The sequence below is a fragment of the Gallinula chloropus genome, assembly GCF_964237585.1.
Source record: "Gallinula chloropus genome assembly, contig: HAP1_SCAFFOLD_372, whole genome shotgun sequence".
Lineage (NCBI taxonomy): Eukaryota > Metazoa > Chordata > Aves > Gruiformes > Rallidae > Gallinula > Gallinula chloropus.
Genome location: NW_028168597.1, coordinates 1 through 72089, shown reverse-complemented (window position 1 = coordinate 72089; position 72089 = coordinate 1). Strand labels below are relative to the sequence as shown.

General features: G+C 50.6%; 3 protein-coding genes across 3 annotated transcripts; 1 reads left to right on the top strand and 2 right to left on the bottom strand.

Moving 5' to 3' along the window:
* Window positions 1–40811: 40811 nt before the first annotated feature.
* Window positions 40812–45431, bottom strand: LOC311204323 (tektin-3-like; the record flags this gene model as incomplete). Its single annotated transcript, XM_084280769.1, has 7 exons — window positions 40812–41058; window positions 41236–41390; window positions 41639–41861; window positions 42993–43136; window positions 43287–43357; window positions 44288–44371; window positions 44874–45431. 7 exons carry the CDS (start codon window positions 45429–45431, stop codon window positions 40812–40814), a joined length of 1482 nt encoding a protein of 493 aa, XP_084136895.1.
* An 8299-nt stretch (window positions 45432–53730) lies between these two features.
* On the bottom strand, window positions 53731–64763 carry LOC311204322 (ATPase family AAA domain-containing protein 2-like; the record flags this gene model as incomplete). The annotated part of the gene is made up of 11 exons (XM_084280768.1): window positions 53731–53781; window positions 55088–55216; window positions 55689–55860; window positions 57657–57687; window positions 60474–60788; window positions 61226–61316; window positions 61795–61954; window positions 62296–62384; window positions 62654–62828; window positions 64281–64396; window positions 64635–64763. 11 exons carry the CDS (start codon window positions 64761–64763, stop codon window positions 53731–53733), a joined length of 1458 nt encoding a protein of 485 aa, XP_084136894.1.
* Window positions 64764–71172: 6409 nt separating this feature from the next.
* LOC311204324 (dnaJ homolog subfamily C member 9-like) lies at window positions 71173–71850 on the top strand (the record flags this gene model as incomplete). The annotated part of the gene is made up of 1 exon (XM_084280770.1): window positions 71173–71850. The coding sequence occupies one exon, from the start codon at window positions 71173–71175 to the stop codon at window positions 71848–71850; it is 678 nt and encodes a 225-aa protein (XP_084136896.1).
* Window positions 71851–72089: the final 239 nt, after the last annotated feature.

Below are 72089 nucleotides of genomic sequence, written 5' to 3'. Positions count from 1 at the left end.
ACGTCACAATCCATTCTATGACGTCACAATGCATTCTGTGACGTCACAATCCAGCCTGACACCCCACAATGCATTCTGTGACGTCACAATGCATTCTCTGACGTCACAATCCAAAGTGTGACATCACAAACCCCTCGCGTCACAATACATTCGATGATGTCACAATACCTTCTGTGACATCACAATCCATTCTGTGACGTCGCAATGCATTCTGTGAGGTCACAATCCAAAGTGTGACGTAACAATCCATTCTGACACCCCACAATCCATTCTGTGACGTCACAATGCATTCTGTGACGTCACAATCCATTCTATGACGTCACAATGCATTCTGTGACGTCACAATCCAGTCTGACACCCCACAATACATTCTGTGACGTCATAATGCATTCTGTGAGGTCACAATCCAAAGTGTGACGTCACAATCCCCTCGCGTCACAATCCATTCTGTGACGTCACAATCCATTCTGTGATGTCACAATCCAAAGTGTGACGTCACAATCCCCTCGCATCACAATCCATTCTGTGACGTCACAATACATTCTGTGACGTCACAATCCAAAGTGTGACTTCACAATCCATTCTGTGACGTCACAATGCATTCTGTGACGTCACAATCCAAAGTGTGACGTCACAATGCATTCTGTGACGTCACAATCCATTCTGACACACCACAATGCATTCTGTGACGTCACAATGCATTCTCTGACGTCACAATCCAAAGTGTGACGTCACAATCCATTCTTACACCCCCAATCCATTCTGTGACGTCACAATGCATTCTGTGACGTCACAATCCAAATGTGACGTCACAATCCCCTCGCATCACAATCCATTCTGTGATGTCACAATCCATTCTGTGATGTCATAATCCCTTCTGTGACGTCACAATGCATTCTGTGACGTCACAATCCAATCTAACACCCCAAAATCCATTCTGTGACGTCACAATCCCTTCTGTGACGTCACAATCCAAAGTGTGACGTCACAACCCCCTCGCGTCACAATCCATTCGATGATGTCACAATCCCTTCTGTGACGTCACAATACATTCTGTGACGTCACAATCCAGTCTGACACCCCACAATACATTCTGTGACGTCACAATGCGTTCTGTGACGTCACAATCCAAAGTGTGACGTCACAATCCCAAGTGTGACGTCAGAATCCATTCTGACACCCCACAATACATTCTGTGAAGTCACAATGCATTCTGTGACGTCACAATCCAATGTGTGACGTCACAATCCATTCTTACACCCCCAATCCATTCTGTGACGTCACAATCCATTCTCTGACGTCACATTCCATTCTGTGACGTCACAATCCAAAGTGTGACGTCACAATCCACTCGCGTCACAATCCATTCTGTGATGTCATAATCCCTTCTGTGACGTCACAATCCATTCTATGACGTCACAATGCATTCTGTGACGTCACAATCCAGTCTGACACCCCACAATCCATTCTGTGACGTCACAATGCATTCTGTGAGGTCACAATCCAAAGTGTGACGTCACAATCCCCTCGCGTCACAATCCATTCTGTGACGTCACAATGCATTCTGTGAGGTCACAATCCAAAGTGTGACGTCACAATCCCCTCGCGTCACAATCCATTCTGTGACGTCACAATCCCTTCTGTGACGTCACAATCCAAAGTGTGACGTCACAATCCCCTCGCGTCACAATCCATTCTGTGATGTCACAATCCATTCTATGACGTCACAATGGATTCTGTGACGTCACAATCCAGTCTGACACCCCACAATCCATTCTGTGACGTCACAATGCATTCTGTGACGTCACAATCCAAAGTGTGATGTCACAACCCCCTTGCGTCACAATCCATTCGATGATGTCACAATCCCTTCTGTGACATCACAATCCATTCTGTGACATCACAATGCATTCTGTGACGTCACAATCCAGTCTGACACCCCACAATCCATTCTGTGACGTCACAATGCATTCTGTGATGTCACAATCCAAAGTGTGACGTCACAATCCCCTCGCATCACAATCCATTCTGTGACGTCACAATACATTCTGTGACGTCACAATCCAAAGTGTGACGTCACAATCCATTCTGTGACGTCACAATCCATTCTGACACACCACAATGCATTCTGTGACGTCACAATGCATTCTGTGACGTCACAATCCAAAGTGTGACGTCACAATCCATTCTGACACCCCACAATCCATTCCGTGACGTCACAATACATTCTGTGACGTCACAACCCAAAGTGTGACGTCACAATCCATTCTGACACCCCACAATCCATTCTGTGATGTCATAATCCCTTCTGTGACGTCACAATCCATTCTATGACGTCACAATGCATTCTGTGACGTCACAATCCAGTCTGACACCCAACAATGCATTCTGTGACGTCACAATACATTCTCTGACGTCACAATCCAAAGTGTGACATCACAAACCCCTCGCGTCACAATACATTCGATGATGTCACAATACATTCTGTGACATCACAATCCCTTCTGTGACGTCACAATGCATTCTGTGACGTCACAATCCAGTCTAACAGCCCACAATCCATTCTGTGACGTCACAATGCATTCTGTGAGGTCACAATCCAAAGTGTGACATCACAATCCGCTCGCGTCACAATCCATTCTGTGACGTCACAATGCATTCTGTGATGTCACAATACATTCTGTGACGTCACAATCCAAAGTGTGACGTCACAATCCATTCTGTGACGTCACAATGCATTCTGTGACATCACAATCCAAAGTGTGACGTCACAATGCATTCTGTGACGTCACAATCCAGCCTGACACCCCACAATGCATTCTGTGACATCACAATGCATTCTCTGACGTCACAATCCAAAGTGTGACGTCACAATACATTCTTACACCCCAATCCATTCTGTGACGTCACAATGCATTCTGTGACGTCACAATCCAAATGTGACGTCACAATCCCCTCGCATCACAATCCATTCTGTGATGTCACAATGCATTCTGTGACGTCATAATCCCTTCTGTGACGTCACAATGCATTCTGTGACGTCACAATCCAATCTAACACCCCAAAATCCATTCTGTGACGTCACAATGCATTCTGTGAGGTCACAATCCAAAGTGTGACGTCACAATCCGCTCGCGTCACAATCCATTCTGTGACGTCACAATACATTCTGTGACGTCACAATACATTCTGTGACGTCACAATCCAAAGTGTGACGTCACAATCCGCTCGCGTCACAATCCAGTCTGACACCCCACAATCCATTCTGTGACGTCACAATGCATTCTGTGACGTCACAATACATTCTGTGACGTCACAATCCAAAGTGTGACGTCACAATCCATTCTGTGACGTCACAATGCATTCTGTGACGTCACAATACAAAGTGTGACGTCACAGTGCATTCTGTGACGTCACAATCCATTCTGACACACCACAATGCATTCTGTGACGTCACAATGCATTCTGTGACGTCACAATCCAAAGTGTGACGTCACAATCCATTCTGACACCCCACAATCCATTCTGTGACATCACAATACATTCTGTGACGTCACAACCCAAAGTGTGACGTCACAATCCATTCTGACACCCCACAATCCATTCTGTGATGTCATAATCCCTTCTGTGACATCACAATCCATTCTATGACGTCACAATCCCTTCTGTGACGTCACAATCCATTCTATCACGTCACAATGGATTCTGTGACGTCACAATCCAGTCTGACACCGCACAATCCATTCTGTGACGTCACAATCCAAAGTGTGACGTCAAAATCCCCTCGTGTCACAATCCATTCGATGATGTCATAATCCCTTCTGTGAGGTCACAATGCATTCTGTGACGTCACAATCCAAACTGTGACGTCACAATCCATTTTGTGACGTCACAATGCATTCTGTGACGTCACAATACATTCTGTGACGTCACAATCCATTCTGACACCCCACAATCAATTCTGTGACGTCACAATGCATTCTGTGACGTCACAATCCAAAGTGTGACGTCACAATCCATTCTGACACCCCACAATCCATTCTGTGACGTCACAATGCATTCTGTGACGTCACAATACATTCTGTGACGTCACAATGCATTCTGTGACGTCACAATCCAGTCTGACACCCACCAATGCATTCTGTGACGTCACAATACATTCTCTGACGTCACAATCCAAAGTGTGACGTCACAAACCCCGCGCGTCACAATCCATTTGATGATGTCACAATCCCTTCTGTGACGTCACAATCCATTCTGTGACGTCACAATGCATTCTGTGACGTCACAATCCAGTCTGAGACCCACCAATGCATTCTGTGACGTCACAATACATTCTCTGACGTCACAATCCAAAGTGTGACATCACAAACCCCTCGCGTCACAATACATTCGATGATGTCACAATCCCTTCAGTGACGTCACAATCCATTCTCTGACGTCACAATGCATTCTGTGACGTCACAATCCAGTCTGACACCCCACAATCCATTCTGTGACGTCACAATGCATTCTGTGACGTCACAATCCAAAGTGTGAGGTCACAATCCCCTTGCACCACAATACATTCTGTGAAGTCACAATCCAAAGTGTGACGTCACAAACCCCTCGCGTCACAATCCATTTGATGATGTCACAATCCCTTCTGTGACGTCACAATCCATTCTATCACGTCACAATGGATTCTGTGACGTCACAATCCAGTCTGACACCGCACAATCCATTCTGTGACGTCACAATCCAAAGTGTGACGTCAAAATCCCCTCGCGTCACAATCCATTCGATGATGTCATAATCCCTTCTGTGACATCACAATCCCTTCTGTGACGTCACAATGCATTCTGTGACGTCACAATCCAGTCTAACAGCCCACAATCCATTCTGTGACGTCACAATGCATTCTGTGAGGTCACAATCCAAAGTGTGACATCACAATCCGCTCGCGTCACAATCCATTCTGTGACGTCACAATGCATTCTGTGACGTCACAATACATTCTGTGACGTCACAATCCAAAGTGTGACGTCACAATCCATTCTGTGACGTCACAATGCATTCTGTGACATCACAATCCAAAGTGTGACGTCACAATGCATTCTGTGACGTCACAATCCAGCCTGACACCCCACAATGCATTCTGTGACATCACAATGCATTCTCTGACGTCACAATCCAAAGTGTGACGTCACAATACATTCTTACACCCCAATCCATTCTGTGACGTCACAATGCATTCTGTGACGTCACAATCCAAATGTGACGTCACAATCCCCTCGCATCACAATCCATTCTGTGATGTCACAATGCATTCTGTGACGTCATAATCCCTTCTGTGACGTCACAATGCATTCTGTGACGTCACAATCCAATCTAACACCCCAAAATCCATTCTGTGACGTCACAATGCATTCTGTGAGGTCACAATCCAAAGTGTGACGTCACAATCCGCTCGCGTCACAATCCATTCTGTGACGTCACAATACATTCTGTGACGTCACAATACATTCTGTGACGTCACAATCCAAAGTGTGACGTCACAATCCGCTCGCGTCACAATCCAGTCTGACACCCCACAATCCATTCTGTGACGTCACAATGCATTCTGTGACGTCACAATACATTCTGTGACGTCACAATCCAAAGTGTGACGTCACAATGCATTCTGTGACGTCACAATGCATTCTGTGACGTCACAATCCAAAGTGTGACGTCACAATCCATTCTGACACCCCACAATCCATTCTGTGACATCACAATACATTCTGTGACGTCACAACCCAAAGTGTGACGTCACAATCCATTCTGACACCCCACAATCCATTCTGTGATGTCATAATCCCTTCTGTGACATCACAATCCATTCTATGACGTCACAATCCCTTCTGTGACGTCACAATCCATTCTATCACGTCACAATGGATTCTGTGACGTCACAATCCAGTCTGACACCGCACAATCCATTCTGTGACGTCACAATCCAAAGTGTGACGTCAAAATCCCCTCGTGTCACAATCCATTCGATGATGTCATAATCCCTTCTGTGAGGTCACAATGCATTCTGTGACGTCACAATCCAAACTGTGACGTCACAATCCATTTTGTGACGTCACAATGCATTCTGTGACGTCACAATACATTCTGTGACGTCACAATCCATTCTGACACCCCACAATCAATTCTGTGACGTCACAATGCATTCTGTGACGTCACAATCCAAAGTGTGACGTCACAATCCATTCTGACACCCCACAATCCATTCTGTGACGTCACAATGCATTCTGTGACGTCACAATACATTCTGTGACGTCACAATGCATTCTGTGACGTCACAATCCAGTCTGACACCCACCAATGCATTCTGTGACGTCACAATACATTCTCTGACGTCACAATCCAAAGTGTGACGTCACAAACCCCGCGCGTCACAATCCATTTGATGATGTCACAATCCCTTCTGTGACGTCACAATCCATTCTGTGACGTCACAATGCATTCTGTGACGTCACAATCCAGTCTGAGACCCACCAATGCATTCTGTGACGTCACAATACATTCTCTGACGTCACAATCCAAAGTGTGACATCACAAACCCCTCGCGTCACAATACATTCGATGATGTCACAATCCCTTCAGTGACGTCACAATCCATTCTCTGACGTCACAATGCATTCTGTGACGTCACAATCCAGTCTGACACCCCACAATCCATTCTGTGACGTCACAATGCATTCTGTGACGTCACAATCCAAAGTGTGAGGTCACAATCCCCTTGCACCACAATACATTCTGTGAAGTCACAATCCAAAGTGTGACGTCACAAACCCCTCGCGTCACAATCCATTTGATGATGTCACAATCCCTTCTGTGACGTCACAATCCATTCTATCACGTCACAATGGATTCTGTGACGTCACAATCCAGTCTGACACCGCACAATCCATTCTGTGACGTCACAATCCAAAGTGTGACGTCAAAATCCCCTCGTGTCACAATCCATTCGATGATGTCATAATCCCTTCTGTGAGGTCACAATGCATTCTGTGACGTCACAATCCAGTCTGACACCCCACAATCCATTCTGTGACGTCACAATGCATTCTGTGAGGTCACAATCCAAAGTGTGACGTCACAATCCCCGCGCGTCAAAATCCATTCTGTGATGTCACAATACCTTCTGTGACGTCACAATACATTCTGTGACGTCACAATGCATTCTGTGACGTCACAATCCAGTCTGACACCCCACAATCCATTCTGTGACGTCACAATGCATTCTGTGACGTCACAATCCAAAGTGTGAGGTCACAAGCCCCTCGCGCCACAATCCATTCGATGATGTCACAATCCCTTCTGTGACATCACAATACATTCTGTGACGTCACAATCGATTATGTTATGTCACAATCCCCTCGCGTCACAATCCATTCTGTGACATCAAAATCCATTCTGTGACGTCACAAGCCAAAGTGTGACGTCACAATCCCCTCGAGTCACAATTAATTCGATGATGTCACAATCCCTTCTGTGATGTCACAATCCATTCTGTGATGTAACAATGCGTTCTGTGACGTCACAATCCAGTCTGACACCCCACAATCCATTCTGTGACGTCACAATGCGTTCCGTGACGTCACAATCCAAAGTGTGACGTCACAATCCCAAGTGTGACGTCACAATCCATTCTGACACCCCACAATCCATTCTGTGACGTCACAATGCGTTCTGTGACGTCACAATCCAAAGTGTGACGTCACAATCCCAAGTGTGACGTCACAATCCATTCTGACACCCCACAATCCATTCTGTGAAGTCACAATGCATTCTGTGACGTCACAATCCAAAGTGTGACGTCTCAATCCCCTCGCGTCACAATCCATTCTGTGATGTCATAATCCCTTCTGTGACGTCACAATACATTCTATGACGTCACAATGCATTCTGTGACGTCACAATCCCCTCGCGTCACAATCCATTCGATGATGTCACAATCCCTTCTGTGACGTCACAATACATTCTGTGACGTCACAATGCATTCTGTGACGTCACAATCCAGTCTGACACCCCACAATCCATTCTGTGACGTCACAATACATTCTGTGACGTCACAATCCAAAGTGTGAGGTCACAATCCCCTCGCACCACAAACCATTCTGTGACGTCACAATGCATTCTGTGAGGTCACAATCCAAAGTGTGACGTCACAATCCCCGCGCGTCAAAATCCATTCTGTGATGTCACAATACCTTCTGTGACGTCACAATACATTCTGTGACGTCACAATGCATTCTGTGACGTCACAATCCAGTCTGACACCCCACAATCCATTCTGTGACGTCACAATGCATTCTGTGACGTCACAATCCAAAGTGTGAGGTCACAAGCCCCTCGCGCCACAATCCATTCGATGATGTCACAATCCCTTCTGTGACATCACAATACATTCTGTGACGTCACAATCGATTATGTTATGTCACAATCCCCTCGCGTCACAATCCATTCTGTGACATCAAAATCCATTCTGTGACGTCACAAGCCAAAGTGTGACGTCACAATCCCCTCGAGTCACAATTAATTCGATGATGTCACAATCCCTTCTGTGATGTCACAATCCATTCTGTGATGTAACAATGCGTTCTGTGACGTCACAATCCAGTCTGACACCCCACAATCCATTCTGTGACGTCACAATGCGTTCCGTGACGTCACAATCCAAAGTGTGACGTCACAATCCCAAGTGTGACGTCACAATCCATTCTGACACCCCACAATCCATTCTGTGACGTCACAATGCGTTCTGTGACGTCACAATCCAAAGTGTGACGTCACAATCCCAAGTGTGACGTCACAATCCATTCTGACACCCCACAATCCATTCTGTGAAGTCACAATGCATTCTGTGACGTCACAATCCACAGTGTGACGTCTCAATCCCCTCGCGTCACAATCCATTCTGTGATGTCATAATCCCTTCTGTGACGTCACAATACATTCTATGACGTCACAATGCATTCTGTGACGTCACAATCCCCTCGCGTCACAATCCATTCGAAGATGTCACAATCCCTTCTGTGACGTCACAATACATTCTGTGACGTCACAATGCATTCTGTGACGTCACAATCCAGTCTGACACCCCACAATCCATTCTGTGACGTCACAATACATTCTGTGACGTCACAATCCAAAGTGTGAGGTCACAATCCCCTCGCACCACAAACCATTCTGTGACGTCACAATGCATTCTGTGAGGTCACAATCCAAAGTGTGACGTCACAATCCCCTCGCGTCACCATCCATTTGATGATGTCACAATCCCTTCTGTGACGTCACAATCCATTCTATCACGTCACAATGGATTCTGTGACGTCACAATCCAGTCTGACACCGCACAATCCATTCTGTGACGTCACAATCCAAAGTGTGACGTCAAAATCCCCTCGTGTCACAATCCATTCGATGATGTCATAATCCCTTCTGTGAGGTCACAATGCATTCTGTGACGTCACAATCCAGTCTGACACCCCACAATCCATTCTGTGACGTCACAATCCATTCTGTGACGTCACAATCCAAAGTGTGACGTCACAATCCCCTCACGACACAATCCATTCTGTGACGTCAAAATCCATTCTGTGACGTCACAATCCAAAGTGTGACGTCACAATCCCCTCGAGTCACAATCAATTCGATGATGTCACAATCCCTTCTGTGACATCACAATCAAATCTGCGATGTCACAATGCGTTCTGTGACGTCACAATCCAGTCTGACACCCCACAATCCATTCTGTGACATCTCAGGCTCTCGGCCGATACAGCTGACATGGTCCATGTTCATAGTCTGTGAATCAAAGGTGTTCATTTTCAAAGGGACGGAGGAAAAAATTCTTGGAACACCAGGTCTTGGTCCCGTCATCGTGGCACTCTTCCTTCATTGACTTGTATGACTCCGGCTGTAACTCCATTGGTACAACATACAACAACATACAGCAATAATAGCAATAATGAATGTACAGAGCAGTTATTATAATACAATTTCTATCTTATTAATTATATTGGCTATTCTCACCTAATATCAAATCCCTCTGGGGTACACATCGAACTTCTCCATTCTTCTGCATTACCCACCAAGTACAACCAGGTCCTTGAGCAAAAGCAATCCCAGACATGGGTTTACCTTTGCCTGAGGCAGGGATGACCCAAAACGTCTTCCCTAATATACTCTTCATATGCACCACTGGGACTCTGTCTCCTTCTACAGTACGTAGAAATTTTGACTGGGCAGGACCAGCTCGATTGGTGGATCCCCTAGAGTTAACTAACCACATGACTTTGGCTAAATGTGTATCCCAGTGTTTGAATGTTCCACCACCCATCGCTTTCAGGGTAGTCTTTAAGAGCCCATTATATCGTTCAATTTTCCCAGAGGCTGGTGCATGATAAGGAATGTGGTACACCCACTCAATGCCATGCTCTTTGGCCCAGGTGTCTATGAGAGCATTTCGGAAATGAGTCCCGTTGTCTGACTCGATTCTTTCTGGGGTGCCGTGTCACCATAGGACTTGCCTTTCAAGACCCAAGATTGTATTCTGGGCAGTGGCATGGTGTGTAGAAGGGACTTTCCCTTTGAACATCCAGCCCAGAACCGGCAATCGGGGTGCCAGGAGGAGCTCAGATGGTGGGGCTGTGTTTCCACCCCTGGGGCAGATGATTCCACGTGTATTGGATGCCCCTCCAGGTGAAAGCAAACTGTGGCCTGCACTCTGGCGCCAGTGGTATTGAGAAGAAAGCATTTGCAATGTCAGTTGTGGTGTTCCACTTGGCTGCCTTTGATTCCAGTTCATACTGCAGTTCCAGCATGTCCAGTACAGCAGCACTCATACCTGGAGTGACTTCATTTAGGCCACGATAATCCACTGTCAGCCTCCACTCTCCATCAGACTTCCGCACTGGCCATATGGGACTGTTAAAGGGTGAGCGAGTTCGGCTGATCACTCCTTGACTCTCCAGTTGATGAATCAGCTTATGGATGGGGATCTGTCGGTAGATAGGGCAAGATCTGCAAAGACTCGAGGAATCTATGACCCATCTAGAGAAATCGGTCTCTTCACTCTCAGAGGTTGTCTTGCAGAACAGATGAGGACTAGACCTCCTGTTCATGCAACAAGGAGGCCTTTGTGCCGCCTTGAAAGAGGAATGCTGCTTTTATGCTGACCACACAGGATTAGTCAGGGATTCGATGGCTCAACTGAGAGAAAGGTTAGCTCAGAGAAAAAAGGAAAGAGAGGCCCAACAAGGATGGTTGGGATCATGGTTTAGTTACTCGCCATGGCTAACCACCTTAATATCCACCTTGTTGGGACCAGTTGTAATGATCATAATAGCACTGATTTTCGGACCCTGTGTACTGAACAAGCTCACAGCATTCGTCAAGAGTCGTCTAGAGAGGGTTAACATTCTCTTTGTAGAAAACAGACAGATGCTTTAAGAAAGTAACCACTGAGCACTACCCCTACTGTTCTGTAGTTGTCCCTAGTATAACCTACTGTCTAAGCTGCTTCTGACTTATCATTCACTCAATGTGCCTTACGCTACTAACATTATAAGCTATCAATATTATAAGTTATCAATATTATAACTTACCACTATTATATATTATTACTAACATATTATCACTATTATCACTATTATATATTATCACTATTATATATTGTCACTACTGTAGTCCAACACTGTTATAAGCTATCACCTTTTTATATATCAGTATTGTGTGTCACTCTTGCACTTTGCACTATAAGTAGTTTTAGTGAGCACAGGGAGGGGGGAAATGTCGGTAGATAGGGCCTGGCGGTCGGAAGATTTCGGGCTGTACGGAAAGGTAGGACCCCCCCCTCTCTTTAGGTAACCAATAGTAGGTGGCTGGTGAGGTAAGCAGACGGAAGTGACATCCGATCCCTGGGGTATAAAGCCCCGCGCCCCTCTCTAATAAACGCCATTTGCCGTCCACCACATTGGTGTCTGTGAGCTGAATGGACCGTGCTGCCAGAGTGTGGCGCCGTTGCCGTTCCTGAACCAGGTCGCCGAGCCTTACCAAAAGGCAACAGGATCAGGGAATCTCGGTTAGTACGGTATTGTCTCCTGTGCACTGTTGTCGTAGCAATTGGCACTTGCTGTTCTTCGACCTTCAACAACCCCACAACAGAAGGATCCTCCGAGAGTCCAGGCAAGGCACGCAATTGTTCAATGTCTTCTGTCTCCAAAGCAGCTATTCCAAAAGCCCACCGGTACCCTTTTGGGTCTTTGAAATATCCTCTACGGAGATAATCCATACCTAAAATGCATGGAGCTTCTGGGCCAGTCACAATTGGGTGTTTCTCCCAGTCCTTCCCAGTTAAGCTCATTTCAGCCTCTAACACAGTCAATTTTTGGGATCCCCCTGTCACTCCAAAAATGCTGACAGGTTCTGTCCCAACATGATTCGATGGCATTAGCGTACACTGGGCACCAGTATCCACCAGAGCCTTGTACTCTTGTGGGTCTGACGTGCCAGGCCATCGGATCCACACAGTCCAATAAACACGGTTATCCCTCTCCTCCACCTGGCTGGAGGCAGGGCACCTCTATTGTTGCTGTGTTGGCTGTTCACTGGTGCAACGTTCTTCCTGGCAGAATCACGTTGTACGATTCTTTTGCCTCGCAGCTCATTTACTCGTGCTTGAAGGGCTGAGGTGGGCTGCATACCCCACTTACTCATGTCCTCACCATGGTCACGCAGGTAAAACCACAGCGTCTCTCGCGGTGTGTACCTACTGTATCCTCCCTTCTGGGATGATGGACGCTTTCTCCCAATAGCTGCAACATGGCTGCATACAGGTTGGGAGATGGACACATTTTCGTCAAGTCGCTTGACCAGTTTCTCTACTGCTGCGATCACAGAGAGGGAAACATTGTCCTGATATCTCCGGAGTTGGCCAGACACCTCAGATACGGTATATACATCACTCCAGTCCATTGTTGCCAATGAATTGGTGTGCCCTGCTGGTGCACTTCCTACAACCTTACGCCACATAGCTGGAGTGCATAGGACGTCATCAGGATCAGAGGGAAGCTCTGAGTTGTCCAGATCATAATAAATGACCTCCCATACAGCTAATTCTCTCAGGTGCTGGATAACTGCCTCTAGGTTGTTACACTTGGGTGTTTGACATGTAATGTATTCCTTTATGGGATACCTTTCCCTCACACTTGACAGTAGTCGCCTCCAGAGGCTGAGGATTTCAGCCTTTTCCCCAATTGCCTTATCAATGCCTCCTTCTCTAGCTAGGGATGCCAACTGCTTGGCCTCCCTGCCATCTAATTCCAGACTACTGGCCCCGTGATCCCAGCATCGGAGCAACCAAGTGATGATGTGCTCACCTGGGCGGCGGCTGAAATCTTTTCGAATTTCACGCAGCTCACTCAGGGACAGGGATCGTGTGACAACAACCTCATCCTGAGATGGTTGAGATGGAACAACCTTATCCCGGGATGGTTGAGATGGCTTTGCCTTATCCTGAGATGGTTTGGATGGCCTTGCCTTATCCTGAGATGGTTTGGATGGCCCTGCTTCATCTTGGCATTCATCAGATGACCCCGCTTTATCCTGACCTTCATCAGGTGGCCCTGATTCAATTTCATCCTCATCCTCATCCTTCACTACAGGAACAACTTTCTTTGTGTATTTCCTCTTTCGTACGGGAGCAACAGACACTGATGTGGGTTGATTTTTTGTTTTACCAGCAGTATCTGCTGTAGGGGCAGCAGTAGCTGCAGCATCAATTGGGCAGGTTGCGGTAGCCACAGTGCTAGTCACAGAAGTTACAGTGGCCTCAGTGTTAGTCCCAGTGGTTACAGTAGCTGCAGTTTCTGCTGGTCTGTTTTCCTTCCTTTCCCTCTGACAGTGCTGACTGCCATCAAGCAGTGTTTGGTAAATAGTGGCCAGGGCCCAGCACAGTGCAGTAAGCTGTGCATCTCTGGGAAACTTACGGCAATTTCTTTTCAGATATGCAGCCACTTTATCAGGGTCCTGTAACTGTTCAGGAGTGAAACTCCAAAACATCGGACGTGAGAAAGTGCCTAGGTAGTTGCCCATACTCTGCCACGTACCCTGCCACTCGTGATTATCTGGCCTCGCAGAACACTCTTGAGTGGTATTCATAAACCTTTGCTTAATATTTAACAAAAGCAGAACCATATTCACCAAACATAACAACAGCAAAATGCTAGTTTGAACATCCCAGGGATATTGGAAATTTTCAAAAACTGTTCCCAGAGCTGTTGTATTTAGCCCAAAGGAAGAGAAAGCAGCGTAGATATCTCTTTCTGTACTCCCACCATACCAGCTGCCATTATTAACTCCTCCCTGTCTAAAGAATGGACAGGGCAGCAAAATCTCATACAGATACCAGAACACATTCATGATCATCGATATCACTGTATCATAAACTGTTTTCATAAAATACACCAAAATGAGGAACGGGAACGAAAACAGGAGCTGCAGTCCCAGGATGTTAAAGGATCCTGCTAGGATTGCATACAACAGACGGTGCTTTTGCTGCCACAGCTGTGAGCACAGCCTTGTAAGTAAATACCAGAGCATCGTGGCCAGAGACTGCTTAAATCAAAGTGCTTATCACAACTTTGACTTAATTACAATCGGGTCAGGGTCAGATCTACCGTTATCCCAACCTTTCGGGCCCCACGTTGGGCGCCAAAAAGACTGTCGTGGTTTCACCCGGCTGAGGGCCAAGATCCACGCAGCTGCCTGCTCCTTTAAGGAAAAGAGCAGGTTAAAGGGAAGGAGAGGGGGGGTTGAGAAGTAAGGGAAGGGAAAAGGAAGAGGAAGGGGCAAATAACCCCAAAATCAAGAAATTAAGAGGCCCATGGGTTGGGATAAGGATAGTTTACTAAGATAACAGAAAGATACAATGTAACAATACTAACAGGACTTCAAAGCAAAATCTATGAAGCTGTTGATACACAATACAGTTTCTCACCAAACCACACAGCTCAGGCCGTGCCACCCAGAGCCGTCCCAGAACCCGACCGTCCCCCAAGAACCGCGCGTCCCGGCGCCGCCCCAGGCCTTCCTCCCGTCAGCCCCCGATATCCTGGGCAGGACGTAACTGGCGTGGAATACTCTCTTTGGCCAGTTGGGTCACCTGTCCTGGCTTCGCCCCTCCTTTCTCATGAAGAGCTGAGAAAGTCCTTGACTGTCTGACAGCAACTAGAAACATCAGGGTGTTATCAGCACTGCTCCCATTTTACTCTCAAACACAGCATTCCATCCGCTGTTACAAATGAAATTAACTCCATCCTGACCCAAACCAGGACATAGTTCCAAACCACAGAACCGCCAACATGCAAATTAATTCCACCCCAGCCCAAATAATGTCAGAAGAAGATCTCTTCTGATGGAAATGTTTCTGTTCATCAAATCCCAGAGATTCTCAAGGTCTGTTTGCAGGGAAGCTCCACTTTGTTTACAGTTCATGTGTACTTGCAGATGGCTCTCCAACTGCTGGTGCCTCTAGCAAAAAATGACAGCACTAGGTGTTAAAGAACCTGGGACTCTATTGCTGGACATTCAGCATGTTCAAGGGTTGATGAAGTTAGAGCCCAAAATGACATCAGGTGTTTTTCGGACCATTCTTGTGGCTAGGAATTCCCTGAGGCCCAAGCTTATTGGTGCTCCTAGTGCAGTACTTGGGAAGGGTTCAGGCCATGAACATCTTTCATCCCTCCCACCTTTTGTTTGGGATGTGTTGCTGTACATTTAGCAAGGTCAAAGTTGGTCAATAGTACAGCCTGAAAATGACATCAGGCACTGTTAGGATGATTTCATTGTCTATGACAGCCCTGAGCCGCAAGAGTACTTAATCCTAAGGTTACTGGGCCTGCTAGTGGCCTACCCTGGGAGGCTTCAGGCCAGGAAGATCACTAGTCCCCCGTAAATTGTGTTTGGGAGCTGGTGATGGATGTTTAGCAGTTTCAAAACTAGACGCTGGTAGAGCTGAAAACTGATGTCTAGCACTGTTATCACCATTCCATTGTCTAGAAAAGCCCTAAGCCCCAACATTACTGGGGCATCTTTTGGGCTCCCTGGGGAAGTTTCCAGGAAGAAGATCTTAAGGCCCTTGCACCTTTTGGCTGGGAGCTATAGCTAGATGCTTAGCATTGCTGAAGGTGGATGCTGTCAGAGCCAGAACATATCATCAGGTCTTGTTACGACCATTCACTTAGGCAAGGAAAGCCCTGGTCCCCAAGGGTGCTGGGGCTCCTAGTGGGCTACCTAGGCAGCTTTCAGGTCAGGAACATCAGTCATCCTTTGAGCCTTTCATTTGTAAGCCATTACTGGACATTTAGCAGTTTTGAAGAGGGAGGCTGTCAGAGCCTGAAAAGAACATCAGCCAATGTTAGGACTGTTACATTGGTAAGGACAGACCTGAGTCTCAAGGCTACTGGAGAATCTGGCAGGCTACCTACTGGGGTTTGAGGGCAGGAACATCTTTCAGCCCTCTAATTTTTCGGGGCGGGGGGAGATATTTACTGCTGGAGGTTTAGCAGTTTTGAAGCTGGATGCTGTTAGAGTTAGAAAATGATGTCAGGCACTATTAGGGCCATTCTGTTGTCTTTGAAAGACATGAGCCCCAAGGCTACTGGGTCTGCTAGTGGGCTACCTGAGGAGGTTTCAGGCCAGGAGAATTACTAGGCCCTCACAACTCTTGTTTGGGAGCTATTGCAGGATGTTGAGCCGGGTCAAATGTGGATGCTGGTAGAGTCTGAAAATGACATCAGGCACTGTTAGGACTGTTCTCCTAGCAAGCAAATCCCGATTCCCAAGGTTACTAGGGTAGCTACTTGGCTACCTGGGGAGGTTTAATTCCAAGGAACCTTTTTCAGTTCTCTCACTTTTTGTTTGGGAGCTATTGCTGGATGTTTACCAGTTCAGAAGTTGGACACTGGTAGAGCCTGAAAATTACAACAGCCACTCTTAGGACTTATCTTCATAAGGACAGTTATCAGTCCCAAGGTTCCTGGGGGTCCTAGTGGGATACCTGGGGTGGTTTCAGGACAGGAACATCTTTCTACCATCGAACCTCTTCTTTAGGAGCTATTACTGGATGTTTATCAGTTTTAAATATGGACATCAGGCATAGTTAGGACCATTCCCTTGGCAAGGAAAGCCCTGAGCTCAAAGGTTACTGCAGCCTCTAGTGGCCTCCTGGGGAGGTTTCAGGCCAGGAACATCTGTCAGCGCTCAAAGCTTTTGTTTTGGAGCTGTACTAGTTTTCATGGTAGACGCTGGTAGAGCCTGAAAATGATGTCAGGAGCTTTTGGGATCGTTCCCTTGGGTAAGAATCACAGAACCATAGAATCACAGAACATTAGGAGTTGGAAGGGACCTCAAAAGATCATCTAGTCCATCCTTCCCTTCCAGAACAGGATCACCTAGATTAAATCACACAAAAACCCATCCAGGCAGGTTTGAATGTCTCCAGAGAAGAAGACTCCACAACCTCTCTGGGCAATCTGTCCCAGTGCTCCATCACCCTCACAGTGAGAAAGTTTCTCCTTACATTCACGTGGAACTTCCCCTGCTCCAGGTTGCACCTGTTGCCCCTTGTCCTGTCACTGGCCATCCCTGAGAAGAGCCTGGCTCTGTCCTCCTGACTCTCACACTTTAAGTATTTCTCAACATGAATAAGGTCACCCCTCCCTCTCTTTTTCTCCAAGCTAAAGAGGCCCAGCTCCCTCAGCCTTTCCTCATAAGCAAGATGTTCCACTCCCTTTACCATCTTGCTGGCCCTATGCTGGACTCTTTCAAGGAGTTCTCTGTCCTTCTTGAACTGAGGGGCCCAGAACTGGACACAACATTCCAGGTACAGTCTCTCCAGGACATAGGAGAGGGGGTAAAGGACCTCTCTTGACCTACAAATCACACACTTGCTGGTCCCTTGTAGTGGCACCCAGGATGCCATTGGCCCTCATAGCCAGGAGGGCACCTTGTTGGCTCATGGTCATGCTGCCCCCATGTCCCTATCACCTCAGCTGGCCTCAACAGGCCAGTCCCCAACCTATACTGGTACGTGGGGTTGTTCTTCCCCCGATGCAAGACCCTACTACACTTGCCCTTGTTATTACTTCTCCTTGCAAGTAGAAGTGCCAAGAACAACTCCAAAGATACCAAAGAGTCGTGAGGGCAGACTAGAGCTGGAGAAGGACGTCTTTTGACCTAACAACCACACCCCTTCTAATACACCCCAGGATGCCATTGGCCTTGTTAGCCATGAGGGACATTGCTGGCTCATGGTCACCCTGCTGTCCACCAGGACCCCCAGGTCCCTCTCACCTAGGCTGTGCTCTGACAGGGAGCCTGTACTGGCACCTGGGGTTGTTCTTTCCCCGATGCCAGACCCTACACTTGCCCTTGTTAAAACTCAATAATCTTCTCCCCACAAGTAGTAGTGCCAAGAACAACTCCAAATATACAAAAGAGTTGTGAGGCAATCACATTCCTGCCCTGCTGGCATGCACTGGGGAGCTGGAAGAAGGTTCGTGGAGTTTGACCCAAATGAAGTTAACCCTGAAGAAGTTTGTGGGTTATACTGAACTCAGTGGGGATACAGACACTTGTGAAGGGGCTGCCACCCGGTGGGAAGACATGGAATAAAGAATGGGTAAGGTGAAGTGTGGGGTCTAGGAGCTGGGAAAGTATAATCCAGGAGCACAGCACTGACTGCGATCCAGCTGGCTGGAGAAGAGCTCTGTGGAAAGGGACCTGGGGGTTCTTGTGAACAAGCAGCTCACTAGGAATAAACAGAGAAATGCTGAGGCAAATGACTCCCAGGTGCATCAGCATGGGGATCACCTGCAGACATAAAGAAGTCGCTGTCCCACTCTACTCAGCACTTGTCAGGCCACGCCTGGAGTACTGGGTGAGGTTATGGCCAGGCTGGAGAAGGTGCAGAGAGGAGCCACAAAGATGACCCAAGTCAGGAACAGACAGACAGGCACTCAGGGGTTTCTCCTCACTGCTGGTTGGGCTGCCAAGGAGAAGACTCAGCCTGACACCCTGGAACTCTGGGTGCAGAGTCTGTGCTGGGTGGCAGAAACCAGGGGGTGGGTGTCGGGAAGTGTCAGGGAGGTCCCAAATCCCCACTGCCAGGGCATTTCTGGGAGCAGGTCCTCCCTCCCTGACAGTGTCACTGCTGCCTGGAGCTCTCCCTGCAGATCCTTCTTTTTGCCCATCTCACCTCCTGCTCTGTGCTCACAGACCTCATCCCACCTGCCCTGTGCTCAGCTCTGCTCTGCAGACCCCTCCTGGCATCAGGGAACCTCTGTGTGTGCAGGGCTCAGCCCAGGCTCCAACAGCTCCATGAGAATCAAGTTTTCACTGCATATTCTCCAGGGGAGAAATGAGTTCTCATCTACCACACTCAGCACAGCCCCCAGGAGAGGAAAAGTCAAAGCAAAGACTCTGCCTTTGGAGAAATATTCTCTTTGGCATTTCTCAAGGATCAGCTCTGGCTGGGAGCAAAGCTGACCCAGGCAGCACTTTCTTACAGCAGAAGGACCTTACGTTGCCCTTCCCTGGGTCACTGCTTCAACCCAGAGGTGTTGTCTATATCCCTGTGGAAAGCCCAGCAGGCAGGCTGAGTGCTGACCCTGGCAGCAGCAGAGTCCCTGCCCCAGCACACAAACTCCAGGTCACAAGGACCCTGCTTGCAAGGACAGCCCTGGGCACCCCTCAACCATGCCCAGGAGAAGACAGCTGTCCTGCCCTGTCCCTCTGTTGGGGCACAAGGGCATCCCTTCCATGCAGCACTTTCTTGTCATATAGAGAATCTATCTTCCTGACAGACCCCACACACTGTCCCATGTCCCAGCTTTAGGAGATCCCTCCAGGAACAGAACCTGCATTGCTCTGGACCCACAGACACACCAGGGACATTCTCACAGGTAGAGTGCTGGGGATGGGAGATTTCTCCTCCAGTGAGCTCTCAGCATCCCTCAGCTCTCTCACCCTCTCAGGTCTCCCCTTGGTGCCTACAGGCAGTGTCCACAGCCCTGTGTGCTTGCCAGAGGAGCTACTCTGTGGCAGAGCTGTCCCTCATCAGTGCTGTAATGTTCCATCAGCTCCCACTGTCCCAGGAGTCCAGCCCAGCTACAGCAGAGGAGCAGGTGAAGGCGTCACGTACTCCTCGGCTCCTCTGAGGTATTCCCGAAGCTCCAGGGCACCAACTTGGGAAGACCCTGAAGTCCTCCCTGCCATCTGCTCTCCGGGCTGGGGAGAAATCCTGTCCAGCAGAGTCCTTTCTCCTGCTCAGACACGGGCTGGGCAGGAGAATCCCTTGTTCTTGTCTCCACACGAGGCAGGACCCCCAGACAGGGGCAGGACGGGGACTCTTTCCCCTTGGGGAGAATGAGGAGTCTGACCAGGGACTCGAGGCGCCTCATCCTGGCTCTGCAAGGAAACTGCTCATCCCAACCCATCGGGTATCTGTGGGGCTGATACGGATCCCATGGGAGTGGAGATATTGAGGGGATCCAACCCTTTGTCTTGGGGCAGAACCGGGTTGGGTCTGGCAAAGGGAAGTTCATCCTTGTCTATGGGGCAGGGGGTTTGATATGGGGCAGGGGGGTCTCTATGGGGCAGGGGGGATCTCTGGGACAGGGGGTCTCTATTGTACAGAGGGGCGTCGCTATGGGGCAGGAAGATGTGTGGGGCAGGGGGATCTATGGGGCAGGGGGTCTCTATGGGGCAGGGGGTCTCTATGGGGCAGCAGAGTCTCTATTGTACAGGGGGGTCTCTGTGTTACAGGGGCGTCTCTATGGGGCAGGGGCATGTGTGGGGCAGGGGGGGTCTCTATGGGGCAGGGGTTCTCTATGGGTCAGGGGGGTCTCTATTGTACAGGGGGGTCTCTATGGGGCAGGGGAGTCTCTATGGGGCACGGTTGTCTCTATGGGGCAGGGGGGTCTCTATGGGGCTGGGGGTTTCTATGGGGCAGGGGGTTTTCTGTGGTACATGGGGGTCTCTATGGGCCAGGGGAGTTGCTATGGGGCAGTGGGGTCTCTATGGGGCAGGGGAGTCTCTATGGGGCACTGGAACTCTCTGGGGCAGGGGGGTGTTTTTTACAGGGGGGTCTCTATGGGGCAGGGGGTCTCTATGGGGAAGGGGATGTGTGGGGTAGGGGGATCTATGGGGCAGGGGGTCTCTATTGTACAGGGGGGTCTCTATGGGGCAGGATCTATGGGGCAGGATGTGTGGGGCAGGATCTATGGGGCAGGTGGATCTATGGGGCAGGGCCATGTGTGGGGCAGGATCTGTGGGGCAGGGGTGTGTCTATCGGGCAGGGGGATCAATGGGGCAGAGAGGATCTATGGGGCAGGATCTATGGGGCAGGATCTATGGGGCAGAGGGATCTATGGGGCAGGGGGGTCTCTAAGGGGATTGATCTATGGGGCAGGATGTGTGGGGCAGGATCTATGGGGCAGGGTGTCTCTATGGGGCAGGGTGTCTCTATGGGGCAGGGGGTCTCTATGGGGCAGGAGAGTCTCTATTGTACAGGGGGGGTCTCTGTTACAGGGGCGTCTCTATGGGGCAGGGGCATGTGTGGGGCAGGGGGGTCTCTATGGGGCAGGGGTTCTCTATGGGTCAGGGGGGTCTCTGTGGGGCAGGGGGGTTGCTATGGTGCAAGGGGGTCGCTATGGGGCTGCTATGTGGCAGGGGGGTCTCTATGGGGCAGGGGGATGTGTGGGGCAGGGGGATCTATGGGGCCGGGGGTCTCTATGGGGAGGGGGTTTGATATGGGGCAGTGGAGTCTCTATGGGGCAGGGGAGGTCCCTATTGTTCGGGGGGGGTCTCTAAGGGGCAGGATGTGTGGGGCAGGATCTATGGGGCAGGGGATTCTCTATTGTACAGGGGGGTCTCTATGGGGCAGGATGTGTGGGGCAGGATGTGTGGGGCAGGATCTATGGGGCCGGATATATGGGGCAGGGGGATCTATGGGGCAGGGGCATGTGTGGGGCAGGGGGGTCTCTATGGTACAGAGGGGATCTCTGTGGGGCAGAGGGGGATCTATGGGGCAGAATCTATGGGGCAGGATGGGTGGGGTGGGATCTATGGGTCAGTGGGGTCTCTATGGGGCAGGGCGGTCGCGATGGGGCAGGATCTATGGGGAAGGAGGGGTCCCTACTGTACAGGGGGGTCTCTATGGGGCAGGATCTATGGGGCAGAGGTGCTATCGGTCAGGGGGATCTATGGGGCAGGATCTATGGGGCAGGATATGTGGGGCAAGGGAAGCTATGGGGCAGAATCTATGACGGAAGAATCTATGGGGCAGGGCAGTCTCTATGGGGCAGAGGGATCTATGGGGCAGGGGTGTCTCTATGGGGCAGGGGGGTCCCTATTGTACAGGGGGGTCTCTCTGGGGCAGGATCTATGGGGCAGGATCTATGGGGCAGGATGTGTGGGGCAGGATCTATGGGGCAGGGGGATTCCTATTGTACAGGGGGGTCTCTATGGGGCAGGGGAATCTATGGGGCAGGAGGATCTATGGGGCAGGATCTATGGGGCAGTATGTGTGCGGCGGGGGGGTCCCTATAGTACAGGGGGGTCTATGGGGCAGGGGGGGCTCTATGGGGCAGGATCTATTGTACAGGGGGATCTATGGGGCAGGATGTGTGGGGCAGGATGTATGGGGCAGATTCTATGGGGCAGGGGGGTCCTATTGTATAGGGGGGTCCCTATGGGGCAGGGGGATCTATGGGGCAGGATCTATGGGGCAGGAGGGATCTATGGGGCAGGAGATTCCCTATTGTACAGTGGGGATCTATGGGGCAGGGGGGTGTCTCTATGGGGCAGAGGGCTATGGGGCAGGATGTGTGGGGCAGGATGTGTGGGGCGGGATCTATGGGGCAGATTCTATGGGGCAGGATCTATGGGGCTTGGGGGTCTCTATTGTACAGGGGGGGTCTCTATGGGCAGTGGGATCTATGGGGCAAAGGGATCTATGGGGCAGGGGTGCTATGGGGCTGGATCTATAGGGCAGGATCTGTGGGGCAGATTCTATGGGGCAGGATCTATGGGGCAGGATGTGTGGGGCAGGATCTATGGGGCAGATTCTATGGGGCAGCATCTATGGGGCAAGAGGGTCCCTATTGTACAGGGGGGTCTCTATGGGGCAGGGGGGTCTATCGGGCAGGATCTATGGGGCAGGATGTGTGGGGCAGAATCTATGGGACAGGGCGGTCCCTACTGTACAGGGGGGTCTCTATGGTACAGGGGGGTCTCTATGGGGCAGGGGGATCTATGGGGCAGGGGGGTCTCTATGGGGCAGGGGGGTTCTTATTGTACAGGGGGGTCTCTGTGGTACAGGGGGGTTTCTATGGGGCTGGGGGGGTGCTATGGGGCAGGGGGTCTCTATGGGGCAGGGGATCTCTATGGGGCAGGGGGTCTCTATGGGGCAGGGGGGTCTCTATGGGGCAGGGGGATCTATGGGGCAGGAGGGTTTTCTATGGGTCAGGGGATCTCTATGGGGCTGGGGCGTTGCTATGGGGCAGAGGGTCTGTATGGGGCAGGGGGTCTCTATGCGACAGGGGGATCTATGGGGCAGGGGGTCCTTATTGTACATGGGGGTCTCTGTGGTACAGGGGGGTCTCTATGGGGCAGGGGGATCTATGGGGCAGGGATCTCTCTGGGGCAGAGGGTTTGATATAGGGAAGGGGGTCTCTATGGGGCAGGGGGGTTGCTATAGGGCAGGGGGGTCTCTATGGGGCAGGGGGATCTGTGGGGCAGGGGGGTTACTATGGGGCAGGGGGGTCTCTATGGGGCAGGGGGGTCTCTATTGTACAGGGGGGTCTCTATGGGGCAGGGGAGTCTCTATGGGGCACGGTTGTCTCTATGGGGCAGGGGGGTCTCTATGGGGCAGGGGGGTCTCTATTGTACAGGGGGGTCTCTATGGGGCAGGGGGGTTGCTATGGGGCAGGGGGGTCTCTATGGGGCAGGGGGGTCTCTATTGTACAGGGGGGTCTCTGTGGTACAGGGGGGTCTCTATGGGGCAGGGGGATCTATGGGGCTGGGACGTTGCTATGGGGCAGAGAGTCAGTATGGGGCAGGGGGTCTCTATGTGGCAGTGACAGATCTATGGGGCAGGGGGGTTCTTATTGTACAGGGGGGTCTCTGTGGTACAGGGGGGTTGCTGTGGGGCTGGGAGTTATCTATGGGGCAGAGGGTGCTCTGTGGGGCAGTGGGGTCTCTATGGGGCAGGGGGATCTATGGGGCAGGGGGTCTCTATGGGGCAGGGGGGGTCTCTATGGGGCAGTGGAGTCTCTATGGGGCAGGGGGTCTCTATGGGGCAGGGGGTCTCTATGGGGCAGGGGGGTTGCTATGGGGCAGGGGGGGTCTCTATGGGGCAGGGGGGGTCTCTATTGGGCAGGGGGTCTCTGTGGGGCAGGGAGGGTCTCTATGGGGCAGTGGAGTCTCTATGGGGCAGGGGGTCTCTATGGGGCAGGGGGGTCTCTGTGGGTCAGGGGGGTCTCTATGGGGCAGGGGGTCTCTGTGGGTCTCCCCACACCTTCTCTGCCCCCCAGCGCTGCTGCCCCCCGGCTCCGGGTTCAACCTGCACCCAGCCCCACACCTGGTGCTGCCCCACAGCTCCATCCCCACAGCTCCTGCCCCACAGCTCCCGCCCCACAGCTCCTGCCCCACAGCTCCAGCCCCACAGCTCCTGCCCCACAGCTCCCGCCCCACAGCAGGGGGATCAATGGGACAGGGGGATGTGTGGGGCAGGATCTATGGGGCAGGAGGGGTCTCTATGGGGCAGGGGGTCTCTATTGTACAGGGGGGTCTCTATGGGGCAGGGGGGTCTCTATGGGGCGGGGGGGGTTCTATGAGGCAGGGGGTCTCTATGGGGCAGAATCTATGGGGCAGGATCTATGGGGCAGGATCTATGGGGCAGGATGTGTGGGGCAGGGGGATCTATGGGGCAGGGTGTGTGGGGCAGGATGTGTGGGGCGGGGAAGGATCTATGGGGCAGGGGGATCCCTTTGGTACAGGGGGGTCTCTATGGGGCAGGGGGATCTATGGGGTGGGGGATGTCTATGGGGCAGGATGTATGGGGCAGAATCTATGGGGCAGGGGGATGTATGGGGCAGGGGGGTCTCTAAGGGGCTTGATCTATGGGGCAGGATGTGTGGGGGAGAAGCTATGGGGCAGGGGGTTCTATGGGGCAGAGGGATCTATGGGGCGGGAGGATCTATGGGGCAGGATCTATGGGGCAGGAGGGGTCTCTACTGTACAGGGGGGTCTCTATGGGGCAGGATCTATGGGGCAGGGCAGTCTCTATGGGGCAGGGGGATCAATGGGACAGGGGGATGTGTGGGGCAGGATCTATGGGGCAGGATCTATGGGGCAGGATATGTGGGGCAGGATCTATGGGGCAGGGGGATCGATGGGGCAGGATGTGTGGGGCAGGATCTATGGGGCAGGATGTGTGGGGCAGGATCTGTGGGGCAGGATCTATGGGGCAGTGGGGTCCCTACTGTACAGGGGGGGTCTCTATGGGGCAGCGGGATCTATGGGGCAGGATCTATGGGGCGGGGGGGGGGCCTTATTGTACAGGGGGGGTCTCTATGGGGCAGGATCTATGGGGCAGGATCTATGGGGCAGGGGGGTCTCTATTGTACAGGGGGGTCTCTGTGGCGCAGGGGGGTTCCTATGGGGCAGGAGAGTCTCTATGGGGCAGGGGGATCTATGGGGCAGGGGGGGTCTCTGTGGTACAGAGTGGTCTCTATGGGGCAGGGAGTTCTCTATGGGGCAGGGAGGAATCTGTGGGGCAGGGGTGTCTCTATGGGGCAGGGGGGTCTCTATGGGGCAGGGGGATCTATGGGGCAGGATGTGTGGGGCAGGATCTATGGGGCAGGATCTATGGGGTAGGGAAGGATCTATGGGGCAGGGGTATCTATGGGGCAGGAAATGTGGGGCAGGATCTATAAGGCAGGATCTATTGTACAGGGGGGTCTCTATGGGGCAGGGGGATCTATGGGGCAGGAGGGTTTTCTATGGGTCGGGGGTCTCTATGGGGCAGGGGGTCTCTATGGGGCAGGGGGGTCTCTATTGTACAGGGGGGTCTCTATGGGGCAGGGGGGTCTCTATGGGGCAGGGGGGGGTTCTATGAGGCAGGGGGTCTCTATGGGGCAGAATCTATGGGGCAGGATCTATGGGGCAGGATCTATGGGGCAGGATGTGTGGGGCAGGGGGATCTATGGGGCAGGGTGTGTGGGGCAGGATGTGTGGGGCGGGGAAGGATCTATGGGGCAGGGGGATCCCTTTGGTGCAGGGGGGTCTCTATGGGGCAGGATCTGTGGGGCAGGGGGGTCCATAGTGTACAGGGGGGTCTCTAAGGGGCACAGAGATCTATTGGGCAGGGGGATCTATGGGGCAGGATCTATGGGGCAGGGGGAACTATGGGGCAGGGGGGGATCTATGGGGCAGGATGTGTGGGGCAGGATCTATGGGGCAGAGGGGGTCCCTATTTTACAGGGGGGTCTCTAAGGGGCAGGATCTATGGGGCAGGATCTATTGGGCAGGGGATTCTCTATTGTACAGGGGGGTCTCTATGGGGCAGGGGGTTTTCTATGGGGCAGAATCTATGGGGCAGGTGGGGTCCCTATTGTACAGGGGGGTTTCAATGGTACAGGGGGGTCGCTATGGGGCTGGGGGATGTATGGGGCAGGAGGATCTATGGGGCAGGATGTGTGGGGCAGGGTGATCTATGGGGCAGGATCTATGGGGCAGGATGTGTGGGGCAGGATGTGTGGGGCAGGATCTGTGGGGCAGGATGTGTGGGGCAGGATGTGTGGGGCAGGGGGATCTATGGGGCAGGGGTGTCTCTAATGGGCAGGATCTATGGGGCAAGGAGGGTCCCTATTGTACAGGGGGGTCTCGATGGGGCAGGGGGGGATCTATGGGGCAGGGGGTTTTCTATGGGGCAGGAAGATCTATAGGGCAGAGGGATCTATGGGGCTGGATCTATGGGGCAGGGCGGATCTATGGGGCCGGATGTGTAGGGCAGGATCTATGGGGCAGGATCTATGGGGCAGGAGAATCTATGGGGCAGGATCTATGGGGAAGGGGATTCCCTATTGTACAGGGGGGTCTCCATGGGGCAGGAGGACCTATGGGGCAGGACTTATGGGGCAGGTTCTATGGGGCAGCGTGTGTGGGGCAGGGGGGTCTCCATGGGTCAGGGTGTCCCTATTGTACAGGGGGGTCTCTATGGGGCAGGGGGATCTATGGGGCAGGGGGATGTGTGGGGCAGGGTGGTCTCTATAGTACAGGGGGGATCTGTGGGGCAGAGGGGGATCTATGGGTCAGATTCTTTGGGGCAGGATCTGTGAGGCAGGATGTGTGGGGCAGGATCTATGGGGCAGGGGGATTCCTATTGTACAGGGGGGTCTCTATGGGGCAGGGGGGTCTATAGGGCAGAATCTATGGGGCAGGGTGGATCTATGGGGCAGGGGGATGTATGGGGCAGGATCTATGGGGTAGGATGTTTGGCGCAGAATCTATGGGGCAGGATCTATGGGGCAGGTGGGGTCCCTAATGTACAGGGGGGGTTCAATGGTACAGGGGGGTCGCTATGGGGCTGGGGGATCTATGGGGCAGGATGTGTTGGGCAGGGGCGTCTCTATTGTACAGGGGGGTCTCTATGGGGCAGGGATCTCTATGGGGCAGGGGGTTTGATATGGGGCAGGGGGGTCTCTATGGGGCAGGGGGATCTATGGGGCAGGAGGGTTTTCTATGGGTCGGGGGTCTATATGGGGCAGGGGGTCTCTATGGGGCAGGATCTATGGGGCAGGATCTATGGGTCAGGGGGATCTATGGGGCAGGATCTATGGGGCAGGATGTGTGGGGCAAGATCTGTGGGGCAGGGGGGTCTCTATGGGGAGGGGGACCTGTGGGGCAAGATCTATGGGGCAGGATCTATGGGGCAGGCGGTTCCCTACTGTACAGGGGGGTCTCTATGGGGCAGGATCTATGGGGCAGGGGGATGTGTGGGGCAGGATCTGTGGGGCAGGATGTGTGGGGCAGGGAGCTCCCTAATGTACAGGGGGGGTCTCTATAGGGCAGAGAGTCCCTATTGGTCAGGGCGGTCTATGGGGCAGGATCTATGGGGCAGAGGGATGTGTGGGGCAGGATCTATGGGGCAAGATCTATGGGGCAGGATATATGGGGCAGGATCTATGGGACAGGGGGTCCCTATTGTACAGGGGGGTCTCTATGGGGCAGGGGGGTCTATGGGGCAGGGAGATGTATGGGGCAGGATGTGTGGGGCAGGGGGGTCCCTATTGTACAGGGGGCTCTATGGGGCAGGGGGGTCTATGGGGCAGGGAGATGTATGGGGCAGGATCTATGGGGCAGATTCTATGGGGCAGGATCTATTGTACAGGGGGGTCTGTATGAGGCACGGGGGATCTATGGGGCAGGATCTATGGGGCAGGGGGCTCTCTATGGGGCAAGGGGATCTATGGGGCAGGGGGATCTATGGGGCAGGATCTATGGGGCAGGATCTATGGGTCAGAGGGGTCTCTATTGTACAGGGGGGTCTCTATAGGGCAGGAGGATCTATGGGGCAGGGTGGATCTATGGGGCAGGATCTATGGGGCAGGATGTGTGGGGCAGAATCTATGGGGCAGGGGGATCCCTACTGTACAGGGGGGTCTTTATGGTACAGGGGGTTCGCTATGGGGCAGGAGGACCTATGGGGCAGGACTTATGGGGCAGGTTCTATGGGGCAGCGTGTGTGGGGCAGGGGGGTCTCCATGGGTCAGGGTGTCCCTATTGTACAGGGGGGTCTCTATGGGGCAGGGGGATCTATGGGGCAGGGGGATGTGTGGGGCAGGGTGGTCTCTATGGTACAGGGGGGATCTCTATGGGGCAGAGGGGGATCTATGGGTCAGATTCTTTGGGGCAGGATGTGTGGGGCAGGATATGTGGGGCAGGATCTATGGGGCAGGGAGGTCCCTATTGTACAGGGGGGTCTCTATGGGGCAGGATCTATGGGGCAGGATCTATGGGGCAGGATGTGTGGGGCAGGATGTATGGAGCAGATTCTATGGGGCAGGATCTATGGGGCAGGGGGGGCTCTATGGGGCAGGATGTGTGGGGCAGGATGTGTGGGGCAGGATCTATGGGGCAGGAGGGGTTCCTACTGTACAGGGGGGTCTCTCTGGGAAGGGAAATCTATGGGGCAAGATCTATGGGGCAGGGGGATTTAAGGGGCAGGGGTGATGTGTGGGGCAGAATCAAAGGGGCAGGATCTGTGGGGCAGGGGGGTCCCTATTGTACAGGGGGGTCTCTATGGGGCAGGATCTATGGGGCAGTATCTGTGGGGCAGGATGTGTGGGGCAGGATTTGTGGGTCAGGTTCTATGCGGCAGATTCTATGGGGCAAGGGGGGTCCCTATTGTACAGGGGGGTTCCTATGGGGCAGGAGAGTCTCTATGGGGCAGGGGGATCTATGGGGCAGGGGGATCTATGGGGCAGGATGTGTGGGGCAGGATCTATGGGGCAGGATCTATGTGGCAGAATGTGTGGGGCAGAATCTATGGGGCGGGGGATCTATGGGGCAGGAAATGTGGGGCAGGATCTATTGTACAGGGGGTGTCTCTATGGGGCAGGAAGATCTCGATGGGGCGGAGGGGATGTGTGGGGCAGGATGTGTGGGGCAGGGTCTATGGGGCAGGAGGATCTATGGGGCAGGATCTATGAGGCAGAATCTATGGGGCAGGATCTATGGGGCAGGGGGTTCTCTAAGGGGCTTGATCTATGGGGCAGGATGTGTGGGGCAGGATCTATGGGGCAGGGGGATTCTTATTGTACAGGGGGGTCTCTATGGGGCAGGGGGATCTTTAGGGCAGGATCTATTGGGCAGGGGATTCTCATTGTACAGGGGGGTCTCTATGGGGCAGGGGAATCTATGGGGCAAAGGGATCTATGGGGCAGGATCTATGGGGCAGGATCTATGGGGCAGGATGTGTGGGGCGGGGGGGTCCCTATAGTACACGGGGGTCTATGGGGCAGGGGGGGCTCTATGGGGCAGGATCTATTGTACAGGGGGATCTATGGGGCAGGACGTGTGGGGTTGTGGATCTATGGGGCAGGGTCTATGGGGCAGGGGGGGCTCTATGGGGCAGGATGTGTGGGGCAGGGTCTATGGGGCAGGATGTGTGGGGCAGGATGTATGGGGCAGATTCTATGAGAGAGGGGGGGTCCTATTGTATAGGGGCGTCCCTATGGGGCAGGGGGATCAATGGGGCAGGATCTATGGGGCAGGATCTATTGTACAGGGGGGTCTCTATGGGGCAGGGGGATCTATGGGGCAGGAGGGTTTTCTATGGGTCGGGGGTCTGTATGGGTCGGGGGTCTCTATGGGGCAGGGGGTCTCTATGGGGCAGAAACTATGGGGCAAGATCTATGGGGCAGGATCTATGGGGCAGGGGGATCTATGGGGCAGGATCCATGGGGCAGTATGTGTGGGGCAGGATGTGTGGGGCAGGATCTGTGGGGCAGGATGTGTGGGGCAGGATCTATGGGGCAGGGGGTCTCTATGGCACAGGGGGTCTCTATGGGGCAGAATCTATGGGGCAGGATCTATGGGGCAGGATCTATGGGGCAGGGGGATCTATGGGGCAGGATCCATGGGGCAGTATGTGTGGGGCAGGATGTGTGGGGCAGGATCTGTGGGGCAGGATGTGTGGGGCAGGATCTATGGGGCAGGGGGTCTCTATGGCACAGGGGGTCTCTATGGGGCAGAATCTATGGGGCAGGATCTATGGGGCAGGATCTATGGGGCAGGGGGATCTATGGGGCAGGATCTATGGGGCAGGATGTGTGGGGCAGGATGTGTGGGGCAGGATCTGTGGGGCAGGATGTGTGGGGCAGGGGGATCTATGGGGCAGGGGGATCTATGGGGCAGGGGTGTCTCTAATGGGCAGGATCTATGGGGCAAGGAGGGTCCCTATTGTACAGGGGGGTCTCTATGGGGCAGGGGGATCTATGGTGCAGGATCTATGGTGCAGGGGGGTCTCTATGGGGCAGGGGGTTTTCTATGGGGCAGGAGAATCTATGGGGCAGGATCTATGGGGCAGGGAGGTCCCTATTGTACAGGGGGGTCTCCATGGGGCAGGATCTATGGGGCAGGGGTTCCCTATAGTACAGGGAGGTCTATGGGGCAGGGGGGTCTCTATGGGGCAGGGGGATCTATGGGGCAGAGGGGGATCTATGGGGCAGGATGTGTGGGGCAGGATCTATGGGGCAGGGGGATTCCTATTGTACAGGGGGGTCTCTATGGGGCAGGGGGGTCTATAGGGCAGAATCTATGGGGCAGGGTGGATCTATGGGGCAGGGGGATGTATGGGGCAGGATCTATGGGGCAGGATCTATGGGGCAGGGGATTCTCTATTGTACAGGGGGGTCTCTATGGGGCGGGGAAGGATCTATGGGGCAGGGGGGTCTCTAAGGGGCAGGATCTATGGGGCAGGATCTCTGGGGCAGGGGAGGTCCCTATAGTTCAGGGGGGGGTCTCTAAGGGGCAGGATCTATGGGGCAGGATCTCTGGGGCAGGGGAGGTCCCTATTGTTCAGGGGGGTCTCTCAGGGGCAGGACGTGTGGGGATGAACCAATTCCGCCTCCTTTGGGGTTACAAACCCCCCTTTATTCTGACCCTCCCTGTGGTTCCCAGTTCAGACCCCAAGTGTCGGGCCCGTTGGGCTTTCAGTGTCATCCCTGGGCTGGTGGCCACACGCTCATGGAAAATGCCCCAAGAACTGGGGCAGAAGATCCCACGTGGGTCAGATCCACCCTGTCTGGGGTTGGGGTGGGTTGTTGTGTCCAGACCAGAGTGGAACCAGTTTGGGGACTCAGGGCTGTGACGCCCTCAGTGGGTATCGAGGGGCCGTTGGTGTTTCTCTAGCAGGGGGGAGCAGCCAGTCCTGGGGCAGAGACAGGGGGACCCTCCAACGGGTCGAACAACATCTTGGACCTGCAGCCCGGAATCCCGACGGATGGATTAGGGCTGCTCCAGCCCCAATCGATCATCTCAATCCCATTCTTCCTCTACAAGCCATGGTAGGGATTATTCCTGATGACACAGCTCCTGCCCTCCTTCTCTTGGCCAATCAGGGGGCACGAAGGTGAGGAGCAACATGAACACATCCCATGGTGCTCAATGACCTGCCGGCCACAGGAGGAGGCAGTGGTGGGCACCAATGATTCTCATTGGGGTTGGACAAGAGGTGACAAGGGCAGGGTTGTTAAACAACCCCCAGCCAGGGTACAGACGTCAGCCCATGTCCCCCTTCCAACAGGGGGAGGCTGGGACAGTGACATGTTGTCCTGGCTCCCCGCTGGGCCGTGGGCTCAGGGAATCCTGGTTTATTTGACGTGTGGATTCCCCACAGGGTTGTTTTCCCCACGTCTTGTTCCATGGTTTATACAATCGATTCCACATGTCGCAGCCAACAGGGAATTGGTGGCTCCTGCTGCACCTGAGGGCGTCACAGAAACGCCCAACGACACCGTCAGCAGCCTGGATCTCATTACAGGGGGTGTTTTCACTGGCCTTGGCTTAAATCCAGAACAGAAGCTTTGAGACCCCAACAAAACATGTGCCTTGGACTAAGGGGGTGTGGAAATCCATTTCCCTGCTGTGTGTGCCGACCCCAAGCAGAACAGACCAGGGCAGCAGAGCACATGAACCACAAAGGCCACAATCACTCTGCTCTGCATCACCCCAACCACACAGGGACCAGAGTGCAGAGATGCTCTGAATGGATGATCATAGAATCCCAGCCTGGGCTGGGCTGGAAGGGACCCCAAGGGTCCCAGAGCTCCAACCCTCCTGCCACAGGCAGGGACACCAACCTCCAGCCTGGAGCTACAGGAGGCTGCCCAGGGCCCCATCCAACTCGACTGTATGGATACGCCTGCCCCTGGGGCAAGCCTGGAGGTGTCTGTCATCCCAGAGCCACTTCCAGGGCTGGTCCCCAGCCCGAAGCTCCCCAAGAGACAAGGCTCAGGAGGCTGAGCCCATCCTGTGGACTTGCTGGGAACAGCAGAATTTTGCCAGCCATGGGATTGGCTCTGACAAGTCCTGATGACCAAGGAGTTTGCACGGCCTGCTGCAAAGGTACCAAGAAAAGCTCAGGTCCCACTTCCCACCCGCCAACAGGAGCCACAAATTCTAAGTCAAGTGGAAAATGCATCCCTGGTGTTCTTGAAAAGTCTCTGGGAAGTGCCCCGGGATCAGCTGGAGCTGGGAGCAAACCTGTCCTACCCAGCACACTGACAGCAGAAGGACCCTGCACTGTCCTTCCATGGGTCACTGGCCACTCTGGGGTGATGCTGCTGGAAGCCCAGCAGGCAGGCTGAGTGCTGACCCTGGCAGCAGCAGAGTCCCTGCCCCAGCACAAAGCTCCTGAGGTGTGGGGATCCTGCTCCCAAGGCCAGCCCTGGGCACCCCTGGGTGCACACGCTGCTTCACCCCTCTGCCTCCATGCCCAGGAGAAGACAGCTGTCCTGCCCTGTCCCTCTGATGGGGCACAAGGGCATCCCTTCCAGGCAGCACCTTCTGCTCCTAGAGAGAACCTGTCCTCCTGACAGACCCCACACACTGCCCCATGTCCCAGGCTTAGGAGGTCCCTCCAGGAACAGAACCTGCATTGCCCTGCACCCACAGACATACCAGGGAGAGGCTGTGGAGATTTCTCCTCCAGTGAGCTCTCAGCATCCATCAGCTCTCTCAGCCTCACAGGTCTCCCCTTGTTGCCTACAGGCAGTGTCCCCAGCCCTGTGTGCTTGGCAGAGGAGCTGCTCCTGGGCAGAGCTGTCTCTCTGCAGCGCTGCTGTGTTGTCATGAGCTCCCTCCATCCCAGGAGCCTGGCCAGCTCAGCAGGAGAAGAACAGTTCTTCTAGGCTCCCTCTGGTGCCTCAGCCCTCATGGGGATCATTCTGTGTTCTCATCTCTGATGTTCCCTGCCGTGGCTGAGGAAAAATCCTTCTGTCCAGCAGATTCCTCTCTCCTGATCAAACCAGAGCTGGACAGGAGAATCCCCTTTCCTTCTCTCCACATGAGACAGGACCCTCAGGCAGGGACAGGGAGGGGACTATTCCCCCTGTGAAAGGAAGGGGTTTAAGTGAGCATTTGGGCATTTCTTGGAGTTTCACAAGAACAAAATTAGGAAAAACAAATCTACAAAGCTCTGCTCTGCAGCTGGGGGAAGTGGAATCCACAATCCAGACAAGATCCTAGATATCAAAAAAGATAGACCTTTTTGCCCCAAGTTCTCACTGCCTTGTTCTCCTTGCACAGGGCTTCCTGCAAAGAGGCAGAGAATGTCCCATGGCAGCTTCATTCCCCACTTCCTCTTCCTGCCCTTGGCAGACACAGGGGAGCTGCAGCGGGTCTCTCCACGCTGTGCTGCTCACAACCAAGACATGTTCCCTCCCCCTCAGCGAGGGCAATGCTGGTGACCAGTTCTGCTGTGAAACCCCCCAGATCCTCAGCCTCACATGCTCAGATGCCTACCCCAGGGAGATTGGTCTTCTTGTATTCAGTACCTGTTTAGTTTTGGGGTGTTTTGTGGGATACCTGGGAAGGTTACCTTAAGGTTTCTCATGCTGCTAGTAGGTTATCTACGGAGATTTCAGGCCAGGACTGTGCTTTGCCCTCATCCCTTTTTTGGGGAACTATGTCTGGACGTACAGATCTTTCGAAGTTGGACCCTGGGAGAGCCTGAAAATGATGTCAGGCACTGTTAGAACATTGTCTTGGTAAGGAGAGACCTGAGCCCCAAGATTTCTGGGGCTGCTAGTGGGCTAACCAGGGAGATTTCAAGCCAGGAACATCTTTCAGCCCTCACCCCTTTTCCTTAGGAGCTATTGCTGGACATGTAGGAGTTTCAACTGTGGACACTGGTGGAGCCCAAAAACATCAGGCAATCTTAGGACCTCTCCCTTGGTTAGCAATGCCCTGATCCTAAACGTTACTGGGGCTGCTTGTCCACTCCCTGAGGAGCATTCAGGGCAATAATAGCTTTAAACTCTTGCTGTTTTGTTTGGGAGGTGTTGCTGGAAGGTTAGAAGTTTTGAAGGAGGATGCTGGTAGAGCCTTGAGGAGGCGTCAGGCAATGTTAGGAGAGTTCCCTTGGCAAGGAACGATCTGAGCACCAAGATTCCTTGTGTTTCACATCTGAACACTGATGAGGGTTCATGCCAGGAAAATCCTTCAGCCCTCACTCCTCTTGTTAGAGACCTGTTGCTGGAGGTTTAGCACTTGCGAAGGTGATTGCTGGTAGATGGAAAAATGACATCAGGCACTCTAAAGGCTGTTGCCTTGGCTAGGAATGCCCTGAGCCTCAAGGTTTGCTGTACTGCTACTCTACTACCTGGGGAGGTTTCAGGCCACAAACCTTTTTCAGCCCTGACACCAATTTGTTTGGGAGCTATTCCTGGACGTTTCTCAGTTTCAAAGGTGGGCTCTTGTAGAATTTGGAAATGAAGTCAGGCAATCTTAGGGCTGCTCCCTCTTCTAGGAAAGCCCTGAGCCCCAATGTTCCTAGGGCTGCTAGTGGGCTACCTGGGGAGGTTTCAGCCCAGGAACATCATTCATCCTTCATAGATTTATTTGGGAGCTATTGCTGTATGTTTAGAATTTTTAAAGGGGGACACTAGTAGAGCCACAAAATGACACCAGGGACTCTTCAGACCATTCCAGTGGTTAGGAAAGCCCTGACCCCCAAGGTTACTGGACATGCTAGTGGGCTACCTTGGAGGGTTTCTGGCTAGGAAACTTTTTCAGCCCTTGCTAATTTTTTTTGGTGATCTACAATAAAGATTTTGGATTCTCCCTGTCCCTCCTTTTCTTAATAGTTCTATAAGTACATGAATAACAATATTACTGGTATAAATAATAGTTCTTTTATATATTAATTAATATTAAGTATAAATATTAATACCAATGTTAATATTATTATCAATATCAATATTGATAATTCATAATAATTATATAAATATATTAATGACAAATGGAGTGACAGTGAGAATCTCCAACGTTTATTCGACTCAGGGGGACCAATGTAATAGAGGGTGAAGAAAAGGCTGAGGAACTTAGTGCCTTTTTTTCCACAGTCTTTAGCAGTAAGACCAGTTGTGTCCTGATTCCCAGACCCCTGCGTGGAAAAATGGAGATGTGAATCGGACCGAAGCTCTCATAATCCCAGGGGAATTGGTTAGTGACCTGCTCAGCCACTTAGATCTGTACAAGTCAATGGGTCCGGATAGGATACACCTGAGGGTACTGAGGGAGCTGGCAGAAGTGCTCCCCAAGCCACTTTCCCTTATTTACCAGCAGTCGTGGCTGACCAGGGTGGCTCTGCCTGACTGGAAGCTGGCACATGTGACACCCATCTACAAGAAGGGCCAGTAGGAGGTTCCCAGGGAACAAAATGCCTGTCAGCCTGACCTCGGTGCTGGGAAAGGTGATGGAACAAATCATCTTGAGTCCCATCACGTAACACATGCAGGCACCCAGGGGATCAGGCCCAGTCAGACTGGGTTTAGGAAAGGCAGATCGTGCTTGACCAAACTGATGTTTTTCTGTGACAAGGTGACCTGCTCTTTGGATGTGGGGAAGGCTGTGGATGTGATCTACCTGGACTTCAGTGACACCTTCATCACTGTCTCCCACAGCATCCTGCTGGAAGAACTAGCTGCCCATGGATTAGATGTGTATAGTCTTTGCTGGGTTAGAAACTGGCTGTACAGCCAGACCCAAACAGTTGTGGTGAAGGGAGTTAAATCCAGTTGGCAGCAGGTCACACATGGTGTTCCCCAGGGCTCAGTGCTGGGGCCAGTTCTCTTTAGTATCTTCATTAATGATCTGGCTGAGGGGATCAATTGGACCCTCAGTAAATTTGCAGATGGCATCAAAGTGTGTGAGTGTTGATCTGCTGGAAGGCAGGAAGGCTCTGCAGGGTGACTTGGACAGGCTGAAAAAAGGTCCTCCAGGGGAAATTCCTTTGAAATCTAAGGAACCACTAAGGACCCAACTAAAATCCAAGTAGTTGTAGAAGTCTTGAGTTTTATAATGAATGTTACTTGAAGAGCCATGCTTGTAAGGGCTTTCTGGATGTTAATGAGCCCCATGGTGTCTTTTCTTCTGAGTCCACAGACCTCAGACACCAAGAGGACAGTGAAGGAATGTCTCCAGAAGTTCAAGTCAGGAGTAATGCCCAAAGCACCTTGAAGCATTAACAGGCCCCACTGGGAGCCATTGCTGGCAGAACCTCTCCATGGGCTCAACAGAATAGACAACTATAGACAAACACAGGCAAAGCACAGGCAGCTCTGATGCTGAGGACACCCTGGCTTGGTCTGATGAAACAGAAATGCGAAGTGCTGACCCCCAGCCCCTGGGCAGGGAGATCCTGACCCTCACCTGTGTCTCAGGGCTCTTCCATGGGATGTGGGGAGTGTGACACCAAGGGAAGCATAGGGTTATTACACATGGTGGCCTCTCTTTAGGTGGGTGCAAGGAGGCAATGATGCTTTATGGCCATGAGGACAATGTGTCTCCTCTGAAGCCTCTGTGGCAGGGACATCAGCTATAGCCAAGGGGTTAAGACCTCATTTCTATCAGACCATTTCAGCCTGCCCAGCACCCATGGCCATCTGCACCACAGCCCATCCCACACTTCCCCTTGCCTTGTCTAGTTCACCTACAGACTGCAGGCAACCACACCCCGTTCCCCACTTTGATTTCACTCCCTGATGTCCCTGCCTGTACTGCTGTCTTTCCCTCCTCACCAGCTGATGCTGGAAACACAAAGCTGCCAACTCATCCACACTTCCTCTGAGTGACTTCTAGCACCACAGCACTACCCTTAGAGTGACATTTCTTTATCCTCATGTCCACTCTGACCTTCAAAGTCACAGTTTTACATGGACTTTCTTATGTTCTTTCCACACAGAACGAAGTGGGCTTTCCCTCAGCCTCTATTCCCCAGGCTAAAGATGCCCTGGGTCTCTCAGCCTCTGACCTTCAAAGCTGCAGATTTGCTGTTGTGCTGGAACCTGTTGTGGTTTCGCTCCAGCCAAGCACCACACAGGTGTTCCCTCTCTAAGAGGATGTGTTTGGAAATTGAGGAAGGGGAAAGGGAGGGAAAAGGAAACCAAAACAACCCAATCCTTTTGAATTGGGATAAGAACAGTTTACTGGGACAGCAGAGAGAGAGAAACAACAGTAGGACTTTGTAGCAAAATATACATAACTGGTGATGCACAATGCAGCTTCTTGATGAACCGCACAGCTCAGACCTCACAGCTCAGAGCTGTCCTGAAACTAGACAGTGCCCAAAGCCACGTGTCCTGGAGGGGTAGCCTCTTCCTCCCACCAGCCTCTCGTCATCTGCTGAGCATGATGTAATTGACATGGAAGACCCACTTTGACCATGTTGGATCACCTGTCCTGGCTGTGTTCCTTCCCAGCTTCCTGGGTGCCCACCACCCTTTCGTTAGCAGAGCAGCATGAACAACTGAAAGGTCCTTGAATGGTTGGACACAGTGAAATCATCCCTGTGTTATCAGCACTGTTGTCACCTGAACTCCAAAACACAGCATTCCACCCGCTGCTAGAAAGAAACCAGGCCACCTTTGTAGACACCAAGTGCAACACAACAGTGGGCTCACTCCTGTGGTCATACAGTAAGGATGATCCCATTGGTCAGTTATGTTCAACTGGGACTGCTCTGTCCTCTTCTAGGTACTTGTGCACTCCCAGTTGACTTATTTCTGGATCAGAATTAGAAAAAAGGCCTTGATGCTGTGCAAGCCCTGCTCAGCAGGGAACTGGCATGCTAATATAGAGTTTTTTGCTTATCAATCCAAACCACAGAATTATAGTGACACCAATATGAAAATTAATTCCATTCCAGCCAAAATCAGACCAGGAATAGAAGATCTGCAGAAGAGCTGACAGCTGTGCTTGCCAAACCCCTTTCCATCATCTATCAGCAATCCTGGCAGACTGGGGAAGTTCCACTCAACTGGAGACTGACAGATGTTACACCCATAGACAAGAAGGGTCGAGGGGAGGATCCAGGGATCTACAGGCCTGTCAGTCTGACCTCAGTCCCAGGGAATATCATGAAGAAAGTCATCCTGTGAGCTGTCATGCAGCTCATGCGTGATGGCCAGGGGATCAGGCCCAGTCAACATGGGGTTACAAAAGCTAAACCCTGTCAAACTAACCTGATCACCTTCCATGACATGGACGAGGGGAAGGCTGTGGATGTGTCTGCCTGGTCTTCAGTAAAGCCTTTGACAGGGTTTCTCACAGCATTCTGACTGAGAAACTGGCTGCCACTGGCCTGGACAGGTGGACCTTCAACTGGGTTAAAAACTGGCTGGATGGCCGGGCCCAAAGGGTGAATGGAACCAAATCCAGCTGGAGGCCGGTCACGAGTGGCACCCCCAGGGCTCAGTCCTGGGGCCAGTCTTGTTCAACGTATTTATCACTGACCTGGATGAAGGGATTGAATGCTCCCTCAGTGAGTTTGTAGATGACACTAAGCTGGGAGGAAGTGTTGATCTGCCTGAGGGTAGGGAGGCTCTTCAGAGGGATCTGAACAGACTGGACCGATGGGCTGAGACCAACGGGATGAAGTTTAACAAGGCCAAGTGTAGAGTGCTGCACATGGGACAGAACAACCCCATGCAACGCTACAGGCTGGGGGAGGTTGGCTGGAGAGCTATCAGGCAGAGAAGGACCTGGGGGTGTTGGGTGACACCAGGCTGAATATGAGCCAGCAGTGTGCCTGGGCGGCCAAGAAAGCCAATGGCATCTTGGCTTGTATCAAAAACAGTGTGGCCAGTAGGTCTGGGGAGGTGATTGTGCCCCTGTGCTCGGCATTGGTGAGGCCACACCTTGAGTACTGTGTGCAGTTCTGGGCTCCCCGCCATGAAAAGGACACTGAGGTCCTTGAGCAAGTGCAGAGAATTGCAACCAGGCTGGGGAAGGGGCTGGAGGGCAAATCATATCAGGAACGGCTGAGGGAGTTGGGGATGTTTAGATTGGAGAAGAGGAGGCTGAGGGGAGACCTTATCACCACCTACAACTACCTGAAGGGAGGTGTCCCTTCAGCCAGGTGACAGAACATAGAACAAGGGGAAATGGCATGAAGCTGTGCCAGGGCAGGGTCAGATTGGATATTGGAACAGGCTGCCCAGGGAGGGGGTTGAGTCACCTTCCCTGGATGTGTTCAAAAAAAGGGTGGATGAGGTACTTAGGGATCTGGTTTAGCATAGGATGGGAATGGTTGGACCCAATGATCTTCAAAGGTCTCTTCCAACCTTGTGATTCTGGGATTCTGTGTTTCTTCTGCTGCAGCATTAAAATCCATTAGGGATGGCAACAGCTAAGTACTCTCACAACTAGCTTGACTTCCCTTGGTGGTTATTCCACATCAGACTTACTCCTAAAATCGCAGCCTGAAAGGGTAGGGATCAACACCTGTGGCTGCATTTGCTCTTAGTCACTGATGGGGTATTTTCAGCTCCTTTCTGGCACACTGGGAAAGAGCAGTGGAAAGGGAAAAAATAAAGGGGAAAACAAATACTCCTGGTAGACTGTGTAACACAAAAAGTCTAATCATTTATTGTCAAACCATCTCCAGAAAACTGGGAAGGCATTTGAACCAAACTGGGAATATCTCAGTTGCTGTGAGTGCAGCTGAGCCCAGCCTGAACATACCCCAGCAGCCGCACTGTGCTGGGACAGGTCTTGCGCATCGCCAGGCACTTCTCCTGGTCAATGAAGAGGGAGTTGGATTTCACCACCAGGTCGTGCTCCAAGACAGACTTGTTATGAACCAGCCTTTGCAGCACGTCCTCGCTGTCTCTCAGCCGCTGCTGAAGGCTCTGGATTGTCTCATCAAGTTCACAGACCTCGTTGACAAGGCTGAAAAACAACAAAACACCCTGTTAACAGTCCCCTCAGAGGGATGAACAGGCCCAGGGGTTGGGAGTCAACTGTCTTTGAGCGCCTTCACATAGCCTCATGCCCATGTCAGGCTTCCAGGAGGTGTGAGGTTCAGGGTTGCCTCACAGGCTGCTGCTGGGCACTCTGGGCACTTACCGGAGCTGGGCAGGGTCCCGGCACAGCTCCATCTTTGGTCTGCGGATGCGTTTGTCCAGCCGGGTCTGAGCCACTTTCAAGGGAAACCCTTTGTCCCGAATGGCTTTTTGAATGGCTTCGATGCTCCTCTCCAGGTGGAAGATTTCCTGCAGTGTCTGCCAGGAGAGAGACACGTGTGCATCAGTTAAAAACTACATTCTCAAGTGACCACATCATTTCCCTTTCCCTCTGTCTGCAATAAACCCCAAGTTGGATACATGGGCTCAGACTCCTGTCGCTCTGCCACAAACAGAGGCACAGATCCATCAGCTGTGTCTCTTGAGGGAAAAGCCTCTCTCTGCCCTTGCTGTCACAGCAGAGGTTTCCGAGCAGTGTCCCAGCCAAAGGGAGAGCTTCAGGCTACCTTGCTCAGCTGGGCCTGAATCTTCCTCTTGGCATCAGCCGTCTCTGCGATGCGGTGGGTGAAGGCGCAGTTCACGCAGTGGAACTGCTGTCGCATCTCATTGTCTGTCCCCACCAGCAGGTTCTCAATGCTGTCCCGCAGCTGGGCAGAGGCTGCCCGTTCGCTCTGGGAGCGCAGGATGTTCTTGTCTGTGAACTTGGCCCATGACTCCGGCACTGAGATCCTGGCAGACAGCGGAGAGGAAAGGAGAGGTCCCTGCTAAGCCCGTGCTGCTGAGGGCACAGACCCTGCCAGGGAGCAGCAGGGACTGAAAGTAGGGTAAATCATTTGGCCGTGGGGAAGGGAGACATCTGGACACCACTGGATTGATAACGCTTATCAAACCATGACATAGTCATAGAGAAAACTGGGACACTTACAAAAGCTCGGACAAACCAAATTCCCCCAGGAAAACAGAGATTTTCATCAGACCTCAGCTTGATACTAAACCAAGTGAGCACTAGATAATAGTCAATTCCCTGTCTGTATTCATGAGGAAGTTCACGCCTGTGCAGCAGCCCAGAACAAGGTCAGCAAAAGACGTTAGAGACCACAGAAGGTCCACTTCAAACATGCTGATCTGCCACACATTTTACCCGCCTCTGAATTTTGGCATCAATCCTTTGCAATTCATTTGCCTGGCTAAATATGTCCAAGCTCTACTACAGATAATTATTCAAACATCAGAAAAATGGAATCAATCTCTGCCCCTCCATAAACCACATGTGCCTGCATGAGCGGATTTACTCCTCAGCCCTTTGCCACTCTGGGCATCTCTCTGCAAGAGCTGGTTCAGGTCACCGTTCCTTTACTGCCACGCCCAAGCTGAATTCCTGACCCCCAAAAGCAGCTGAACTCTACCCTAGGACCATGGTCTCTTTATCTTCTGTGTCATTTTGGCTCCCTGCCAGGCCCTCTGTATGCAGGGATGAACTCCCCAGACTTGACATCAATGACGAGCATGCAGGCAAGCACTGAGACATCTTGGAAACAGACATCAAATGTGTGTTTGCATGAGCTGTGCAGAGGTGCTGGGCTGCATTCGTTTCCAGGCTGATCTCTGAGCCCTGACAGAATGCTGACCTGGGTGGGAGTCGGTTTTGCCCGCCCGATGTTCGGCATCCTGCTCCAAGCCAGGAGTTGCTCTCCCTTTATGGGGAGCGGAGCCAAAGGTCCCCTCTGAGGCGGGGGTCTCCCAGCGGGATGGACGTGCCATGCAGAGACACACGTGCTTACAGCGAGCTGGGGAAGAGCAGCTCCCTGCCAGGGACAGGCACCGCGCATGCTGGGGACGGGAAGCCCGGCGGGCACTCACGTGGCATCCACGCGCTCGACCCCTCGGAAGTAGCTGATGCCGGTAGAGCTGTTCCTCAGCTGGTGGCACTGCTCGTCAATGCGGTGAGCTGCCTGCTTGTTGGCCAGGTCTCTCTCCACATCGTGCTGGGCCAGCCTGTTGGACCTTCAACACACAAACAGCCACCGTCACAGGGGATGGAGGGGTGCAACGCTTTCCTCCCCATGCTGCTTCCCTGCAGCACCCCTTGGGCAGCTCATAACAAAGGCAAGTGCCTTTCGGCCCCACAGCAGGGGATAAGGAGCTCCTCCTTACACCAGCTGGGCTTCTGCCTGCTCCAGGTGCCGTCGCATCCTCTCTTGGCATGACCTGATGATGTCCAGTTCCTGGGCAGAGGCAAAACACCAGCCCATCAGCATCTGGGCTCAATTGCCCTGCGCACGCTCATCCCCATTCCCCATCAGCATTTGCCCTGTTGGCTTCCAAAATGCTTTCCTCCCCAGGAGAAACCTGATCCATGTGGGACAAGAGCAGGTGGCCTTGACTTTGGTGCCAGTCCCCACCATTTCTCACAACATTCAGCTCCACCAAAGGCAAGCATCTCTTGCTTTCAGCTCCCTTCAGCACACATCCCTCCCATTTCTGATGCCCCAGGTGGTTCGTACTCAAACCCAGTCATTTTGCAGCCCTCCTGCCTGCAGGAGCCAGCTGAAAAGGACACCCAGAATGGGTCCCAAATACTGAAAAGCCAAACAGCCGTTATGGACGTGGCAGCTCGGATTATTTTCCCAAAATACATTTTCATCTTTTCATAGTTTAAAGCCCAACTGATAAGAAAAACTGTTCCAAGGGAGTGGTGGCTTCACACTCCCAGGGCTACAATTCCCTTCCCAGTTCCACGATGCCTTTGCAGCGACTGTATTTTGCCATTCCCTGCGTTAGGATCCCATCTGTCCTGCCAGCTCTTGCCCTGCTTGCAAGAGCTTACAGCAGGCTATACAAAGGCAGGCAGAGGGGGGCATGGTTTTAGGATTGCGGTTAAATACATTGCCTAAGCAAACAGAGCAGCAGTCCTGCTGCGGCCTCCTTGTCAATGGCATTGATGAAGATATTAATTAATGCTGGTCCCAGTACAGACCCCTGGGGGACACCACTTTTCACACATCTCCCTCTGGACATCCAGCCATTGACAACTCCTCTCTGGATGTGACCATCCCGCCTCACCAGGAGCCAGTGAGGGAACAGGGCTGCAAAAGCCTCTTAGAGCAGCTTAGGTACAAGTCCCTGGAACGCCTGATCTGCGTTGCCAGACTTACCACAAAGAGCTGTTTCTCCACATCATCACAGACCAGGTCGATGCCCATCCGCTTCTCCCGATGAAGCAGACACTCCTGGGTGACCTGTTGGGGACACACCGTCACTGCTGGCTGCAGGGACAGGCTTCCAGATAGGGATGGTCCCCACATCAATTGAAGGAAGAAAGGTGGGCACAGAGGTGACAGCAGGGGAGAAAAGGGCCCAGGGCATCAGCAGCGAGTTGCTGAGCTGCCATGGCAGCATTGCAGCACCATGAGGGAGCACATGTGCCCCTGGTGCCAGCCCAGCTCAGGGTCAGGCTTGATGCTGACCTCGCCAGGGCCTCATAGGAAGACCTGGGCTTTTGTCTTCTGAGCCGGGGCTTTGGGTAGAGCGCTTCTGAAAACATTGGCTTCACCAAGTGCTGCTCTGATGTGCTCAGCGTGTGCTGACAGGGGATGCAGCAGGTATCAAGGCATTTCTTTGTTACCAGCTTTTGTAACTCAACTGTTCCAGAGCTGCAGTGAAGCTTACTGAGACATTTGAACAGCTGCAGATGTGTCGGCAGCAGGCTACAGCTTGCAGCCCCCGGGACAGAACGCTTACCTGGAGAGGGGCCTCCGTGTTGGCCAAGGTTCTCTCCAGCCGGCCCTTCATGTCTGCCAGAGCGTTGGTCTCCTCGATCATCTTCTCCTGCTCGTGGCGCAGCTCTGACTTCCAAAATATGATGTCATTGACACGCTGTCCCAGTGCTTTGGTGGTTTCTCCCTGGGTTTTCCGTGTCTGCTGGTATTTATCTTGCATCAAGCGGGAGCTGTCAGCTGTCAGACACTCTGCAGTGTGCCGGACAGTCTCTGACCTGTTGTAGTTGGTCAGGTTGGACCTGTACCAGTCGCCAGGAGTGTATCTGGTGAAGAGGGCTGTTTGGTGGGAGATGGGAGGAAGTGCCTCTCTGGGGGTTAGCCTCTGAGAGCTTTTGGAAGAGGGACCCACAGTGGGTTTGGCCACTCTGGGCATCCAGGGGGAGCTGAAGCTGTTAGGCAAGGGGGAGGAAGGGAAGCGATTCTGAAGGCTGGAGGCTGTGCTGATAGGAGGCAGAAAGTTGCGGGGTGTTGATCTTGGGTGGGTGTATGTAGTCCTCAAGGGAGAGCCAAGCAGCTCCATTCTGGGGTTTTGGAGTGCTCGTGGAGATGCTGAACTCGCTGCTGCACTGCCGAGCTCTGTGGCAGCACTGCCAGGGGCCCGGTGCCGTCAGTGACACAGGAGCAGTGGGCCGTTGCCACGGGCGCAGGGTGCTCAGCAACCCGATTGTTCCCTGGAACACTCCCTGCAGCTGCCAGGGCAACAGGATGCGGCCATTGTGCAACCCAGGGCTCTCCACTGGCAACCCAGTGAGACCCCTGGGCAAGAAAATACCTTCCTGTGACATCCTAGTTCCTCTCCTGCACCACTTCTTGCCCTCGCTGGGCAAGCAGGTACAGCTGTTGGGCAGCTGTTAGTGATATGGTTTAGTCTTTGGTTGTCTTGTAAGGAGCAGGCAGTTGTACTCATGAAGCCTTATGGGGCCCTTCCGACTGCAGAGATTCTCTGATAGGAACCCAGTGCCCTCAATGGGCAACCCACTGCAGATTCCATGTAACCTAAAGCCTTTTCTGGGCCACTTCATCCTTTCCCTGGACAATCCCCAGTGCCCTTAATGGGCAACCCAGTACAGCATCCCAGTGCAAGCCCTGGGCAAACCAGGATCCTCACTGGGCAACCTGTTTGCCAGCACTGCTGGGCCTGGGCCAGCCCGTGGCCAAGCAGAGACCTCGCTGGGCACTACACCAGGGTGTTGGTGCCAGCACCACAGGTGAGGAGGTTCCCAGCATCCCCAAGAGCTCCACCATGGCACAGCCTTGTGCAGCACCATGGCATCATGCCCCAGTAACCCAGTGACATCAGGAATGGTTCCTGGGGAGGGCCCTTTCCCAGTTATTCTAGGCTTTACATGGAGAAAAGGCACCCTGTCCCGCCACTCCTGCTTTCCATGGACACACACACACAGAGTTGCCCTGCTTAGGAAAGCCATGCCTCTGTTGCCAAAGCTCTGACATAAACTGTAACTCAATCTGTTTCATGTGTACAAAGTTTAACATGTTTTGATTTCACTTGAACCACGTCTTCTCCACATGCTGCAAGGGGATCGATCTCTCTCTCTCCAGTGCCTGGAGTACCTCCTGCCCCTGTCCTTCACTGGCCTTGGTGTCTGCACAGTTTCTCACATCTCACTCTCTTCTCTGTTGGCAAAAAGCAGCTGCTTGCGCTGTTTTCCCTCTTAAATATGATTTACAGAGGCTCGGGATATGACTCGTGTGCTGGGCCTTGATCAGCGTCAGGTCCGGCCCTCAGTCAGCTGGTGGTGACTCTGTCGGGCCTAGGGCAAGCTTCTAGCTGCTGCTTGCAGAAGCCACCCCTGCAGCCCTCCCTCCTCTGCCAGAAACTTGCCACACTAAACCAAAACACACAGTTTGTCCCCAAGCAGCGACCATTTGAGCTCAGACACAAAACAACCTGCAGGCAGAGGCATTTTGCCACCAGAGAAGGGACCGAGAAGAAGCAACCAGCTGCGCAGACACCAAGGCCAGGCCCGAAGTTCACTGGGTGTGTTAGTTGTGGTAGTTGTAATAAACCTTGTCTAAGCAATTTGTTAATCAAACCGGTAGGCAGTTAAACTATGTTAACCTCTGTAACTGAGCTGTTATGAATCACAGTTGATGTGAGGGTCCAGGATCACGATATACAGGTAGTGTAGTTATGCAGTGTAGTTATGGGAAGCAGCTCTGGGAACTAACGGCTTGGGAAGGACAAGAGAGTCTGTGTCTTTTCCTTTCTTTTTCATAACAAAGGACTTCCTTGTGACAGTCTCACACTATCTCTGGGAACAAGGATTCGAGGGCGGGATGGCATCCACCACCGATACATCGTTTATCCCCTTGTTACAGAAAAACTGACTCTCAAGGACATAAAGTAGCTGTGTCAGTTTGGTGAGGCTGTGCTGCTGAGACGGTTTCTTTAAGCAGCAGTTAGAGTTTTCTGCCAGACTAAACTATAAACAATGAGCAATTCAAGGCCAAAGTTGCTGCCTGAGAGACAGTCGAGCGCCTCTGAGAATCACATAGAGGAGAAAACAACCCAAAAGCAGCTGCATTTTGCCACCGGAGAAGGGAGCGAGAAGATGTAACGAGCTGTGCAGACACCAAGGCCGGGAAAGGGCAGGGGAGGAGGCGGCCCAGGTGCCGGAGAGAAAGATGCCCCTGCAGCCCCTGGAGAAACCCATGGAAAAGGCCGAGCCCCCACCTGCAGACTGTGGAGGGGCTCCATGCTGGATGGAGCAGGTGGAGACACAGAGATGCTGTGACCCTACATTGTAACAAGCCCCTGCCAGCACTTGCAGCCATGAGGAGAAACAGAGACACAGAGACAAGTGAGAGAGAGATTTGCACCAGAACAGGTTTGCTGGGGGAGGCTGGTGACCCCACAGAGGACTGGGACTGAGAGACATTGTGATTTGTGACTGCACCCATAGCTGTGACCCACGCCAGGGCAGCAGGTGAATAGGTAAAGCCCTGGGGAAAGGATTCACGTTGGAGGAGTTCACGGAGGACGATCTCCTGTGGGTGAGACCCCACGGTGCAGCAGGGGGAGGGTGTAGAATGAATGCCCTCCCCCCTGGCTGAGAAGGAAACCAACTTGCAAGGGACTGACTGAAGCCCCCATCTCCCAGTCCCTGCCCCCCTGTGCTGCAGTTGGGGGAAGAAGGGAGTGAAATGATGACTAGAGTGAAGTCTGCTAAGAATGCAGTGGTGGGGGGAAAGTGTTTTAAGATCTGGTTGCGTTTGTTTTAAGATCTGGTTGTGCTCCCAATGCTGGTTTCTTCACTGTTCTTTGTACTGTAGTGTAATAAAGTAGGTAGTTTCTCTCTTCTTCACTTTGTGTTGACTCTGTTTTGCCCATATCATTGCTGACAGAATGATCTCTCCCTGTCCTTATTTTGTCTCCTGAACCTCTTAATATGTATTTTTTCCCCTGTCCAACTAAGAAGGGGAGTAACAGACTGACTTTGGAGGGCGTCTGGCCTCCAGCCAGGGCTAAACCACCACACTAATACACACCTGGAGGCATTCCCTGAGGACTAGTGCAGCTGCACTGCAGTTTTTGGGGGGGTAAAATGTGAGATAGATTTGAGGTTATTCTGTCCCTACAGAGGTCTGGATTTGCAGCAGGTGGCTTTTTGTTGTTTGGGGTTTTTTTTTATCAAATACTTTCTGACTCAGAGAAAGTGGAAATCGCCTTCAGGCTAATAGAACCAGTTGTTTTTTCTTTGCACGCTGAGGTTTAGCTCCAAACTGCACTTTATTAAATGCACTTTGTAGATAGAACCTCTTCATTTGTTACGTTACAGTTAACTGGGGTTAGTACCAGGCTGACATCTGGCAGACAGCTGATTTTTCATGCACAGAACTGGGAAATAGTGGAAACCAGCAGGTGCTTTTTATTTATTACTTTTTCATTTTAGCTCTTCTAAAGGCATACAGGAGGAAAGAGACACAAGGAACTTCTGCTGTTATTCAGTGTTAGCTGTGTTTTTGGTGCTTTGCCTCTAAAAAGAGCAGTCTCAGATTAGTATTGTCCTAAAATAATTCAATTAAAAGGAGCAGCAGAATGCTGGATCTACTTTTACTGCATGACTAGCGTTTTTGAGAGTAGCTCATAGAAAATCATAAACATCAGGGGAATCAGGATAGATTATTTTGTCAGTCTGGCTGCCTGAACATCCAGCCTGGAGGTTTTTACACAGCCTGTAACTGGAAGTTCTTAAAGAGTTGTGGCATCCTGGGAGGGTCTGAAGAGGAGGAATGCTGACGTCCTTGTTTGGCAGAGTCTCTGGATCCCATAAGGCAACAGAGCCCAGAGTTCCAGAACTGAACCACAGGCAGAATGAGCTCCGTGCACTGAACTACAGGGACTGAGGGTGTTCCAGAAGCGAAAGGTGCTGAAGCTGGATGGGCGATACTCTTTTGATGGAATGATAGGTGTATTTTGTAAAGGGAGCAGCAGAGACTTTTCTGGAACATCCTGTATGGTTCTCTGTGGAACTCACATTAGAAGCAGTGCTGTAGGATAGTAGTGCATCACATGGAATTGAAATGTACGCAAGCAGACTGATAGATCTTCACAAGTATTGTCTGTCAGTGAAGAATCATGGTGGAAGGGCAATTTTCCTACCAACCTTTTCCAGGTGGCAGTGCTTGATTCAGCCCTTGTCACCACCTGCTTTATTTAGTGGGTGTAAAATTGCTGCTCTCAAGGTATGTGAACCATGAAACATAAAAGAGCATCAGAAACAAAAATGGAAACTAAAGCCATGCAAATTCTGATGTGTCCTGAAAGCAGTATTTGAAGAGTGAGGACACTGAGACTGGAATGAACTGGAACTGTTTAAAACTCCCTTTTGCCCGGAGCACACAGCACACATCTCAGGGGTTTGCTGCATTCGGGCTGAGAGGCAGCAGAGCCAAAGGAGCCAGGCTGATGCCTGTCTCAGAAACACTTCCCATGCTGATGTCCATGGCCCTCAGAGCAAGGCCTGCAGTGAAGCGCTGGCTTCTGCCTGCCAGCCCTGGCTGGGCTGACTGGGCCTGAAAGCCCTGGCCCAGCCCTTGCAGAAGGAGTGTTCAGCTCTGCCCCTGCCCGGCAGCAGCCTGGATCTGTCAGGCAGCTCCTGACAGGAATCTCTCCCAGCTGCCTGGATCTTGCCCATGCAGGGAGCTCCAGCAGGCAGGAGAAGCCCCTGCGCTTGGCCAAGGGCCTTGCTGCCTCACGGGGACCCCAGCCTTCAGCTCAGCTTGGTCGCAGCTGGAGCAGAGACTGGGCCTGGCCAGACCCCCATGGCCGCCCAGTAGCCTCATGACCCAGGCCTACAGTTCCCACAATGCCCCGGGAACCACCATGGCCGCCCAGCAGCCTCTGCTCTCTGACTCCCACCATGCCCAGGAACTATTATGGCCGCCCAGCAGCCTCTGGCCCACAGCTCCCATCACGCAGCGGGGCCGCTGCTTCCTGCAGTGGGACCGTTAAGAGACACCGTCCCCCAGGCCAGCCCTGCCCCCGCAGGCCCCATGGCTGCCTCCCCAGGGCTGCCCCTGCCCAAGAGGGACAGCAGATGGACAGAGGGACGGGTTGAAAGATGGGCAGGAAGCTGAGGGAGGGAAGAGGAAGGAGGGAAAAGCTGGGAGAGATGGCAGCAGAGGCAGAGATCAGAAAGGAGATGGAGGGGCTGTGGAGAGCAGGTGCCTGAAGAAAACTGGTGCTGAGCAGCAGCCCAGAGGAGCAGCAGGGCCGGGAGGAGGGCAGAGGGACTGGGTGACACAGGCCACGCCAGAGAGCAGGACAGGGGGACACGGAGAGAGAAGAGGCAGAGGGGAGGAGAAAGGATTGACAGGAAACAGAGAAGGGCAGGGAGCAGGAGAGAGACGTGTGGAGAGAGGGAAACAGAGCAACAGGCTGCAGGACAGACAGGGAGGGACCGGGAGGGACAGACAGGCAGTCAGGGAAAGACAACATCAGCCAGTGTCTCTGGGCCAGAGAGGGGAGGATTGAAAGAAGAAGACCAGACAGCAGAGACAGAGAGGGAAACAGACATTTCCTGGTGGGCTGCAGGCTGGGAGGGAGGAATCACAAACTGAGGTCAAGGATCTGGACAGAGCGCTGTTGGGGAGATGAAAACCAGCATTGATGGGCAACTGCCCCAATTCCTGAGCTCTGGTTTGATCTTTGAAACGTCCCGTGTGCTGGAGAGCTGCTGCAGGGAGTGACAGCGACTGCAGAGCGACGCTGAGACCCGCCGGACAGAGGTGGTGACGGTGGCTGCAGAGCAGCCCAGGTGAACCAGTTCTCTTGACTGTCAAAGCTGAGACCCCTAAATGTGGTAATCCCAAGAAAGGGGCACATGCACATGTCGATTGTGTTCACCTCTCCAAATCATGTTACTCGTCACCCCTGGGAGGGAACACCTAAGCCTGGGCTATAAAGGACAGTGAGGAAGTTACGCCTGGGGTAACTGCTGCCAAATTCCACAGCATTCAAAATTCTGCTGTTTCAAGGAAATCCACAAGATGAGCCTGTCCAGCTGAGCCTTGTCTCTTTTGGGAAACTTGGGCTGGTGACCTGAGTTGAAAATGGCTGTGTGATCCCAGAAACCTCAAGGCTTGCCCCAGGGGAAGCCATGGTATCTATGAAGTAGAATCGTCCACTTAACAGGGAGAGGAATGGGGGAAAGCAAGGCTTTTCAGGAGGCAGTGTGAGTTCTTTGCTTAAACTCTGCGTAAGTCATATCGGAGAGAGATCCAGCAGCAGCATGGCTTTGTTTCTAAACGCTGTATTGGTAACACAGGGAAGAGATCCCTGGGTTTCTATCTGAAAGTTTGGAATTCTGGCCTAAGAAACGTTGGTTTAGGAAATAATTTTTTGGTACCAAGATGGGTTTCGCTTCTTCCAAGGAAGTTTTTCTCTGTTGTCCCTTTGGAAGCATCTTAAAGAACTGGAGTAAATCTGGAGGGATGCCCCTGCCTAGGGATAGATTAAAATGGTATTGTAATGTGTGGTGTCCCCAGTATCACTTGGTCAGTGGTGAAAATGGCCAGAAAATGGGACCTTGAAATATCCTACTCTATTATAGATGCTGTTGTTTTGTCACAGAAATGAGAACTGGACAGAGAGCGCATATGCGGGCTTGCTCTTGGCATTGCAAAGTGATTTGGATATTAGACAGAGATATGGTTGATGGATTTGGAACACCAGAAGAGAACCTATACTTGAAGTGAGGAAAAAAATAGAAGGAAAAGGTCTGTTTGTGTTGTGCTGCTCGTAAGCTCAGAAAGGAGGGGGTGTGTTGCGAGGATTCTAAGATGAAAACCGAGTGTGTTTGTTGTAGTGACTGCGAGATGAGAAACACTGAAGTATCAGAGTAAACTACTTTGGAAAAGAAGGATTATTGCAACTTCCAGTGTCTTTAGAGCTAGATTGGCTTTTTTTTTGGATATGGGGTATTTTACTCACATGAAAGCAGCTGATCTCAGTAAAAGAATATTCCTGTTTCTAAGAAGAGGATAAAGTAGGCAATATAACGGTTGTGTTTGGCTTCAGACTGTTGATTGTTCCAGAAAGGGTGATACTGAATACAGCTGTGTTCTTAGGCAGGATTGCTGTTAAGTACCAACCCTACCAGCAACCAGGGCAATGAAAGTCCTGTCCTGGAACTTCCAGTCTGGTTTGAAAATACCTGTGTGTGTGTATCTGCATGCTTGACTTTGTAGCTGTGAATAATCCTTCTGAGCTTAGGGCAACAGTTCATACCCATAAAATCATTTGCATGTAGAGCTCCAGCAGTGAGGCCAGAGTTGCAGACTGGGGCAGATGGAACGCCCAGAGAGAGATTTAATATCGAGGACAAAATGAGCTCCTGCTGATGGGATTCAGTAGCTTTAGTCCATTAATGACTATTTGATTGTGCAGGACATTTTTCCCCCTGCTACCTACTTTCTACCCAGACTGGGAACTCACAGATGGGTTTTGTATATAGGAAAGGTTCTGTTGACTATCAGAATTAGTAATCCTTTTTTTTTCATATTACAATGAGGTGTTTTTTGGTAAATGACACCACTTTAGATTTAAATGTACAAAATTATGAACCAGTTGGTGTGTAAAAGTAATGAAAGGGAGAGCAGAATGGCAAAGGGCTCCAGAGATGCTGTTACCTGACAACTGACAAATTATGTGGCAGTGAAGTACTTTAAAATGCTTTTAAATCCTGGGTTTCTGGACACTGGAGTTGGTGTAACTTTCATCCCCACCAGTCAATCCTGAGGCCCACATCCCCTAGTAGGACTTTGCTTAAGAGTGCCCTTCCTTTCCTAGCAGTAGGAATATATTTCCCAGTCAGTCTTTGATCTCTGTTCTGCATTGGTGCCTGCTGGGCTTGCAGTGAGGATCAGTCACTCTGCTGCCCAGCATGGCAGCCGTCCTGCTTGTCATAAACTGCAGTTGGGATTCTGGGAGGCAAATCTGTTCCTGGTTTCCCAGACTGGGACTTCAGACAGCGCTTGTGTGTTTTGGTAGGAGAGTGTTTCCTGTGATCAAAAGCCCAGTCTTTCCCCTTGATTTACTAAGTGATGTTCCTGGACTTTGAGGTTAATTTCCCTGTGAAAACCAGGAGTGTCTCAGTGCAGAAAGATCAGGCAAAGATTTAGGATGGGCCTTCTAGATAATGATGAAAATATCAAAAGCAGCTAAAGGACTTTGAGTGTTCCTAATCAATTTTACAATATATTTGTTTAATAGATGTGGAAGTAACATTTATTGAAGAATGCACAAAGAACAGTGTGCAGCCAGAAGAGAACATCGGAGTGGAAGAATGCTGAAGTCAGTCATGATGGAAGGCATGACTGAAGGCTTCAATTTCTTTCTTCATTTCCTAGGAAGAAGAAAAGACAAACCAGCAGTCAGCATGAACAAGAGCTTCAGGACCCTGCTTATTTATTCATCACAGGAATAAAGAATCTGTCCATACATGCAACTGTTAGCAATATTTAGCAAATACATGTGCTGCTGCCACCACCACCACATCTTTCTTTACTTCCACGGATGTTAAACACATGTATCTTTGGATCCTGTCAGCACGGACAAGAGAGACAGTGTGGATCTGTATCATGGGACCATGGCTCTGTATCAACAGTGGTTCCAACAGGTAGAAAGAGGAGACAGTTCCAGAAAAGCCCCAACTAAATGCTGGAAATGCTCCCTTCTGCACCCTGAATCATTACTTGTTAAAGACTTCTCTCTTCATACACAGAGTTTGCTCCTGACTGACTTGCAGCATCACTCTGAATAGGAGGCTTGGGGTTTTTTTGGTTAGAGCTAAAGTAGGAAACAAAGAAATCAAGTCTCTCTTAATTTAAGCATTACAAGTGAAGTCACAAAACCTCACAAGCCCGAGGCAACAGAAACACGTCCCTTCCCATGCTAAGCCACATCACTATGCTGGATGAGAGATGGGCCTGTTTGTCAGGAATGGCATCCCTGAATCCAAAGCATCCTCAGGGCTGCATAGGCAGAACAGAACGTCCGGTCTAACTCTTTGTCAGATGTGGAAGACAAGGGCCAAAGACCAGATCTTCCTCTTTTGCAAGGCAGGCTGAGAAGTAGAAGGAATTTGCTCTCTTCTCAGGCACAAGCAGCTCGAAGACAAATGGATTCAAGGATCTTGTATCTAAAGAGTCAATATCCAACCTATCTAAATGGACTCAAGGCTGGGAACGCCTGACTGGCACCATGGGTGCCTCTGGACGATTTCTGCTGAGTTCTGACAAGTCAGAAGTCCTCTCTTAGAGGAAGGGATCAGAGAATGTGACTATTAAACCGTCAGAGGCAGAAATCTCCCCCTGTGTCAAAATAAAGATGCTCAAGACAAAGGTTGTGGGGAAGGACTCCTGACAGACTGAGGTTAACTGCTTGGAGATGGCTGTGGGGGTGGACCCACTGTCTTCCAGTTCAAGCCGTTCCCTGCAGAAATTGCCAACGACTCTGCCAAGTACAACAAGGGGTTTGCAATACGGAGAAGTGGCCTCAGAGTGAAATGGAAAAGTCTTCTAACACAGGCAACTAAGCAGTGAAGAGTAACACCCTGCTAAGTGCCATGTCCAGAGCTCACACACACGCAGGCGGGACTCACGCTCGCTTAACAGTGATAGAAAGTGCTGTAAGACACAGGAAAGAATCACCTGCACTAGTTGGGTTCTGTCGTAATCTTCCCGATGCCGGTAAATGCACCGAGCAAGAACACCATAGAGTCTTTCCAAGTGAGAGACGGTGAAGTTCTTAGTTGCCACAGTGGCTAAAGTCAACAGTTGCTGAAGAGAAAATGGGAACAAGTTCAGAATAGCCCCAAATCCTCTGAACAGGCTCCTCATGCATATTTTCAGAAACTAACCAGTAACAACGCCAGTGACATCCTACATTTTCTACAGCAAAATAAAACACGAGGGACCCTTCAGAGAACACATTAAATACCTCCCAAGGTTTAACTGGAGAAAAGGAGTTACTTTTTCATACTACAGAGGAAAGGCAGGCTAACATTTCAGGACAGATTTCGGTACTCATCTGGCTATCCCATCAAGAATCCCAATTGCAAATCAGCTGTTTCCAGAGCAGCACGGAATGCAGGTCAGGGAGCCAAGTTACATCGGCTGGCACCTACTTCTAGACTGGGTAAATGAGCAGAGTGACTCTGCCTGTAGCAAGTTGCCAAGCTTGCACACAGTCCTGCCTGTTACCAAAGATGTGAATGTGATCATCTCTGGGAAAACAAAGTAGCAGCAGCACCTTCTTCCACTGCTGTGGCTGTTTAGCTTTGGTGTTGTGTGAGGCTGTGAAGATGGAGTTAAAAGAACAGCCATAGCACATGACAATATTCCTGCCTCGCAACTGCCCGTCATCAAACTCTGCCTCCTTCAGATCCACTAGCACCAAAGCCCTCAAGTTCATTTCACTCCACCTGGAGGTAAGACATATGTCCCACTTCCATATTAGCAACATTGAAATTCAACTTACTCTGAGCTCACTGCCATCCACAACCCCTGGCCCTCTGCGAACTCTCGCTGCGTTACCGTCACGGGAACAGCTCGCACCAGTCACAGGGTGTACCAAGGCACCTGGAACGGCACAAATAGCTGCAGTCGGGATTTCTGCTTCTCTGGGTGGGCTACAGGGTCAGTGAATTATCCTGGAATACAGTCTCTCTGCAGGGCCAGAGACAGAACTGTTGCCAGTTATTTCTTCACTGAGAAGCACTTGACTTTTACCTTCTCTCTGGCCAAAGTCACTGCTCCATCAACAGAAGGCACTCGGGCATACAAGAAAAGCACTAGAGAAAAAGGCAGGGTACAGCCGGGGGGAAATACACCAGCGTTGCCATGACAGTCTGGCAGGCTAACACTCACTCCCAAGTCATGTAGGTTAGGAAACACACCTTGCACTGCAAACAGGAGCATGTAAGCCTTCTGTTCAACAGGTGACTCTGGGGCCACACTGCTTGAAGTCCAGCTTTTTAACTCACACTGGTCATTACTGGGAAGATACTCGTACAATAAAAGGAAGTCAAAGGCTGTTTTCCCTTTAGGTACCATTTGAAAAACAACCTGCAGGAGCAGAACACCAGCATCTGCAGAAAGACACGACTTGGGCTTTCAGTAACTACAGGGGCAGCATCCTTACGCAAGAAACACACTGTGCTGACTGCAGAGAGGTGTTACAGGAAGAATGGAACCAAAGATGGCTCATCAATAGTGTAATCCAAAAGCAGCTTAAATGAGCTGCTTGACCTTAGCTTTTGAATCTCTGTCTTCAGAACCTTGTGCTCGTTGGCACCCCAGCATTTCACTCCTTCTCAAGCCTGAATGTTCAGGAAGCACCACACTCTCCTTCTCAGAAGCAGATGTTGCCCACCAGAACTTTCTCGCTTTTATTTTAAGTCCCAGATTTAGTTTCATGACCATTTTCATGTTGTTCCACCACATCAGAAACTCTCATTCAATCCATGTTACCCCAAGACAAACCTGTGAAAAGTTACTGAGAGAAAAACACCACAAAGCAAAAACTCTACAGCTACTGACTTACAGGTACCCATGTTTTGTATGTAGAATATCCTCACCTGCATTGCTTATGGACTCAGAACGTGTAGGAGCTTGATTTAGAAGTATGTCTTCAAAAAACCTTCTTCTTTCTCCCTCATCAGGACACTGGACATTGAAAACTTCATTTTGACCAATAAACAGCTCTCGTATCTATAGTCCAAAGAGGAAAGTTATTTCAGATACACGGCGACACACGCTCAGACTCTATTCCCAGAAGATGAGTACCTGTCTAAATTCTAACTTGTCACCTGAGTAAGACAGACTGTGAGGAGTTGTCTTCCTGCCCTTTCCAAGCATCTGATGACAACCACCTCTAGGTAAGCTGACCCCACATTTGAGACAAAATAGGTCTAGGATGCTCAGCATGGACTCTTGCTGAATTTTGTGAAGGAATACGCCTACAGATCGATTTACAAGTGACTAAACAGGAGCTGGAATTCAGCTATCGACTCTGTAAAGCTTTCACTTCTATGAAAAATGCTTATTCAAGAATTGAAATACAAAGTTACAGTCCATTGTTACAGCGTGACCACCGTACTTTCTCAGTAAAAATATCCCTTTTCAGTAAAAATGTTTTCAGTTTAAATAGGTTTCCCAGCGCCATTGCCAGCACTGCATATTCTTGACTAATGTTCAGACCCAACCATCTTGAACTCACATGAGTTCTTGTCTGAAGAAAACGGACACATCTGTCGAATAGGCAGGAGTGTGTGAGAAGGGGGGAAAAGTTGGGTCAAAGTCAATCCCTTTACTCAGAAAACACTGGAGACAAATGCTTTTGGCATTGCTTTGTCTAAGCAGATTTCAGGAGACCTGGCTAGGGTGCCCAAGTAATAACAGGATGCATTTGTTTAAGTACCCCAATGCTTCAAGGAGCTCTAGATGAACAGGAAATTGAATAAAAAGAGAAGGAAAAGTATTGATGTCAATACCTCTCTTGGGAGATCTGTGTAACTCACATCCGATGTTGCAAGCAGCAGAACTGGGGCAAATGATGGGATGTTCTGCAGTAGTCTTGTAAAGGTTGTTTTCAGTGGATCTCCAACAGCTTTCCACCACAAGTCAATAAGTGGAATATAAATGATACTTGGTGCCTTTCTTTGAGCTTCTCGCATCACCTGGTAAAATGAAAGCCTGGATAAGAAGACTGAGCCATTTGGAACAGGCTCGTAAGTAACCAGGGATCAGTCAAACGCTCTTACCAAATAGGAGTACACGAAAGCCAAAACACAAAACCAAACCACCCCCAGAACAACTCTCCAACCCAAAGGTAGAATTTTCACTTTGACTCAAAGATAGAATTTGCTACACAGACAGGAACAGAGCTGGTGTAAGGAACCTCACAATGTACATGATGTATGTGGTGGTGTGCCTGAAAAGACAAGACTAACCCTGTCTTCTTCAAGACAGCTTAGTTTGGGTAAATGGTTACATGATGGAGACCAGACCATTTTCAGTTCGGAGCAGGAACACATCTGAGTCAGTCGAGTCTGGAGCAGTCTGAACAGGCAGAGACCAACGTGAAAAGATGAGGGCTGATGCTGATGAAGTGGATTTCCAGGCAGAAGTAAACCAAACAGCACATCCAAACCAGGCCACCTCCATTAACAATGAATGTCACTTCCTTTACTAGTTTAGAGACAGTTTGTGAATCCCATGAGCATAAAAAGAGGAGATACCTGTGCACACGTTTTTTCCCATGATGTGTTGCCAGCAAACAAAACAGGCATGTCCAGCGTATAAACAGGAAACTTTTCCAGGGCATGTATTACTGCAGGTGCCAAATGAGAAGTTTGCCCACACCCTGGCTCTCCAACTAGTAAGCACCGTGGCCTCACACAGGTTGGCTGGTAAGGAGCAGTTCTAGAACAAGGAGGAGGAAAGAACTTTCAGAGTGAAGTGATGAATAGACACACAGCTGTCAAAGGCTTTTCCCTAACCTCCTTTGTTTGTAAAGACTCTCTCTGTTCCAGCAAGTAAGAAGCTGGTCTGTGATCAGAAAGACTTTCAAAACCCATTTTCTTACCAACTCATCCCATAGCTCCCCTACGAAATCCCACCAATCCTGCTATTTGCTTGGCTGGGTGAAGCAACAGCTCTTGAATCACACAGGGGGACTGTCCAGCTCAAATACACACACACCAGCTGGTCAGTAACCTGATATTGGGCAGAACAACCCTCACTCAGGACACACCTCTCTGGATCTCTTCACCACCCGTCCACCCCAATTTTCAGCTGCAATTTGCCTATTGTTACTGGAGACGGAAGGAAGGGAGGGAGGGAGGGAGGGAGGGAGAAGAGAATTAGGAAAAAAAAATTGAGGTGGGCACTGAAACACGTTCCCCGTATCTGAAGTGCACAACTGATTGGTTAAATTACAGCTGTACCCGAAGGATGTGTAAGATTTACTCAGTCCTTCTCATTGTTTGAATTGTTTGGATTTTCTAGTCATCATTCTGCACTAGCACGAAATACATTTGTCAAAAGCCCTTGTTGTGCGCTACACTGTTGTGCCTTTGCTGGCTGAAGTCCAAGATCCCAGAGACATAACCAAGCTCAGCAGGTCCGGTTTCTCTGGACAGCACAGCAACAGAGATTGAGAAAAAGAACTGACCCAACAGTAGTGGCAACAGGAAAACTTTTCAGCTGTTAGCTTATACAAGCTGCACATTAAAATGTCTGAAGATCAGCATAAACAGTTACCCTCTAGGATGGAGGAACTGCCTCTCTTCTCTTCTGGGCTTTTTATGCGGTGGCATTTCTTCAAAGGTTGATGGTGATCCTGGTAGGATATTTTCCAGAGATTAGCATAATAGCAGTTAACAAACCTCCATTTGTCTGGGGTGGAGCAAGTTTATCACTTTACAGACTCTCACCAACGGACAGACTAAACCGGCTCAGGCCTGAGGCTGTCATAGGCAGGACCTCACATCTGCTGGGCAAGCCGAGCCCCAGCGTATATAGTGCTAAACCATTCTGATCTCATGTACAAGTGTGCACTGCAATCCACAGCCAGTCAGGTTAAAACCCTAGGGTTAGAAATCATGGTAGCTAAAGCAGTATTTAGCTTAAACCACTTATACGTGTCTTGTGGGCCTGACATTCCTCAGACAGGCATTAGAAGCCTTCCCTTCTGCCCCTAGTTAAATGTTTTGAAAGAGCTACCTTGTACATTCAATCTTAGATCCATATTTACAACTGAGAAATAGGATGTTAGCTACTGTCACAAACAGGATGCTGAAGTAGAGAAGGCTGTTGTCGACTGCATATAGCGAGTCATTCACAGCTCCCATCCCACACTTCAGTTTAGAATCCAGAACACAAACTGTGCGTGGTATTCCTGCAATGAAGGTGTGCCCCTGCCTGTTACACAGTGCTGCTGCCATTCCGCTGGAGAGGCTGGTGGATGGTGATGGCACAAATGAGCAGCTTTTGCTTTGGCAGAATGTTAAAGAAGTGAATGCTACTGTTGTACCTTGTTGGTGGTCCTTCCGTAGCGCAGACTCTGTGTGGGGAAATACTCTCTGCAAGGCCTGTAAAATCCTTGCGAGGGAGTTTTCAAGCAGCGGTTTGGAAACAGGACATAGCGCTCGCCCAGGGGAAGCCAAAGCCCTCTGTGAAGCTGGAGTAATCTTCTGCATAGCCACAAAAAAATCCTCTGCTGTTATTTCAAGAGAAGCAACATCGATTGGCAGCTTCTCGTTACTTTCATAGATCTGAGGATAGTGGCGGCGCAAAGCACAGAGGGCAGCTTCAGCACATAAGGCTCGAATGTCAGCACCGCAATACCCTAAGAAACAAGACAAAAGCCAAATGGGACATCAGTCTCAGGCAGCACACCAGTCAAAGCCCAGGTTTCTGAAGTGCAATACTGAGAGACTTTGCCCGCAGCCAACAATTCACAGGTTAACAGAGCACTTCAAGAGGCACCGCGCTGCAGACAAGTTTTGTTACGTCACTCGCAGCCTGGTCTCCCACACTTAGGAAGCAGTCTCCTCATCAGAACTTTGCTCCTGAGGAAGATGCCCCAAACCCATTCAACGTTCTCAGAGACACAAAAAGAACATTCACGAAAAGAAAAGAATCTCTTCACTTCTCCCACGCCGTGCCAGGTGCCTCACTGCCACGCTGTGCAGCAAGGTGCAAGAGCCTGGGTACTGCCTGGTAGAAGCTCAGATTCCTTCGGACTCAGCCACACGCAGAAGCTCACTTTGTTTTCAGACTTACCAACACATCTGTCAGCGAGCTCTTGCAGGAACGTGCCTGGTGGCTGAGGCCTCCAATGTTGTGTGTGAATCTCAAAAATCTCCTTTCTAGCCTGGAAAGAAAATGGTTGTGGTTTGTCCTACGTTTTCTCTTAAAAAAAGCCAACCAAACCAACCAACACAAAAAGCCCCAGATCCTCACATGAATACAAATAGAGAGCAGTGTCTAGGTGGATACAGTACATAAACAAACAGGAACGTCTTTGGGAATGAAAACAAGTTCATTCACTCTGGCACCAGCCTTGGTAAAAGTTTTTCCTAGCAAAAAAGGAATGCTTGTGTGCACAACATTTCTTTCCTTTTCAAGATGTGAAAGCAGTAATTTATAGTTAATTGAGACATTTACTGCCAGAGTCACATACAATCACAGAGACCCAGTACCCGACCTTACTGCCAATGCAGCGTGGCTTTGTCCAAGTTGTCAACACTGATTTTCACCTGAACTGCTCTGCAATACCGCACTGTGACCCTGGTTCTGTTCTCAAGAAGGACTTTGTCACACCAACATGAAGGCTGAATTTCAATTCTGACCTTTGTATCTGGCAATCTGAAGAAGAACTCGCGGTCAAAGCGTCCAGGTCTTCGTAAAGCAGGATCTACAGAATCCAGCCTGTTGGTGGCTCCGATTACCACCACCTCTCCTCTGCTGTCAAAGCCATCCATAAGGGCCAGAAGAGTTGTTACGATAGAGCTAAGGGAAAAAACAGAATTTCCAGTCACTGGTTTACAACATTTTCTGATATTCTACACAGTCTTCTCCAATGATGACTCAAAAAGAACAAGCTTTTATCAGTGAGACACTGGTTAGCTAAAGACCCATTGGAAGACATAAAGAAACCAATAAGCTAACACAGGCCGTGTGCTCCTATCAAGCTTAGTGAATTGATTTCAATTCTTGTTGAAAAATACTCTGTAATTTAGCAGCAATTACTGGTTTGCAGGATCAATTCCCGTGACACAGCGTTAAACAGGTTCTGGTCTTCTTTTCACAGAGGTCGAGCAGCTTCTATGTAGATGCAAAAAAGGCACTACCTATGAATCTGGTCTTGTTTGTCGGACCGCACAGGAGCAAGGCCGTCTATCTCATCAAAGAAAATGATTGAAGGTCGCATCTGGTAGGCCTAGAATGGAAACACAGGATCCTGACATCATAATGCAAGCACTATTTTAAGGAGAAAAAATCCTTAAACAGGGTTTTTTTTCGCAGGGTTTTCCCATTTGCTCTATTTCTCTTTCCCAATACAGGTCAAGACCTCATGCCCCTAAAGAACCCAGTGCAAAAGGAAACACTGACAAAACACGAAAGAGCAGGGAGTTCTTCCTAAAAATACTGACCACAGAAGTTTACAGTTACCACTCGGACAGAACACAGGGCACATTTCAGCCTTACCTGATCAAACAATTCACGGAGCTGTCGTTCAGTTTCCCCTGCCCATTTACTCAGGCAGTCGGCACCTTTTCTCATAAAAAAGGCTATTCTCCTGCCACCTCGGCTATATTCGTTAGCCAGCGCACGAGCAACCAGTGTCTTCCCAGTTCCTGGTGGACCGTAGAACAGACAGCCTCTGCAATGAAAACAAAACACAACCCCACAAAACCCCCATTAAATTCACATATGATAACCCCCCTAATGGAAAAATACCTATTACAACCCCCATCCCGAAACTACACGCCTCTTCTCTCCTAACCAGAACTAGCGGCAACAGCTGAAGAGGGAGAAGGCAAAAAGAGATGGAAGTTCCGGGTTCCAACGCAATTTAACAAGGCAGGAAGTGCAATTGATAGAGAGGAGAACGGAGATGTACAAACCCTGAGAGCACATCATAGCATCCCAGAAGGACACTTCCAAAACTGCCGACAAGCTAGCAGGGCAGGTTACAGCACAGCACAGCCAAGCAAGAATAAACCTTAGCACAAAATCCAAGACTGGCATAACTTGGAAATCACTAGTTCATTCTTCAGTGATATGCTAGAGAGACCGGCATAACTTGGGAATCACCAGTTCATTCTTCAGTGATACGATAGAGAGACCAGCATAACTTGGGAATCACCAGTTCATTCTTCAGTGATATGCTAGAGAGACCAGCATAACTTGGGAATCACCAGTTCATTCTTCAGTGATATGCTAGAGAGACTGGCATAACTTGGGAATCACCAGTTCATTCTTCAGTGATACGCTGCATTGAAATGCTTGTCTTTGCAGAAGGCAAGATTTGACAGTGAAGCATTGCACTGTCCCCTCAAAAGCTCTAAGTTACTGGATTTGCTCTCCCAGACCATGCATTGCTGATGCTAAAAAAGGTGCAGGTCTAAGGCTGGGAGAGAAAACTGCATTTCCAGATAAATACAGTCATCAGTGAGAACAGCTGAAACGTTGCTGTTTCAAAAAGAATTTCAGTGCATAAAGAAGCCAAACCCTGGAAGACTTTCCTTCCGTTATTTGTAATACTTTCAAAGTGACTGAAAGCAAAGAATTTGAAGTCCTATTTCACTGTAGCACAACTGAACTTTGCTGACCAAACACATACAAAGCTAACAATTACATCTCTACTTATTTCCTGACACAGAACTAATTTAGCAGCATAATAAGTGGACAGACTCTTATTTTACCCCAACCACAACCACCACTGCAACGCTGTGGCTGCAATTCTCAAAGTCATGCTTGATCACTTGCAACAAAAGACTCTTGAGAGAGAACACTGGACTTGCAAGCAATGAATTACAGTTGACTACTGGTATAGTATTCCTTCCTGCTTGTAAACTAATCAAGTTGGCTTGTACCTCAAACTCAAAACAAGAACACCCCAAGCCCGCCTTTTAAAGGCAAGGCAGTGACAAAAGATGCCCTTGCTGCACCTGGATTCTAGATTCTACCCATTTTAAATAAATTCTTTTTTACTACTGCTAAGAAAACCCACCAACAAGGCTGAAGAGTTTGAAGCATGGAAACATATTGATAGCTCAGTTGAATACTCTCAGGAAAATGGGTTAATTAGAATGTACACAGTATGTGTTACCTTGGAGGCTGAATTTGGAATCTCTCAAAGACTTCTGGGTAAAGCAGCGGTAAAATGACCATCTCTTTCAAAGCTGAAATGTGGTCAGAAAGACCACCCACACCATCAAATCGTACCTAAAGAGAAAGTCAACAGAGCACATCTCATACATCACAGAAAGCTACCACCTTGACAAGGTTCCATCAGAAAGTCTGTGTCAGCACAAAGAAGAGCTCTGGGCAGTTTTCAAATTGCTTGAGAGTAGAACTGTAAACCCCCTTTCCATTAGGGGGGTTACCCATAGGCAGCACGTGACTGGAAGCTTTCAGAAACACTGCAAACACCTCGCTGGCACGCTGATCTAGCATTACTTACTGAACGGCCTGTTTGCATTGGATCAACATCAGCCAGACTTGCTCCCCTTTTCCTTCGATCTTTCTTGAGGTTTAGTGGAAGACACCTGATTTGAACGAAGGAGAGGAAGAGGAAGGCATTTGTTAGCATGCAGCTAGAAGATTTTTACATTTATAATGACAGCAGGTGAACCCAGAAGACCACCTAAGTGAGATGAACCTCAAAAAGAGGTAAATATTTGTTCAAATGGTTTACATTTAATGTCCAAGAGTAAGCAAAGGAAAATGGTCACTCCAGACATGAAGCCAGGCTAACTGACAACTCTTAGCGCTTACGAATATCCATGGCAGGCCACACAACACACAGATGAATGCAAGCTGTGAACAAGGAGTTCCACAGATGCAGACTGTGAACTGACCATGACTTGGGTGATAGAAGAACCCCCCAAAGCACACTTCCAAGTACACACTAAGTAATATCAACATTTAAATGAATTCCATCTCAGAATTTCCTTTGAGATCTATTAGTTTCAGACGATTGTTCTCCTGATGAATCTCACTTCAAAGCCCTTACACGATTTCCCTTGTGACAGGGAAATTTCATGTTTCTTAGGAAGGTAAAATGTTTAACTGTTTTGCAAAGAAATGGCATAAACAAATGATTCATGGTGTCCTCTCTCTCACACACACACATAGAAATGGAGTTTCACCTCATGTCATATATCCACTCTGTGGAAAGTCAAACCTTCTAAACCGGTTTAAAAAGACAGTTTCATGAACCCGTCCTTCTCTGTCTGCTCTTGAGGATGCTGAACAAAGTGCTCCTCATATCTAGCAAGAGACAGCGTGCTCCATGCTCTCGCTGCTTACAGGATCCAAACCCCCTCTGTCATGACTGTGGTCATTTAGAATTTCTAATTTTATTTTGCCTTTTTCTTGGTGAAGGACAGTTTCCTACTCAAACATGAACTGATTCCAAAGAGAAGCCAAAATCAGTACTTGAGTGATTAAGTAAATCCACACAGGGTCTCCCTCTACCTAAATTAGTTTTAAGAAAGTAACTGGTATCCTCCAAGCTTAAAAAGTCTGAGAGCAAAATGTTTTTTCAGAGGGACATTCTGGCTTCAAGTCAAGAAGGAGAGAATTTCAGTTACATCATCTCAGCCCCACCCTCCATAATCACCTCATCGAGGACAACAAATGCTGCATTTCAAATAATTAATGGCTAATAAAAAGTATGGCCTCCCCTCTCAATACTTGCTTTCCTTCTACCCTTGGACTACCACAGCAGTAATCCTAACGTTCATCTGTAATTCCCACCAATCCAAAACCTCTGGAAGCATTAGTCAGCAGTGTCACTGACAGCACTACTGAGAAATAAGGACCATCACCAAACATTCACGAACCTGTCAGTTCTTTGGCTGCAGGAGTCTTCTAGTCTTTGAGGACTTCCAAATGGGGACCTCTGTCTGGCATCTGAAGAGCAGTCTGAAACTTTGCTCTTACTTTGCCTTGGTTCTGTTGAAAGCAAAGAGAAGTTGAGTGCCTGTATGCATTTTCATTCCAAAACCATCTCACTGAAAGAAATCAGCTCTGAAGAGAAACCCTGCAGAGAGCCTACTTTTCAGTGGTGGTTGATAGTCCTCAACAGGTTTCCTCCTCTCTCGAAGGTGATAACTCTTCTGAGTATCTTCTTCATCCTTCTCAACACTTTCTTCTGGCAGAACAACTGTACATTGAGATAAGACTGAACTTCTTCAGTACTCTTGTAAATTAAATTCAAAATGCACTACACAGAGGTTCTGTCCTTGCTGAGATGACTGGGTGGCTTCTCATCGGTCTTAGTAACAACAGTTCTGTCATCTTCTTTAGCTGAGGCTTGAGGCACAAAGGCTTCAGTTTCTCTGCTGTTCTGCTCCCCGTGTCCTTCCCCTTGCTCTGCTGGGAGAGCCCTGGAGGGGCCCAGGTGGCTGTTCCTCCTCCATTTGATTTGGGTGCCTGCCATTGCGTACCCATGCGCTCGTCTGGGCCTGTGCAGGTAGGGCTTGGATGGGCTGACGGCCCTGGGAGCAGCCCACTGGGGTCTTCTTTGGGCTCCCCCTCCTGCCACTGTGTCTCTGAGCTCCGCTGTGGGGGTGCAGGGTTGGTCCATCACAAAACCTAACACTGGTTGGCTCAACTACCACCACATCCTTTCCTGTCCTTAAGCACCCTCTTGCCTCGTTCTGTCCCATCCAGAAATCTCCTACAAGGATTGCTGGGCCGACTGCCCTCATCACAACCATCATTCCCACTAAACCTTCACATTTCCCCCCTCGCTCCAAGTATAAAGTCAATATGGCCTTTTACATTTTTACCAAATAAACTCACTGCTCATTTAATTGCCCACTGAGCTCTGGGGTGACAGCTCCTAATTACAGGCCTGGGCAGCAGCTTCCTCCAATCACCAGCTAAACACAGAAAGGAACACCACTCTCTTCTCCCCTGCCGATCTTCACACTCTGCAGGAGCTTTCCATACACATCTGGCAACCTGCCTTACTTCCTGAGAAGTCTCTCCCTTCTGCTCACAAGCAGGAAAACTGGCACACTCCTGTTGTAGTGAGATTGCTCTTCCTCATTCTGAGGAATAACCTCTCTTTGTACTCCCACCTGTGCACAGCCATCTGCTGCCTTTTATCTTGGAAGCATTTTGGAGAAGCCTGATGATTATTTTCCTCTCTGAATACCTGTTCTGAGCTCACTGCAGTACAGCCCTGAAGTACAGCCCTGACTATAGCTTGTAATGCCAACAGCAAGACGGATCATTGTTTTAAAGAGACTAAAAATGCCCCACAGTTCAGCTTGTGTCAAGTGATTAGGACAAGGCTTTTGGCTCGAGCATGGGAAAGAAAACTTAAACCAGAACTAAGCCACAATCCCACCTTGCTCATCCGTTATTTGCTCATCCGTTATTTCTTTGCCAGCTCTTGGCACTTCTTTCTTTCCCTTGGAGGTCCCATTGAGGTTCTCCTAAATAAGAAAAAAACCAACCCCCAAACCAGAAAGATCAGTCACAGGCATGTAGAAAACCTGACGTGTGTATTTTATCGGGTGCCCCTGTAGTAACATCATCACCGTGCTCCTTATAGACAAGCGACTGAAGTAAGGTACAGGAGGAGAGAACAGGTACAGCACTGGCACCCAGGAGCAGTGACAAGAATTCCTCCTCTAAAATGGGGCTTTGTACATGTGACACTTAAATACAAAGCCCAGTCTATCAATTAATCACAGATCAATAATCCAAGAACCCAGGCAAAACCTAGGAAAAACAATGTCTAGCAGATAAAACATGCATCTGGGCACTTGAGGGACGATGTACTCGCTGATCCTTAGGGGTCTCTCCCACCTCAGGATCTTGTATCATTCTATGAAACTACCTGCAATTCTGCTTTGATTAAAAACAAAAAGGTAACTCAGATCTAAACTAAAACCTGTGAAAGCAGCCTATGAGGATGTTTCAAAAACAAAGTGCCCCTCATTCAAAAGGACAGCAGAACCTAAATTCATAGAGCAAAACTAAGATGTGAAGTGAAAACCCAAGCCCTGAAACAGCTGTATGCAAAGAGCATGCATTCAAACTCACAAGGCAGTTCAGAAAGCGTAGTAGAAGACATGGATTTCAGCATAACACTGCTATTTCATATCTCTTGAAGAAGAGTCTTCCACCACCCACCCTTACGACTCTCTCTGTAGCCCAGCCGTAAGAGGAAGATGTTACATTCCAATTAGGGAGCAAAACCTCATGTTCTTTTAGAGTAGAGCGGGTTTTGGAACCGCTAAATTAAAATCACAACTAATTCATTTCCCTATCTGGACTACACCAGTTATACAAAAAGAACAGAACACATTAGCAGCGCCCACGCTGTGGAATACCCCAGGGTCTTCTCCCATTTGTCCTCTGCGCCTCTTCCCCATGTCGTCCACTTTCTGCTGAACTGCTTCTGCAGTACTAAGACAAAAAGTTGATGTAAGAGCAAGGACAGGAAAATACAAACCAAAACACTGAAAACAGTACACAAAATCAACATCTGAACATAGCATGCACAAGCCAAGAGTCACTGGCAGAATGAAAGACAGGCAGAAACACTAAGACCACTCTGGCTGCATCCAACTTTCCTCAGTATCTCAACTCAACTGAGCATTATAAAAAAACTCTTAAGTATGGAAGAAAAGTTGAAATGAAGGCACTTCCAATGCTAAGAACACTGATTTGGAGGGCAACTTAAATCTACCAAAAGTCACAAGGTGAAGTGGTCCTTTTGATTCACAAGGCAACACAGAAACCCACCCAGCACATACACAGAAGACCCTCTCAGATGAGGATCTTTCCACAACTGGCAATCCAAAAGGAAGATGCCAGGGGCCAGTGTGAACACTGTCTGTACCCAAATTCTCTACACATGAAGCATCTTTCCAAATACGTCCTCCTTAAACAGCCACCAGAACCTATTCCCAAAAAACTCCTTTTAAACACAGAATCACAGAATTGTAGGGGGTTGGAAGGGACCTCCAGAGATCATCGTGTCCAACCCCCCCTGCTAAAGCAGCCTACCTAGGACAGGTCGCACAGGTCGGTGTCCGGACAGGTCTGGAGTATCTCCAGAGAAGGAGAGATCCCCCTCGCAGGGGATATGCTCCAGGCCCTTAGTCGGTGTAGCTGTGAAGAATAAAAGGCCAGCCCTCAACCAACTCAGGGTATTAAGACTGAGTGATTACAGGACCTACTGGAGGACACCCTACCTGCTCAGCAGTTACAGAATGCTAATGAGCACCTCCAGGCCCAATCCCAGTCAGGCTCTATTATGACATGTACCTGCATGTCACGCTGACCATTGTGACTTACCACAGAAGAAGAGAATGATGGGAGTTGGAAGGGCCCTCTTCACAGCATCTAGTCCAACCCTCCTGCCAGAGCCACATCTCCTACAGCAGGCTGCCCAGGACAGCATCCAGGTGGGCTTTGAGTAGCGCCAGAGATGGAGACTCCGCAACTTCTGGGCAGCCTGTCCCAGTGCTCTACCACCCTCCCAGGATAGATGTTCCTCCTGATGTTTAGGTGGAACTTCCTATATATAAGTTTATGCCAATTGGCAAGGTTATTCCAGCCCCTTCTGCTCCAGCTAAACTCCCAAATGCCAAAAAGCTCCATCGCTTGCTGCTTCAACAAAAGATCAGCCCAGTATTTACCACACAGCATCCTCTCCCACTGCTTCCCTCCTTGAACTGTGTATGGGATTTGCACGGCAAAGTTTTGGTAGGGGGGCAGGGGGGAGCTACACGGGAACTCACTCTTGAGCAGCCTGCTCCTCAAGGTCTGCACCCTTCAGAGGCACATTACAGGATTTCCTTCAGGGGACAGCATTTCTCTACAAAACCAAAGGGAATTCCAGCTAAAACTTTTATATGACTGTTGAACTTTTGGCATTTCTGCAAGGAGAACCTATCACCCTGACTACACGAGGAAAGCTGTGATGACAACGAGGGGGCTCTTGTTCAGTTCACAAGCTAAAGTTTCTTTGGGAGTGCACCAAGCTAAGCTGCGTTCTGAAAAGGGCAGAAAACTTGGTAACATATCTTCATGAGACAGGCCTTTTGACGAGGACGACTTCAACCACCTGTCTCTTTACTGGGACACCCCAGGAGCGCAGTGCCAGGGGAGCAGCCCGGCCCTGCTCCAAGCGAGCCCATTGCTCAGCCCAAGGCCTGGCTCCAGGGTGAGGGACCCCACAGGGCCACAAGTATCACCTAACAGTCCAAGCAAGTGCCTCTGCCTGGAATAGGACTCACTGGGGGAGGCTGATCACTAGTCTGTCCTGGCTTATTTATGTAATGGTGGTTCTGAGTCCTGGTCCAAGTGGCAGCAACAGGAGAAGGGGCTGCAGTTCCTCGCAGCCAGCGCCATCGCTAAGACACCAGGCCAGTACAGATGACAAGTAACTTCACTTGAGGGAACCAGGAAAGGCCACGAGTCTGGGCCACATACAGGAGAGTCTGGGGAGGTCTGAGCCAAGGGCTGGGCTGGTGGGCAGAAGGCACAGCTACTGGAGAGGCCATAGGCCTGGGGCCCATCTGTGTCTGCACATGATGTAACTGAGAGGACAGGTCATTCAGGGCCAGTTAGTGGCTTGACTGAGCATCTAAGGAGAGGGAGAGGGCTACACAGAACACACGCACGCACACGTGCACACACATGGGATCAAAATGCCAACAACCAGAGCAGGGCTGTTGTGTACCTCTGGGGAAAGCAGGGTCACTACAGGCAAACCGGTGCCCATAAACAAAAAATACAGACATGCATGTTGCACATACACACCTCTGTGTGCATTTTCCCTCTAATGGTTTTTCATCCCCCTAGCCAGAGAGGCAACAAACATCAGGCCCTTTGTACTGTCCACAAGGTTCAGCCAGACTGAACATGCAGCACTCTGAAATGAGGACATTTTAACTAAGAGACTTTCTAGCAGCAGCGGCTGTTGGTGCGCTCTTAGCGGGTGGGGGCAGTGCCGGCGCCGCAGCGGGATGGGGCTGCTGGAGCAGAGCGAGGCCACCTTCGGCTCCTCGGACCTTTACCGCGTCCTCGGCGTCCGCCGGGAGGCCTCAGCCCAGGAGATCCACCGCGGTTCCCACTGCGCCTCGCTCCGCGTCCACCCTGATCGCGCTGAGCCCGATGCGAAGGAGGAGGTGACACGGCGGTTCCAGATCCTGGGTGAGGCGGACGCCGTCCTGAGCGACGTGGAGCAGCGCGTGGTGTACGATGAGCAGGGCACGGGGGATGAGGAGGGCGAGGCCCTTCGCGGCGAGCGGGACTGGCAGGAGGACTGGCGGCTGCTCTTCAAGAAGGTCTCTCTGAAAGACACTGAAGACTTTGAAAAGAGCTATAAAAATTCTCAAGAAGAGCTGGCCGGTATTGAAGCCGCGTACGTGGATTTTGAGGGGGACATGGACAGGGTAATGGAGTCTGGGCTGTGCCTGGACTATACAGACAAACCCAGAATACGGAAAATCATAGAAAAGGCCATCGATTCCGGAGAAGTCCCATCCCACCGAGGCTTTGTAGAAGAGTCGAAGCAGAAAAGGGTCTCAAGAAAACGCTGGGCAGAAAAAGAAGCGAGAGAGGCAGAAAAGATGAGGAACGAAGCGGGCCTCAGTGGAGAAGATGATGTGAAAGCGCTGATTCAAAGCAGAAATCAACATTGAAAAATGGAAACGGAGGGCTTGTTGGCACAACTGGAAGCAAAATACAGCAACAATGCTAGAAAAGGAGGAAAGAAGAAAAAATAATTAAATTTTTGTGGAGCTGGCTGTGTTGTGTGCTGTCTCCTCCACTTGTCAGTAAGAGAGTTCCCTGAAGTGTCTCCTTCCCTTGTTATTCCTCAAATTCTTCCCTGAAATTCTGTTTTCACTGCCATGCCTGGGAAGCCAGTGCTTATCCTGAT